The 71,045-nt window shown below is 41.9% G+C and overlaps 2 protein-coding genes across 10 annotated transcripts; both read right to left on the bottom strand.

Moving 5' to 3' along the window:
• Nucleotides 1–10,430: 10,430 nt before the first annotated feature.
• Nucleotides 10,431–35,314, bottom strand: lamb2l (laminin, beta 2-like). 5 transcript variants are annotated; one of them, XM_057040752.1, is made up of 35 exons: nt 35,168–35,314; nt 30,694–30,748; nt 29,199–29,368; nt 28,972–29,107; nt 28,738–28,811; nt 27,993–28,181; nt 26,295–26,358; nt 25,827–26,029; nt 25,590–25,710; nt 24,949–25,137; nt 24,664–24,843; nt 24,425–24,537; nt 23,406–23,485; nt 23,147–23,303; nt 22,057–22,197; nt 21,660–21,821; nt 21,453–21,574; nt 20,395–20,515; nt 19,758–19,950; nt 19,524–19,667; nt 18,446–18,677; nt 18,208–18,371; nt 17,919–18,143; nt 17,625–17,839; nt 17,436–17,532; nt 16,659–17,031; nt 16,387–16,571; nt 15,421–15,668; nt 15,055–15,225; nt 14,822–14,966; nt 14,511–14,718; nt 13,638–13,773; nt 13,334–13,510; nt 13,036–13,201; nt 10,431–10,869 (listed from the first exon to the last, which is right to left on the bottom strand). In XM_057040752.1, exons 2-35 carry the CDS (start codon nt 30,731–30,733, stop codon nt 10,733–10,735), a joined length of 5,478 nt encoding a protein of 1,825 aa, XP_056896732.1. In that variant the 5' UTR covers nt 30,734–30,748; nt 35,168–35,314; the 3' UTR covers nt 10,431–10,732. The 5 variants fall into 5 exon arrangements, with proteins under 5 accessions (XP_056896732.1, XP_056896731.1, XP_056896735.1 ...); XM_057040751.1 differs by having other exon boundaries at nt 30,694–30,751; nt 35,168–35,307; XM_057040755.1 differs by lacking the exon at nt 35,168–35,314 and adding an exon at nt 31,181–31,474 and having other exon boundaries at nt 30,694–30,751.
• Nucleotides 35,315–36,868: 1,554 nt separating this feature from the next.
• Nucleotides 36,869–49,097, bottom strand: si:rp71-17i16.5 (phosphatidylinositol 4,5-bisphosphate 3-kinase catalytic subunit gamma isoform). 5 transcript variants are annotated; one of them, XM_057040757.1, is made up of 13 exons: nt 48,750–49,095; nt 48,455–48,595; nt 45,074–46,221; nt 43,145–43,802; nt 42,556–42,621; nt 41,703–41,928; nt 40,675–40,769; nt 39,297–39,440; nt 39,098–39,188; nt 38,165–38,295; nt 37,822–37,933; nt 37,492–37,649; nt 36,869–37,355 (listed from the first exon to the last, which is right to left on the bottom strand). In XM_057040757.1, exons 1-13 carry the CDS (start codon nt 48,750–48,752, stop codon nt 37,098–37,100), a joined length of 3,231 nt encoding a protein of 1,076 aa, XP_056896737.1. In that variant the 5' UTR covers nt 48,753–49,095; the 3' UTR covers nt 36,869–37,097. The 5 variants fall into 5 exon arrangements, with proteins under 5 accessions (XP_056896737.1, XP_056896738.1, XP_056896739.1 ...); XM_057040758.1 differs by having other exon boundaries at nt 48,842–49,095; XM_057040760.1 differs by lacking the exon at nt 37,492–37,649 and having other exon boundaries at nt 37,110–37,355; nt 48,750–49,096.
• Nucleotides 49,098–71,045: the final 21,948 nt, after the last annotated feature.

The raw sequence follows: 71,045 nt of genomic DNA, 5'->3' as shown, positions 1-71,045 counted from the left end.
GCCAACACAGAGCCAGACACAATGTTTTTTTGACCTACTAGAGTTGGGTCTGACCAGGAGAATCTGCTATCAGTTCATTAAAACGGCTTCAATAACCACTTCTTGGATGAGGGTTTTGTGGCATTTGTGTGTGCTGGAGCATCACTAATGTTGGGTGGAAGAGCAGCATGCCTGCACCACTTTTCCTGAACGTCTGTGTCACTGTTCAAATCATTGTCTGGAATTGTGCAATATTCCCAAGGAGATTGGTGGACTTAACTATTTTAAGATCAAAATTCTTCAGGAACATTTTGGTATGATGTGCAAGGCAGAAAAGCTCGTGGCTTGAAGGGTTCGAGTCTTTAAGGCAATGGTCTCCTGGCCAGGCCCACTCAAAAACTGTTCTTCACATTCAAGCATAGGGCTCCCTTAGGAACGTAGCCCTGCAGGACCATCCAATAACTGGAGATCAATGCAGAACCATTCTGCAGCATAGCTGAAAATTCCAGATGTCTCCAACAACAACTTCAAGTCAGCACATGAAATAGCTCCGCGCACAGGAGTGGTGGTCAACTGATAACCGAGATAAAGGCTCTTCAGGAAGACTCTTGTCCTGAGGGAGAACTGGATGTACAACATGGCGATGAAGTGGTGCTCTGAGTGTGTGGAAGGATAAAGTGGCAAGGAGAAGAGGTGTACAAGGACTCCAGATCACAAGCACTTGAGGGGATCCCAGGCACCAGAAGTTCTGAAAACCTTCCTTACATACTGACCATGAACGATCTCCGTTGATTTGACCATACTTTCAAATGGGCCACCATTAGAACTGTTCAGTCAAACTTCTGTGATTTTATGGCTGGCCAATGCTCTTCTTCTGGAATTTTAGGGGGTGCCAGAAGACCTTCAGAGCAATGCTGAGGTACCCTTGAGCAAGGTACCAAAGCCACAAGTGCTCATATAGGGCCCTGCGATGATATCGCGACACATCCGGGGGTGGACCTGCCTTCACCCATATGTGTCTCCTCCCCGTGACCCTGAAAGGCATAAAGAGGTTAAGAAGACTACAGACAACAGTTTCTCAATTAATTCAAAATCATTTTTTCAGCTCTTTGGATAGTTTAAGGGCATCAGATCTGACATTAAACTTGAAATACTCCAATTTTCTTTTTGAGCTTAGTCTTAAGGCCATTAAGAAAAATGTCTGTCATTACAGACCTTTTTAACCCTGAGTCCAAGATATGCCTTACAGCTTGAGGGGCTGTACATGGTCCTCTGTACTGGATCAGAGTAAGGCATACCACCATCAATTCCTGAATAAGAGTAGCTGACTGGTCACAACCTTTCTTACACCCTGAGGTTTATATGAGTGGATCATGATCCCCTCTGGCTTGTCCTTGGCTGCCGCAGAGTCCTTGCACAGCATGGAAGAATGCCTCAGAGAAATCAGCCATATTTGGATGATAATCTTGTCCAGAGCAAGACATTTGATGACCATGTTGGAGACCTGAGAGAGAAGTTGTGTGGGTACAAAGTACATGAAGAAAAACTAAGTGTCATCTAAACATTGTGAGGTACTCAAAGGCGAGGTGAGGTTCTTAAGGAAGATTCTATCAAAAGATAGCTACTGCATGGACCCAAAAGAAATGACACCAGTACAGGCACTGACAGACCATAAGCCTAAAACTGTGGGCACCCAGACTAAAGTGTTGGGATTCCTACTACCGACCACACTTTACAAACATAGCCAAACCATTTTACTGCCTGCTGTCCACTGGAAACACCAGATTGTGGAGTCCAATGACTAGGTGCGAAAAGGGCAGCGGATGATCAAACCCTCCAGGCAGTCAGTCACCCGGACAGATTAAAATCAGGAAGTACATTGTGGGGCTCGGAGCAGTGCGAAAAAAGTGGGCTGTCATCAGCTATGGATCAAGAACACCAACTGCTTCAGAAACGAACCATCTTCACTCTGGAAGTTTTTAGCTATTAAATGAGAAATCTGGGAAAGGGTTTGAGAGTATCTGAACACCTCTGCCTTTGTGGTCTACATGGATAATAATTCTGTGACATGTGTTTGATCAACACTAAAGCTGAATGCCCCAACACACAGATGGGTCACTGAATTGGCAGAATATCATGCTGGGGAAAAAAAGGGAGATGCTGTCACGGATACCACTCAACATGGAGCGGCACACCAACACACGAGAGCCCTCTTGCGCTTCTGCGTCCAGTGTGAACCCAGCATTAATTACTTCAGTAGCAGATCCCCATTGAGAATGTACACAAAGCACAAGATGATGATCCACTTATTGTCAAAGGGAAAGAGAGTGCGTCATTTCAGGACAGTGATATCAACTGGGAGGAAGAGACAGGTGTAATGACATCCAGGCCCGAGTAAGGAAGAGACACAAGCTGTATGTAAATAAAGAAGGTATCCTGTACTCTTTCAGTCGGAGACACACAGCCTGCTTTAATGGTGGAGTAATATTAGATATCACTTGGCCAGTGGTATCTTCTGCCAACATGGGACATAAAGGAGAAGAATGTCCTGAAAACATGTTGAAATACAGAATAGGCCTCAAAAGACTGACTCATATGGACTGCTCAAAAAAAAACTTGCCAGACTTTGCTGCTGCCGTTTTGTAAGATCCAGGAAAGATTGTCAGATTCCCAGTTTCGGGGAACTCTATTGCGGGGTTCTTACTGCAGGGGGCGTGGTGGAGCCATGCCCCAGCCACAGCTGGCGTCGGGGACTGGCACACCTGCAGACTATCGGTAATCAAGCCACCTATTTATGGACTGTACTCACGGTTTGCCAGCGTTGGCATGTTTTGTCTGCTACTGTTGGATCGCAATACCTCTCGTATGTAGCTGCTAATCCGCGTGTTCTTTGAATGAAGACTTAAAGAAGGAAAATGCCAATTTCAAAATGTATTTAACAATAGAACCAAGTCAAGATACAAATATTACAGAGCTCCGGGCCAGTTCATAACCCTACAATAACAGAGTCCATTGCCAGGGCATGAAGTCTGACAACCTAACTATCCCTTGGCCCAGTCTTTTATAGTAACACTCATGCAAATTCACAATGTTCATACAATCCAATCCAGTTCCTCTGCTGGGATGACCTCATCCTCTTCTTCCAGTCTTCTTTGGTGTTGATACAGTCCTTCTTTTCCATTATCTTCCCAGGTGGCCAGATCAAAGTTCCCATTCTTCATGCAAATAAGATCATCAACCCCACCCTGATGTCCCGTTTATAATGGGTGTTTAACACCCCCTGCCTGACTGGCTCCTGAGATTACAATGGAACAACAAACAACAATCCTGTGAAAGGAATGTCTCTAATCTTTGTTACATTTTCTAATGGGTCTACCATGCCTAACTTCTAAGAGAAGACAGGAACATATGGTAAAACACATACAACAAGATAAAGACAATTCTCATCACTACCGAAACCCCGACTACACTCATCTGGATATTCATTGTGACCTTTTCCTTCGTGGATTAGTTTGGAGCCCGTTTCCTGGATTATCGTTTGTATTTTTCTTCACGGACTACTTTTGACCCCGCTGCGAGTTTTCCTTTCTGGTTTGGATTAAGAACTTAGTCGTGGTCTACACGCCCTTTGATTTGCATACACTCCTGTGATCTTCAATAAAACTTCTCGAAAGACGATCCGCCACTGTGTGCTGCCTGCTTTCGGGTCCTGGTACAACCGCTCGTAACAAAGATACTCAAATCACCATGTACAACAACTGTTCCTCAAAGAATCTATAAATTTTTGAAAATGCTGTGGGAATTGGGCCTAAAGGTATGTTGTGGGCTTTACTTGGTAGAAAACTCAAGTGGAACAACCCAACACTGGAGAGCAATAGGGGAGAGCTTAAGTAGGCAGCCAATTAGGCAGAACGAGCTGCAGGTGTGCCCGAGGCTCAGCGCTCCTAGAGATCAGCCCGCCCCTAAATGCCACTCTTGCAGGTAGAGAGGGAGGTGAGAAGTCTCAGTGACAGCCAAAAACGGAACCACAACAATGGCAAATCAATAACATCAAATAACACTGGTTCAAAAAGTGACAGTAGAAGTGCAGTTGTGCCATCACTTTATAACAAAACCAAAATGAAAACTGCAGTTGACAAAAGTAGATAAAATGATTAAATAACATTTCACTCATTTCCAATCTCTGCACCAAATAGCTCAAAACAAGTGTGCAAGTGATATTTTTTTCCTGCATTAGTGGCTCAAATGAGCCTGTTTTTTACTTTTTCACAACGAGAGAACAAGCTTGACACTGCCCTTCTCAAATGTTGCTCAATGTGGAGCTTGGATCTGGGTTTTGTTTTCAAAGAAACAAGAGCTGAGAAACCCAACCCTGGTCAAAGGTGAAAGAATGCATAGCCATCTGACCAATGAGTGGATACTCCTTCTCCACTCTAACCCAGAATTTACTGAGTCAGGGTTGTAATCCTCAGCCTCGGGATGGAGTCTGATGTCATTTCAATAAACTGGCCCTCTTCAGCAGAGCTAAACCCAGTGGGTGCTCTAAATACAAACAAGTACAAATGAACATGTTGAACAAGAATATTTAACAGTTCATAAATATAACATTTAAATGAAAGGTCTGTCCAGTACAATATATGATTATGATGAATAAAATGAAAACCAACCTGCTACAGTGAATGGATCCATAACCAAGGTACACTGTGGTTTGGGAAGTATCATTGAAATACTTTTTCTCAGGGAAAAGATGAATAAATGGGATCACAGGGGTGGCTCCAGAAGCAGTGGTTTCAGCACCTTCACTCAGGTTCTCTAAAATCTGTTTTGTTGATCAAAGCGCATGGCGCATGCCTCCAGCTTTCCAGAGAATGCAGTAATCTAGTCTGCCAGGTGCATGTATATGTGCATGTCTTTGCTTTGACGCTGGAGATTTAATTAATTCAGCTTGCAAAACACATCCCTGAAATAGGCCAGCTTCAAGAGAAATTGCTCAAATTTTCCTGCAGCCTCATACATGCGCTCCTGTTCCAAAAAGACCTAAATCTATACTCTCAGCTCAAAGATGCATGGCAACACCTTTCCCCTGGAGAGCCACTGTGATTCGCTGTGGAAAGAATATAATCAGCTTCCATCTCCTCATAAAGTGTGAATCGCGCTTTTATGGGTCGGGTCCAGTTAAAGTTACAGTATCCATAACCTCTATCAGAACTTTGATTAACTTAGGGCTGAGCTGCGTTGACCCAAATGCTTGCTTGAGTATGACAGTGCGCATCTGTGGCAATCTCTTCACAGTAAAAAATGACTGTGAAATGTACATAAAAACATTGTAAAATCCCTACAAAAAATCCAAATACATATATTTTTTGTTTAAATCGCTGTGAAATTTTGTAAACTATTAAACAGAATCTTTTGTTAGATTTACTACAATATGTGATTTAAATGGAATTTATTTGTTAAAATTACAAATACTGGCAAAAGAAACCAGGAAATACTGTAATACTCATAACAAAGCAACTTTGATAAATTGACATGCAAATATTGCAAAAACTATTGTTTTAGTCTGTTTTTTTAAAAAAATACAAAAACTATATGTTATTTCCTTTACAAGTCTGTCCTTTTACCAAAATTATTCCTTTTAACATTGATGAAATTATGTTAATTGAGGTCAACCAAATGTGATTTCACACAAAATTTCATTGTAACCGTTTACTGCCTATCTATTTATATTTTTTCAAATATAAACTTATAATGACATTGTTTTTAGTAGCCTATTGTACTGTTCAATCTTAACCCTTGCTTTATATATTTTTTGTCTTTAAATTTTAATGCATTACAGCCCATTATTATTATTGTTGTTGTTATTATTATTATTAAAATAATAATTATTGTATTGTATTATATTGTATTGTATTAACTTGCCCTAAAGACCTAACTCCTGAGAAATGCTCACCATCATCTGTGGAAGCTTCGTCTACCCCAGGGGTGGGGAACCCCCGGCCTCCGGGCCTTATACAGCCTACGAGACCATTTCTACCGGCCCGCAACGCAATAAGATTTTTATATTTTATATGTGCACTTATACAATGGGACCGTTCGCAGCGGTAGCGTATTTTTGCCTTTCGTATCCTGAAATTTCTTTCGTAACAAGAGGGAATATTTTCCCCTTTTCTTTGATAAAACAGACGGTTATGTTATCTCCGAGTCAAGGTCAGGGTCAGTGAACACAGCATGTGATGTACGTAATGGGCTGGACTGATTGACACGGACGAAAAATGCATAGCGAAACACGCTAAACTCGACGAGTTGAAAGGACAGATGCGTTTGGATAAAATTAACGCTCTTCGTCGGCGTTTGGAGGCTCAACAAGCAGCTTTCACACGACCATGCACCGACAGAGAGAATATTACGCGTGCAAGTTTTGTGGTGAGTGAATTAATAGCCACGAAGCTGAAACCTCACGACGAAGGAGAGTTCGTGAGCGCGCCTCGTAGCCGCCGCTGAGGCGCTCGCGCCGGACAAAGTAAAATTGTTTCAAAGCGTAAATTTTGTTTCGTGAATAACTATTGAACTAAGACATATATTGTTATGATTCCAGTGGCTAACGGTATGTTTTTATGGTCAATGAATCTAAATATGTAGTCAAAGTATATGTGGGACTAATATTTATAATGGAAATCACAATATGCCAGGAATTGTTGCGCTTGGCGGAGGTCTGCGCTCTCCGAGTGCTTTCTAGTTGTTATTATTATTGTCTTTATCTTTCTTTCTTTTAATTTATTTTCTTGATTATCTTGTTGTATTGCAGTTTTTGTGAGTAGAGGCCTCGAACAGGCCCTTACGGGTCTCTTGCCTCAACTCTGCACCTCTTTTTTTTTTTGTTTTGTATGAAAACATATTTTACTTGTTTGTCATTTTATTCTATTTTTTTTGGTGATTTTATATGCACGTGTGCTAAAATAATTCAAACTCAAATGCAGCAATCATGAGACTTAGTAACACAGTGGTTATAGACTTTTTTTGTCTTTTTTGCATCCCTAGGTATGTGTTCATAATAGTATGGCCCTCGGAGGACTTTATAAAAATTGAAATGGCCCTCGATATGAAAAAGGTTCCCCACCCCTGGTCTACCCATTCGCTGTCATTGCACACCGTTTCACCGGAAAGTTCATCATCAACCTCCTCCAGTAGCCCAGGACTTGACACACAGTGGGATGACAACTTTGAAATTCCATGGAGTAAGTTTCCTGAGGAACTGATCCATTCTTTGGAGTTGGGGAGAAGGCCAAGCCCGAGGCTGAGGAGGCAAATGGTCCGGATTGTTGTGGCTGAGATGATGGGGAACTGTCGTCATGTGGGTAAAAGGCATGCAACTGACATTGCAAAAAAAATGGTGGCAAAATATCCCAAGTCACTTCAAGATATAATAGAGGGTGATATTATTGGAACCGGCTACCATTCCATCGCCAAGCAGTTGCAAAACAGGATTGAAAAGGAGAAACGCACAACAACAACCAAGATAAGAAAAAGAAAGCATTGGGATGATGACTCAGACACATACAGATGTGGTCCCATTAGAAGAAAGAGCAGCAATGCAAGACACTTATGGATGCATTAACTGGAATGTAAAATTCCTCCCCATTGGAGAAACTCAAGTGAGCCAGCAGCAAAAGATGGAAAAACTCCAGAATATGTACCAACACTCAGATGCCAATCCAAAGGAGGTAACATGTCTGATGAAGTCCACTTTTTACACACAGCATCAACATGTCAACCAGGGAAAAAGTATCAAATGCCATAGAGAGGAGTGGCCATTTTGGTTTGATGAACTTGGCATGATGGTCCACTTCAAAGAACTTACTGGTATTAACATCAAAGAGACATTGACACATAATTTGGATTTGAAGGGGAAAAGGCTTCTCAACTACTTGACCACAGTTTGTGTCCACAAGAGCAAGAGATTCCATCAGACTTATGCAAGGCTTCAGAGGATGCGGGGACAGCAGAGTGGCTGCTCAGAAGATGTGAAGAAGATGCTGCTGCTTCTGCTTAGCTACTTTGAGGAGGAGTCCGTGTTCTTCCATGTAGATGATACATGTCTGGCAGAAGAGGTTGAGCTAGGGCAGGTGCCTCTGACACCCACTATTATTGTCTGTGGTAAGTCTCTTGCATATGTGTCTGAATTTGTTATGTGAGTGACTGAGCTATGACCACCACACACTTATTAATATAACCTGTTAGATTATAGGCCAGTCCTGCTATTCCTCAACAAGGTACATGCTGAGTCTGGATCGGAACCTTGACAACACAAACATCTCTTCCTTCATTTCTGCATTGTGGCTAATGTTTGGGAGCTACTACTGTTTCAACATCCATTATCCATCTGAGCTGGCTTCTACACTGAGTCAGACCCAGACTAAGAGCCGTAATCACACCTGGTCTTGGTGTGGGTCTGATTCTCGGCCTTAGCTCTGGGTGCAGCATTGGTTTTGAGTCTTGGCTCGGACCCAGACTCAAACTGTTTGTTTATATATGCATGTGTGTATTCATTCGTTCCTGTAGTCTTCTTGTAACTCATTAAAATGCTTAATATGTTTTTATTCTACAGGTGTTTTTTCTTGATAAACCCAGAAAAAGGAACAAAGTAGAGAATAAAAACTCAAAGCGTCGTCTCAACGTGAACCCTCGAGTTCTGACCCTGATACAGGATCTCGCTGATCATGAGTGGCATGAAGGCTAAACAAGGACTCTGTTGACTGCTAGAGAAGAGGTGCTGTTAATTTTCACTTTGTTAAATGTACAACATGCAAGTTTTGTTTTAAAGGTGCATTTTGTAACTTTCTATGAAGAGGGTCTGCCACCTGCTTGTTGTCCTTGTTATCCAACAATGTTCCACAGTATTGTAAAAATCTTGTCTATCTTCAATTACTCAAATAGAATATGTTTTAGCAAAAAAACACAGATAAAGTATGACCTGTAACTTGGTCTGTACAGCTGTTAAAAAGAGCCAATGCTTTAAAGTTCCAGCGGACAGCATGGAGTCCTCAACCGTGCCGGGGAGACACCAAGGACACAAAGGCAGTCCTCCTGGACTGCAGGAATCTCAGGAGTCCGATTCTGCACGTTCACAGGTCCAGCAGACCACACGGAGACCTCGAACAAGCAGGGAAGACGCAAGGGAAACAGGCAGAACAAAGCATCAAAGCCACAACACACAGGAGTTCTGTCCTTAAATAGCACAGTAGATTGAAGAGAGCCCGTAGGTGCGTCTGCCTGCGGTGCCAGCCGTGGCTGATGAGTGGCTCCTCCACGCCACTGCAGGAAGAAACCAGCAACACAACCCTGGACCCCAACGTCTTTGCATGCTCTATATTTTGAAAAAGTGAATCTAATTGTTTGCAACTAATCACAATGGCTGTTCAATAAATTTCCTAAAAGTGATATTCTATTGTCTTTTATCATGATGTATTTTTGCATTTGGTGTAGTTCTAATCATTTTAAACCAATTATTAAAACATACAACTCCAGCATATAATGAGTAGCTTGTATGTATAATATACAGAAAAGCTCCATTTAACATGCAAAGTTTTACTGTTCTACCAGTTTAAATAGTTTTTTGACTGATAGTTCCACGTTAATTTTACAATTTATTGATGCACAATAAGTAGTTACTTGTAAAAAATACAGGAAATGATCTATTTATATACAACAATGATCCATAAAATTGATAGATTATTTTTGTAGAATTAACAGTTAAGCCTTGGCATTCACTGTAAAACCATTTACATATTTTCTTTGTAAATTTATCTACTGTCCTGTTGGTTTTTTTACAGGAATTCTCTGGTAACCCCAGCTGGCAGCGTTTTCCTGTAAAAATGACTTTTTTTAACAGTGTTGATAAGTACTTGCAGTCTCTTTTTTGGATATGAATAGTTTGCCTTTTTGCTCTCAGTTGCTTCAATTACTTGTAATGTAGAATGACTATATTTTAGTTTTTCTATAAATTGATCTACAAGATAATTTGAAATATTGCAGATATTTTGCGCAATTTTCTGCTTTGGGTTTGGGAGGAGACGGTCTTATTTAAGAAGACAAGGCCTGTTTAGGAAATCTGAAAAGTGATCTAGCAAACGTCATTTCACAGGCGATATTCCTTCAGACGCAGGTGCAGCTGGTGAACGCAGCTGGAGGTGACGTCACTCTGACAAGGCTAGGGGAGCGGGCTGGTCCCAGGTTGGTGGCTGTTCCGCCTGCCATGTACTGCCACATGCCTGACCATGAAAGTTCTGACCACCAGAATAGAGGGGCAGGTGCGTCTCAGGAGAAAGCAGCCATGTGATTGTATTTAGATATCTGTGAATTAAATGATGACCCAGACCCAACAGCATGGTCCCTCAACAAGGTACTTGGTGGCATGAGAAAATACAGATGGAGCTGGTCTGTGAGACAACGAATTTAATGCAAATTTTGTGTTTATTGAACATGTCATTAAAACTGTCAGTGAATGCTGTTTCGTTTAGAATATAAAAATGGAAAGAATTAGATTGAGAGAGAATTTAAAGCCTCTTTGCCCCTCCATATTTTTTTGAGTGCCAAGTTGAACATAGCAAATTACGATGAAATTAATTATAGAAAATTGACAGTACATGGATAGAGAAATATTTGTCAAATTTGTCATAAGAATGATCATAAATTGAGCGACAGTACATCATATTTCCCCACCAGATTGACCAGCATTACAGCAGTAAACATGCCCTCACAGACAGTTGCTATACTTCCGTACTTGCTCACGAATCTCATCCCGCACCACAGTAACATTTTCCTTTAGCTCGTCCAGTTCCAGGCGCTGCTTCTGCATCTGCTGCTCATTATTTTTTAACTTTTTTTCCAGTCCTACAAAACAAACAACAAAAAAATCAGTAAGAATTCAAATAACAATTATAAAATTTGTCAAAAATGTAGTCGAATCTAGATTTTGCTTTATTTTATCATAGTAATAAAATTACCAAGTGTGAATTAAGTGGGGGCCATAAGTGGCACCTGATCTGTGTGTGTGTGTGTGTGTATGTATGTGTTTATTTTCAGGTCATTGTCTGCCCCCAAATCAGAGTCAGTTGTTTGAGATGTTTCAGTCAGGCGGAAGGGTGTATCTAACTAATCCATCACTAGATTTCATAGAATTGGAAGGCACCTTCCTGGCCACACCCTGTAGATCCTCATCGACCTTGGTCAGATGGTCAGTGACATTCTTGGCATTTTTCAGAGCTGCAGTAGACAAACTCACTGTTCCATTGCATCCCTTACCACCACACTGGCTGTCTAAGCAAATACCAACACTGCTGTTGTCAGGAGCACCACATACCTTTAGGGAGCATATTAAGAGCTCATCACAGCACAGAAACAGCACTTATTAAAGTTAGTAATGATCTTCTTATAGCTTCAGATCATGGACTGGTCTCTATGCTGGTTCTGCTGGATCTCAGTGCTGCTTTAGATACAGTTGATCACAGCATCCTGTTACAGAGACTGGAACATGTGATTGGGATTAGAGGGAGCATATAGCTATGCTGCTATAGGCCGAGGCTGCCGGGGTCCAGAAACATGATCACCTGACAGGCCTCTGTCACCCCACTGGGAAATGGTCTCCCCTCCCCTCCCCTCCCCTCCCCTCCCCTCCCCTCCCCTCCCCTCCCCTCCTCTCCTCTCCTCTCCCCTCCCCTCCCCTCCTCTCCCCTCCCCTCCCCTCCCCTCCCCTCCCCTCCCCTCCACTCCTCTCCTCTCCTCTCTCTCCTCTCCTCTCTCCTCTCCTCTCTCTCCTCTCCTCCTCACCAAGTAGACTAGTAATGTTATTTCTTCTGTATTCATCTACAGGTATTGCCGCCTTCAGAGCATGCTGACCTACTGACCTCCGACCCCACTGACCCACACAACTCGATTCTACCGGCAGCTATTCTACCGGATTCTACTCTCCTCTCCTCTCCTCTCCTACCTATTCTATCCTCTACCTGTCCTCCCCCTTCTCCTCTCTCTCTACCCAGCCAGTCATCAGCAGGAGGGTCCCCCTACATGAGCCTGGTCCTGCTCAAGGTTTCTTCCTGTTAAAGGGGAGTTTTTCCTTGCCACTGTTGCTTATTTGGGGTCAGGCCCTGGGATTCTGTAAAGTGCCTAGAAACAATTTTGATTGTAACAGACATTATATAAATAAAGATTGATTGAGTTGTGAGCCCATGCAACCTTGCTTTGGCTCTCTTCCCCCTCAATCCCCAATGCTTTACTGACCCAACAACAAGCCACTGAGACCCATCTGGCCTGCAAATAGCTTCCTGGGTAATGTGAATCTCTCCTAGATAACTACTAGTGTCCGTATCCTGTTGTGATGCAGCATTTATTATATATAGCCAATTAAACTTTCTTGCCCCTTTTGGGATCTGGGCCTGTAGGTGAGCAATGAAGGCTCATTATGTGTAACCAAGTTGACCACATAGCTTTATTTGTTTTAAAGACAAATGGAAGCACTGGAGCCCCAAAAATCCCACAATCCTCCAGGTGCGAATACCTTATCCAGCAGATGCCACTGGTTGACTGTGCATGCGACTCTGAAGTCATATAAAGGCTCTGCTCAGCCTTTCTCATCTCTCTTAGCTTCTACATCTATTCTCTAGTCCTCTCTCCAGCTGTGGAGCTGCAGCTAGCTGTCTCAGGCAGCCTGCTAACCAAAGCAACTGTGGCCTCCTTCCCCTCCACAGATGAACAAGAGCCTGCAGAGGATTCAGCCAGATACTGCAAGACAAGTTCAATCAGCCACCAAACAAGGTTTGCAGGTTAATCTTCTCAGCAACAGGAGCCATTCATCTCACCAGGACCAAGCAAATCACCTCAAAGGAAACTTTACCACCTTTCTAAACTGGGATTGCAACTTTTCCCAGCTTGGCTCCCCCACCAGGATCACCAGCTGAAGGAGCAACATACTGGAGTGATCATCTTTCCCTCCAGCACTGGTACCACCTACTGGTCTGAGTTAAAGTCTAGCTAATGTCTGCCTGGGCTTGGTGAACTCACTCCTCAGTTGCTCTATTTTCTTGGTGGCTTCGTTGAGGAGCTCTTCAGCCTCATTTTTCATATCCAGGACCTTCTTGTTGATGTTTGTCAGGTTCCCAGACTCCCCTGCAAGAGAGCCAACCTTCTTCTGCAGCTCCTGATACCTTTTTTCAGTGTCATTGAGGCCCTGGGAGAAGACAGAATATCTTCTCATGTTGCATTACGCAAGAGACATGTCATTCCAAAATGGATTTTTTTCTATTCTAAAAGAGAAATACTTTTTTTTCTATAAAAGCCCAAACACAGTTGAAATACTTACCTTTTCCAATGAGGATGCTTGCTCTGTAGCATTGTTAGCCTGGGTTTTAGCCTCCTTTGCCATTTCTCTATTCCTCCCTGTCTTGTTCCTCAGAGCTCCTGTCGCTATGGAGAGATTGTTTAAACGTATCATAATATCCATCTGCTTATCTTCCAGTTGTGTCAGACTTTTATACATCTAAAAATCACAAAAAAAAAAGAATAAATATTTAGTCCACAATGTTATTTTTATAAATGGGTCAGGAAGAAATTGTGAAAAGCTCAATAGCCGTCAAATATTCACAACCCTTGATAGCATGCATTACCTCAGCAATCCTGGTGGCGTTGAGGTTAATGTAGACATTATGAAGAGCTTTTCTTGCTTTTTTCGCTGCCTCCTCAGACATGTCTAGTGTCTGCATGGTGTCATTGGCTCTGTCCTTTACTACCTCTGCTCGGGCCCTACAAAACACCGCCAGAATTCAGCCATCAAAACAGGAGAATGTCAGCTGTACAGTGCAGAAAATTGTTCAACTAACTAAAAAGTACAAATAAACAAATATTTCAAATATCAAAAATGCTAATAAGCAGTAAAAGGAACTCAAAAAAGGAGCAGTAAAAGAAGCTAAATAGAAGGTCTACTTAACCTGGAGCTGATTTGCTGATCTTTGAGAAACCACAGACCTTTTACTATACAATGCTGCAAAGTTAAAAAGAAAAATTGTCCTTTTGGATATTATCTTTTTTCTATTGCTTTTACAGACATATATTTGGGAACCATTGAGCAAGGCATCAAATCCACAAATGCTCACCTAGGGCGTTGGATTAATTGGCTAACTCATCCAGGTATGTATCCTTCCTTGTGTGAGATTATACTAGTAGAATTTAGACATTTTGAAACACATAATACACTTATTTACGTGTTACTTTTATATGTCTAATTTACTTTATGGTGAGGTCTTCAATTAAACTATGGTTAAAAAAACATTTTTAATGACGTCACACTGAATACATTTCACTATTAAAATACCCAGCAACACATATTTCAACAGCTGTTGGACTTCTTTTGTTGTAAACGGGAAGTCCTATGATTAGTATGTGCTTGATGTTTGATGACCACATTGATCAGGGGAATCTCAGTCAAATCCTGCATAATGGAGAGAAGGTTGAGAAGTTTCAAAGTAACATTTATCCCATACTTTGCATCTTTAGCTTGGGCAAGCAGCTCCTTGGCCTTGTTGATGTGTTGTAAACTGTGGTTCATAATCCCCTCAATGTTTGTGAGGTTGGAAAGACTGTCCTTTATCTGCGTGAGCATTTTCTCCAAAGTGGTCCTGGGCACCGGCAATTTGATGGACAAGACATGTAAAGCCACCTTCTCAATGCTACCTGGGTCTGCTCCCTCCTCTGGACAAAACATTTAAGGGACAAAAGAGAAAACTGGAGAGTAATATCTGCCATCTCGTCAGCTAAGGGTTAGTAAATCAAGAATTACGAGCCATTAATATACCCATCAGGAAATCTCTGATCTTCTTGATGAAATCTTTGAGCTTCTTGTTGCTGGTCTCAAAGTGTGTCTTCTTTTTCTGTGCTTTCTCCAGCGTATACATCACCTGGTTTTTCACATCCAGTGTCAGAGAGGCTATATTCTTGAACTGTGCACAGAAAACAAGATCAATAGCGGCCCGGCGGAAGGGTGTATCTAACTAATCCATCACTAGATTTCATAGAATTGGAAGGCACCTTTCTGGCCACACCCTGTAGATCCTCATCGACCTTGGTCAGATGATCAGTGACATTCTTGGCATTTTTCAGAGCTGCAGTAGACAAACTCACTGTTCCATTGCATCCCTTACCACCACATTGGCTGTCTAAGCAAATACCAACACTGCTGTTGTCAGGAGCACCACATACCTTTAGGGAGCATATTAATTATAGATAATTAACAATCTTCCATGAGAAAACACATTTTCTATTTTTAGACCTTCAGATGATTTTATTTTTGTGTGTCTGTCTCCAGAACACAATATCTCTGCATGACTTTAAATACTAGGGCAACATAATACTCAACAAAGGAACAATGTATTGATTTGAAAAGCTTAAACTGACCTTATGGGCCAGTTGATGAACCTTTTGGTCCAGGTCCTGGGCCTTAACCTGCAAATCTTGTATTGATTTGTTATGAGCTGCTAGATCCTGAAGAAATTTGTCCTGGCTGGCCTCCAGCAGGTCTTTAATGAGAGTGTTGGTTTTTTTGGATTCTTCAACAGGACTTTGTGCCCCTAACACAGTGGTGTTGCATTTCTCCTCAGCCTTCAGTGACTCTTCATGGTATTTCTTAACCTTCTGGAACTGATCTATCAGTTGACAAGGCAGATCATATAGTTAAAATCAATATTCACTGACACAGTGGAGTCAGAGAGGTTTCAGACCCAATTTTTCACATGGTGTCATGGTTATAATGCCCAAACTGATGCACCCTCGGTAGTGTTCTCCTATCTGCTCATTGTATCTCTGGAGGACATTATTATTATTGTTGTTGTTGTTTATGTTGTGAATAGATATTTTTATGAAGAAGTCACATTTTGGAATTTTGGATTAAATCATGACTTAAATGGTTTTCTATGAAATCATAATGTATACTATAACTAGAAAATGAGACAAGTGGCAGTTTTTTACGAAGATAAAAATATTGACTAAAACTGGGTTCACCCTCTTGGTCTGACCCCCGCTGCAACAGTTGTGGCCTTTGGCCTCTGTTAAAAGTTAAAATCTTTTTTTTCACTCCTGAACTATTTCTTCAATGAAGAAGCTCAATTTTTCTACATTTTTTAGATTTTTAAAATGAGAATATTTACAAACTAACCTTTTTTGCAATCCCACTCTTTTTTAACATAGTTTTCCAATTTTTCTCCATTTAAACCTTCATATTTTTTATACTATCAAATTACCATTGCCACATTTCAGATAAAATCATGTTGATTTAAAGTTACAGTAAGATATTTCCTTTCCTAATTGCAACGTTAAATATTTTCTATTGTGATAAACCTAAAATAAGGAGAGTGTAGATGCTACCTGCTAAACCGGAATGGTGGTACTCATTAATCAGCTGTTGTTTGTGAGCCACAGTGGCGTTGATGTCCCTCAGTTCTCTCTCCATTAGGGTCAACGTCTCCCTTAGTGTACTGTCCATTTCTCCTGTGGTGTTGAGCTCTGTGGCCACACCCATCAGATGCACATTTGTAAGGGCAATTTCAGTCCTGGGTACACATGAAAAAGGATATAAAAAATATCTAATTATTATTTTTCTACCAACACAGAACCTCTAAAGGATATCTAATAATTACCTGAGGTCCTTAATTCTCTCTCCAATTAGTTGATTGATCTGCTGACTCTCACCTAAGTGGAGCAGGTTCCTAATTTGTTCCAGCATCATCTCCAGTTTTTTGATGTGCTTGTGCCCAACTCCTGGCACCACTGAACTCTTCATTATATTCCCCACCATGTCCTCTATGTGGTCCAGGTCCCTTCTGAGCTGGCAGACTGTGTCATCCCACAGCTGGAAGCAGGGGTGACAGTGGACACATGTGGGGAAAATGCCCATGAAACCTCGAGCACATTTGTCACACTGCTTCCCCTCCATTCCTTCCTTGCATTCACATTTCCCAGTTACTCTGTCACACTGGGCCATCTCTGAGCCCAGTGGATGGCAGTTACATTCTAAATGTATGAGGAGAGAAGAGGAGCAGGATGAAGGAATGGAAGATGTAACAAGAAAAAAGCATCTGCTCATTTTGCAGTGCTTTACATTTCAAAACTTGGTTTGCCTGTGACATATGGCAACTTATCTCTGCTTATAGGTATGTTTAGTCATTTATCACCTATTGTAGTCTTTCCATCATTTATCCCCTGTTTGACCTTTATAACAGATCTATGTTGCTGATAGAGATTAGTGTTAGTCGACGTCTTTGGAAATTAAAAAAAATGTTCCTTTGTTTTCAATAAAGAGCATCTGAAAACATTAACAGTTGAAATCCCCACATCAATATATGATAACCCATTCTCAGTGTCGTTGGAGGGAAACCTGATAAGAGTATCCTGAACTTTTCCACAAGCTGAGGTACCTTGACACTGCACACGTGGGTCCCCCCAGTGAAGCTGCTCACATTCAGTGCACTGCCTTCCCCCGAAGCCTTGACGACAGTGACACTGGCCGGTGAACTGCAGCGGACAGGCAGAGAAAATCATAAACCCACCAAAAAACATCCTCCATAGGTTCATTTTGGCATCAAATATCATGATGCAAGTGTTACCATGTTGCAGTTGCTTCCCATGGAGTGATCTGGGTTACAGTCACAGGGGTCACACCCTCTCTCCTGACCGTAGTTCCAGTGGTTCGGAGCACACTGATCACAGTTGTGACCTGCAACATTCTCCCTACAAGGACAGGCTCCTGTCTGCCCATCACAGTGGCAGTGTCCATCGCTGCACTCTGACTGGTTAGTCCCAGATATCACACATGCACAGCCTTAACACATACACACATACACGCAGTGTGAAAACCAATTTGTTTTTAAATCAGATGTGTGTATGCTGTTTTCACTCACGCCTGCAGTCATGTGCCAAAGCGTTCCCGTAGTATCCCAGTTGACACTGAGCACAAGACGGGCCATCGGTGTGGTCGCGGCACTTGAGACACTGGCCAGTTCTGTGGTCACATGACTCTGGGTCCGAGCTGTCAATATTGTCGTTGCACTGACAAGCCAGGCATTGACCACTGGCTTGTTCAGGGTTGCCATAGTAACCAGGAGCACACTGGTCACAGCGGGGCCCTGAAATTTCATGCATGAGTAAAAAGGTCACAGCAACATGGAATGCTCTAAAATTAGGATTTACCACTGTAGCCTTGTCTGCAGTTACAGATGATCTGGTTAGAGGTGTGGTCAGCTTGACAAGAGTGTGCATTGAAGTGACCCAAGCTCGGGTTACCAGGGCAGGGACAAGGCCGACAATGGTCACCTGACCCAAGCACTGGATTTCCAAAGAATCCTTCCACACAACTGAGAATCAATGAGACAATGGGAATAAATCAAGATGGTGAAAGAAGCGTTGACGACAAGAGAGCCCTTCTTACCGTTCACACAGGTGTCCTGCAGTGTTGTCCCTGCAGTCTCTACATTCTCCAGTGTGGGGGTCACACAGATCTGCATGGCCATTACACTGACAGGGGCTACAGCTGGGGAAGCCCCACTGGCCGGGCTGGCAGTTTGAGCACTGCCGACCCACGGCTCCCTGTTTGCACTGGCACTTGCCCGTAACTGAGTCACAGTGTTGGTTCACAGAACCCTCTGGGTGGCAGTCACAGGCTGGAAAAAAGAACCCACGCTGCAATTTAATGCACTCAGCTGTGTTTTGCAAATCACCAATCTCTCATTCAGGATTACATATCATTTAATTTATACGTTCTACTATTTAATGTCCACAAAACGATTAGCTGATAACTGCAGTATTCCGAAATGTGGGTTGCAGGCGTAGCTGCTCTTTAGTTACTTGGTCAATAGGCAAGAAAGTGGAAGTGCGTCACAGCCCATTGTGGGTAACAGTATGCGTAAAGCACAACCCGTCTCCAATAAAGTAGCATACAAAAACCCCACAACAAAATACGTGAATGTGGCAGCTAATCTGGTGTCATTATGGTTAATTAAAAAGGTGCTGCTGAATCAAAATCTGCTTGTTTCATGCCGGAAAGTAACAGAAAAGGTTTCAGATGTGACTTTGGGATTACCACACTAGCTAGCTTTCCTTCCAAAGGTTAGCTTGATCCTTCAACCAAACTATTAATGTGGCTATTTGTGGACAGTACCAAAGTCCCCAGAGAAAACCCAGGTGCTGAGGACAGCATAAAAACTCACAATCAAACATAGAATCATCTGCTGCTATGCTTGCTCCAACCCTTATGTTTTACTTTGGACAAAATGTAATGGTTAAAAAAAATGTTTTCGAAAGAATTCCAGAAAATGGAGAGAGTATATTGTTTTTCTAAATACAGTCAATCCCTACAATAATAACAATTTTTTTTGTAAATTTAGGCCGCTGTTTGCAGAGAAACACAATTGTATACTAGATCGTTTAGATATAAATGGTAGATTTATCTTTTCTTGAGATAAGTTACAGTACAAAATATACAAATATCCAAAATACTCCAAACTCACCAATGCAGCCATTCACTCCAAACCCATAACTTCCTGGGGCACATTGGTCGCAGTGCTGGCCGATTACATAGGGTTTACAATGACACTGGCCTCCCACTTTACTGCACTCACTACTGAGGGAGCCTTGAGGATTACAATGGCAGGCTGCAAACAGAGCCAGGACAACACAATACACTTATATGAAAGGTCAAAAGGTCAAACTCTGTATGGCTTCAGCATTCACAGTCCACTTACGCAGGGCACCACCATGTATGATGGAGGAAATACTGCAGATGAGTTTGGAGCACATCTCTGCCAGAGCAGGCATTGGTGTGACCAGGAAGGAATCCATACACATGTAATGAATCATTTCCTGACGCCGCTGCTCTGCCTCAGGCTCATAACCATGGAAACCTGGAAGCTCCGTGTATTTGGGAATGAGAACCAACTATCGGGGCAAAGAAACAAAGTTTTAAATAAAACCTTTTAATGCTGTATAAACCATAAATCCTGAAGCACTGAAAGCTCTATTACTGACAAACAGTAGCATCAATGTAGTCACTAATCTTTCAAAATCATCATTATGTCAATGAAAAAAGCATGAAGAAGTTTAATTGTACTACCCAATCTGCATAATATATTGGTATTAGATAATCAATATGTTAATGCAAAGAGGTAGATGTGAGAGCAACCTGGGCTTTCACAACTCCCCAGCAGATGGATCGCCTCCATCCCAAACAACATTCTAATTTAGTACTTGATTTAAAATCTCAACCAAATCCAACAGCCATAATTTCCTGTTGGATTTCCTTGCTTTCTAGAGCCTTGCATTTTCGACAGCGATTATAAACCCGAATAAGATGGATTTTAGGCAATAATAGTATTATCTCACCGAGTCAATTAGAATAAAGGCAGTGAGGTGTCTGTATGAGACGCCATGGCGCTGGAACCTGATAACAACCACATAGCGATTGCTGGGCTCGAAACAGAAAGGTCTGGGCATCTGCACAAATCTACAGAAGCAGATATCAGAAAAACACAGAAAACATGAAGGTGAATGAAAACTACCAGGATTTAAGGGGCAGTGTAGCTCTAAAGTACAACCATCACAGTTCTATCTCAAATCATTTTCAAATCAATTTTAGTAAAAAAAAGATCTACAACCTAATTTGTATTTGAGAGTAATTCAATATAATTCTTAATATTATTTTCTGTGATTGCTGAATTTTTATATAATAATTGTATACATTATTTACCTATTCATTAAGGTTCCCTAGGTTCAGGACACCAGACAAGTAAGGTAAATTTCCAAATCTCCAGGTGAAAGGAAGGCTATTATCTGACTCAGCAGTTCCCAAACTGCAGTCCCCCCTCACGGGGGCGCCAGATATCCTAGCAGGTGCGCCAGAGCTTTCTCTGTTCTGGGGTTGTGAGGTTATATTAAATTATAATTTGTGACTATTATAGTCAAAAAGTCCCAATAACACACAATTGGAAATTCCTTATAAGCTAAGTTAAAACATATTTGTGGTCCAAATCTTTCTATGCTATTGCTATTGAAACTTCAGTCAGTCTCATCACATCAGAAAGCTAGCAGCTAGCCTTCATCTTACTGCTTTCCTGCTCTAGCATGAAACAAAAATGGTATCCAAAAAGAAAAGAAAACCATATAGTGATAGTTGCTTCAATTTTGGTTTTTGGTCTGACTTCAAATCTGCTGTGACTCTTCAGAATGTTAGAACTCCTATCACCAAATCATTGGTTCAAAAACAAATAAAATACCACAAGAGGTCGGGGAGTGCGTGGTAATGTCGAGCAGACAGGCAGGGGCAGCTTTTGTGCTCTGTAATCTTTTGTCATATCTACACTGGAAACGTTAAACAAACATTTTAGAGGATGTTAAGATAGGATTCCACACAGCTGTGTGTACACCCTACTAGCTTTATGTACCTTTGATGGTGTGGCAGGGCCGCAGTGTAGAGCTGTTCTGTTGGAAGAAGGTTTCCACACCGGAGACTGGAGGGCAACAATACAGACGTAACACTTACCACAGCCTCCCAGTCCTCTGTAGACTACACACACACACACACACATGCAAATATGGAAAGTTTATTCTGAAAGATCATAGCAAATCAAAAACACCTGAAAATCACCCACCTCAGGTTCATAGCGGATCATGATGTCATACTCCATTGCATAGGGAATGTTTTCAATTGTGAAAACTAAGCCGGCGCCATCTTTGACCCGGGCAAATCCAGGTCCTGTCCAGGACACCATGCGGCCTAAGCTGCGTTCTCTGTGAACGGTTGTTACATCGGGCTACATGGACAAAAGCGGATGTTGTTATCCAACAAAACAAACAAACAAAAAATAATGACAACAATAAAAATCATTCCGGCGACTGGCTAATGGAGAAGGGTAGTAAATGGATTAAAAACAATTATTGTTATTATTATTATTAGGAATCAGCAGTTTTAGAAGGAACAACAATAAATGACATTATTAATACTGTTATTATGATAGTGTAGACAGGATAATATTTAATGTATAGTACTGTCTGTTGAAGCTGGCGAATACGTCTCAGTGCCACTCGCTGTTGCCGCAAGCTGGTTATGTGTCTGTGGTAACGGTGTCTCCTTAGCTGGTTACTAAGGTGCTGAACACAGTCTGTCTCCGCTTGAGGACGAACTTTTCCCTGTGTGGACAAGAGAGGAAGGTTAATGCTTGACACAGAACATCTAAATGAGGGTTCTGAGTGTGAAGTGAAGTGAATCAGAGCAGAAAAAAATCACAATATACTGAAAACTACCAGAGCGATATGCCCTGTCTCACTCCCCGTGTATCATGAATTGGTTGTGACAGTTTTTTCTCCCTGCTATTGTCCGCCATTTTTATAGGTCATGTAAACTATAGGGATCAAGTTCTTCTTAGAAAGACAATATGTTGCATTGTTGTTACATTACAAAGCGTTGGTCTTTTAAGGCCCAAACTACTACACGCTACTGTAATCATTTTCCATCATCAGATCCGTCAGATGCACTAACACATTAGATGCTAGGAAAATGTATCTATTAGCATGAAGAGGCAACATTTCCAATCCAAAATATCCAAGAAACAGAGTCTAGAAACTTCCCACCTGCACTGTGCAACGTAAGTACAGTACAGGTAATTCTACAGTCTGAAACCTGCGGCCCGGGGGCCAATTGCGGTCCCTGGAACAATATTTTGTTGCCCCCTACTTGATATCAAAGCTTGGTGTTTGTGCAGCCCAGGCCCACCTGCGGCCCACCTCATGCACCCGCTTGAGTCGTTGCCCAGAGCGTTTTATTTTTCTTAATTCCTTTGGGCTACCATAGTTTAGGCTCATGACAACAAGAATTAGCCATTTTGGTCACTTCAAATGTGTTTTTGGAGTGTCACCAGTGTTTTGGAGGGCACCGAGTGGCGCAGCCCAGCCTCACCCAGACTCTACCTCCCCATGTAAGTGGAGTTGAGTCTGTTCTAAAGGGTTTTGAACATGTGTTAGTTTTTCATGGTTTTTCACATCCATTAAACGGGTGCATAGAGGAAGAAAATAGTTGGAATTAGTATTGTAACAAAAAAATGTGATACGCTGAGCGTGCAAGCAACAGTACTGCGCTCACCGGTAGTGTGTGGTCTCCAGGGGAATGTCCAATGGCGTCTTCAGCCTCGTATTTATAGTAATCCAAGGGGGCACAGAAAAAACCAGACTGGACCGTTGAACACTGTCGGCCAGTCAGATGCTTCCTGCAGTCACACTGGCCATTCTCCATCATGCACCTTCAAATCAGATTAGCATGTTTTATTGTTATTATTTCTTCTTATTATTATCTTATTTTTTCTTATGCTATTGTCTATTGTCCTGTCATTGGATGGATATACCTGTTATTGACGGCTCCACCAAAATCACAGTCACACGGTCTGCAGCCAGCCAAATCATTGCTGAGGCCCCAGTATTCAGGCTGCAGGGACGCACAGCACACGAGTGAGGCTTTCGTTTTCGTATGATATTCTAGTGGAGCTAACTATTTGTTAACATTTCACAAAATATAAAAGATCATATTTAAATAAGAAAGTGATGAATGACTGAGAATTCATATAATCAATACATATAATAGAGACAAATTGTCTTTTTAAGTAATGCACCATACTTCTCAGATTGTATAAATTTTAACAAATATTGAAAGTCCTGATGGTAGCATCACCCATGCCATTAATTTCATGTCGACAGTTTTTCTTGACTTTTGTTTTTGTTTTTGCCACAATAAACACCCCGATCTACCATAGGTCTGCATGTATCGAAAAACATGCAAACTTGATAACGCATGCAAGCTGATCTGTTAACACTGAAGATCGCGTCCGTCAACTGAGTAAAAATAGCAGCGCAATTTAGTAACATGATGTGATTCATCAGACATGAAACTGACTGTGGTTGCTGTTTCTGCACGTTTAGCCCATTTAAAGCAGCTGCTAACTGGCACCATGTGAAGCACAAATGGCCGTTATGGCAAAGGAGGCACAGGTGCAATGACAGACGACAAGATAATCTGTGTGTGTGTGTGTGTGTGTGTGTGTGTGTGAACATATTTAGAATGTCACAAAAACGGATAATAGAGCCATATTGTCTATGCAGCAAAGCTTGAGCCGCTGGATGACCTCAGAGCTAATCTGGAGACAGATTTGGAGTCCCAAAAAGCAGCCATATCTTTTTTGTGTGCCTCCATAGTGACCTGCGGCAGCACACGCAAAGTCTCATTTACTTTTTAGTTTACTCATGCAGTGAACACTTGTTATTTGGGATTTTAGTAGATCAGGCTGTGTGTGCACGCTAATTAATAGCTATGTCTGTAAAAATGTAATAAGAAATTTTTAAAAAGACTTGTCTTTTAAGAGTTGCTGACCAGGCATTGGTTGCAGTAGCGGCCAGTCACGTATCGTTTGCAGGAACAGTCCCCACTTATCTGATCGCATGGAGTTCCCATCACAATGATCCCATGAGGGTCACAATTGCAAGCTAGATTCACACACACACACATGCAGATGATGTACATTTATATTCCAAATGCGAGATACAAGTTAGCCTCTTTCATTATTGTCCAAAAGTTGTAAGAAAAGTAGTAAGAAATTGAGTCATACATACATTCACAACCACGGGGGTTGTTTTGGCTCAGCCCATAATAACCTTCCTTGCAGTCATCGCAGCGCATGCCTCTGACATTGACTTTGCAGCGACACTGCCCAGCAATCATTCCTAAACTCAGATCAGTGTGGCTGTCACACACACCCCCCTCCACCGAACCCACAGGGTCACAGTCGCAAGCTTGAGGTGCAACGACAAGGGTGTCAAGGAGAATAGTGCTTAAGTTTAAAGCAACATTTCTTAAACTGCACAAGGAGATGCAACGTGCAATTATTCCCAACTCACCGACACACACTTGTGGGTCCCTGACATCCCTGTTAGGATCCTGGTAATAGAAAGGTTTACACATTTCACAGTTGCGTCCCATAGTGTTGTGCAAGCAGTCTTCACACACGCCTCCGCTGCTGTTCGCTGTCGCCAAGTATAATGCCATGTCAAAGCGACACTTCTTTGAGTGGCCATTGCAGTTGCATTCTGAACAAAAGGCAAAAAAATAATCAATTTGTTTTAGAATTTTGAAAGTATGCAGCATAAAAAATGTGAATAATTCTTGCTGCATTGCCTGCACAAACACAGCCCACAGAGCCCTCCCTAACCCATAGGTCAGTCATCCTTGATGTTATTGACATCGTGCTAAATCAAGCTGCATTTAGTCCGCACGGTCACCGACAGGAGAGCTTTGGCTCACCGACTGTAGTCTAATTATGTGTGTTGTGGTGCCAGAGATTCCAAGGTGACTTTTGGCTTTATGAAGTAACCTTGATCGGTCATGTGGATTGTTTAGTTCATCTAAATCTACTTTTACAACTGAGTCCATCAGTACATGATACCATAAAGAAATCTTAGCAGAATAATGAATGCAAACTGTTAATACAGAAATAAACAGAGGTTTTAAAAAATCATATCAATCAAAGTCACAGCCCCACCTTTGCAGGTGTGTGGGTTCTCTGACTCAGCTGGTCTCCAGGGCAGGTCATTATGGAAATCTTTGCAGCGTTCACAATTCAGACCTTCTGTATTATGCTTACACTGACAGCGTCCATGGATCTAGCCAATTAGAACCAGGTGGTGATGTTAGCATAGAAAAGCTGACTCGGCAATTTAATAAGACATCGTCTAATGATAAGACCTCAAAAGTATTATTATAGCTGGCGCCAGCTCACCATGCCACTCTCTCGGGCATCCACTCCTGGAACTGGAGCACATTCTGAAGCATGTCCATAGCAAAAGCAGCTTCCTCTGACTACCAGCTCAAAAATGGCATAGTAATATTTCTGCAGGACATCTGAGCGTCGGTCCAGGAGGTCATCTCCAAGGGTGTTGAGCTTGGTAAAGTTAATACGCAAGTTGGTGATACGCAGCAGTTCTGTTAACACACACACACACACACACACACACACACACACACACACACACAAAGGGGAAAATTAGACATTCATCACAAACCTGCACTGCCAAGAAAAATTAAAGGAACACATCAGATCTCAATTTGAAGTCAAAATCATAATATAAGGCTTTGGCAACATCTCAGGACATAAGAGTGGGCACTGTGATGTACTGTGGCCAGTGAGTCAAAGAGACTTCCCAGCCCTGTCTCTTAAATGCATACCTAGTGAAACTAGTGTACCAACCTTGGATGTCCAAGCTGTAAGGGTCTTTCACCTGAATGGCTGGATCTAACACCTTATAAATGACCTTAGAATACATGAAATGGGAGAAAGAGAAGGCAGAAAGATTCGATTTGAATGGGTTAACCAAAGGACATCCTTGGAACATGGGTTCTCTATGCCCCAAATTGTCTTTGTCCAACAGTGACTATCAACAAAATGACACATTTCTTTCAGAGAAAAACAAAACAAAAAACCCCAAAGATCTCTGGCCCAATTTAATACATTCTTTAAAATAAAGCATAAAACCTTAAGTTTCCTATTGTAACACGGAAAAATGAAACGTCACATGAAAAGATCTGCTTATGGTACACAAGCAACATTAGCTACTATTATTTACTGCGTATGACAATACACAAAGGGGTATAATGAACAATCTTTTTCAATTTTTGAAGTAAAAGAAACCATTCAAAGCAGGAGCTACAGTGTTGGGGTTCTAGGTTGTGTCTGTCTTTGTCCTGCAGGGGGTGGAATGGAGCACAAGTGGGTGCAGCTAGCACTGCAGGCATGCGCACCTGTAGGCAAATTACATCTTGTTGCCTATTTAAGCAGGTTGTGCCTGCCTGTCAGTGCCAGGGTGTCTGTTTGTCTTGTGAGGTTGTTTGTTCATCTTCCTTGTCATGTGTTGGTGTTCTGCGTTTCCTGGAGGGCCGCCCCTGCTCCCTGTTTCCTGGAGGGCCGCTCCTGCTGCCTGTTTCCTGGAGGGCCGCTCCTGTTCCCTGTTTCCTGGAGGGCCGCTCCTGTTCCCTGTTTCCTGGAGGGCCGCTCCTGTTCCCTGTTTCCTGGAGGGCCGCTCCTGTTCCCTGTTTCCTGGAGGGCTGCTCCTGTTCCCTGTTTCCTGGAGGGCCGCTCCTGTTCCCTGTTTCCTGGAGGGCCGCACCTGCTCCCTGTTTCCTGGAGGGCCGCTCCTGTTCCCTGTTTCCTGGAGGGCCGCTCCTGTTCCCTGTTTCCTGGAGGGCCGCTCCTGCTCCCTGTTTCCTGAACGGCCGCCAATGCTACCTGTTTCCTGGAGGGCCGCTCCTGTTCCCTGTTTCCTGGAGGGCCGCTCCTGCTCCCTGTTTCCTAGAGGGCCACTCCTGCTCCCTGTTTCCTGGAGGGCCGCTCCTGCTATCTGTTTCCTGGAAGGCCGCTCCTGCTACCTGTTTCCTGGACGGCCGCCCCTGCTCCCTGTTTCCTGGAGGGCCGCTCCTGTTCCCTGTTTCCTGGAGGGCTGCTCCTGCTCCTTGTTACCTGGAGGGCCGCGTCTGTTCCCTGTTACCTGGAGGGCCGCGTCTGTTCCCTGTTCCTGGAGGGCCGCTCCTGCTCCCTGTTTCCTGGACGGCCGCTCCTTCTCCCTGTTTCCTGGAGGGCCGCTCCTGCTCCCTGTTTCCTGGAGGGCCGCTCCTGCTCCCTGTTTCCTATTGGGCCGCGTCTGTTCCCTGTTCCCTTGGTGCTATGCAGTCCTGGAGGGCTGCCCTCATGTTCTTTGTGTGCCCCCCCCCTCCTGTAAATAAAACCTGTTGACCATTTTACCACTGGCCTGCGTTCGGGTTCTGTTTAACCCTGTTTCGTAACATACAGAAAAGGATAGTGCTAATTTAGCACCATCTATTAGTTGCCTTGTTAATGGCATTGCAAAATGTATATTGCTGCACTATTTTTCCCCAGCATCTTATTTCTTACCTCTCCGTTGGTGGAGGGTTCAATATCAGAGTAGCGCTCTTCACAAATGATGTCATTGATGTGGCGCAGAGAATTTGCAGGGATGCCAGGAAAAGTTCTGGTGCAGTTTGAGGCAAAATAGCGGTAGGGACGCCATGTGCGACCAAAATCAGCTGAGCGCTCGATGATCATTGCTGCAGGCCGGAAAGTCTGGAGAAAAAGGGGTTTAAACACATGACTCGGTCCACTGCAGTTGTATGTGATGTTTGGGCACATCAATATAATGCTGCACCTGCCTAGAATGTTTTACTCAACCCCAGTCACACCTGCTTCTCAGCCTGTTACGCCTCTCGTGAAGACCCCGCCTGCATAAATGCAGCCTTGATTCATTCCCTCTTTGCCAGACTTTCCTGCTGACATGCTTTTGTGGTTTGGACTCAGCTTTAACATCCTCCCCTTGTTTCTTTCCAGTTGAACAAAGCAGCTGCCACGACTGCCAAATTTGCCTGTTGCAGTCTTGATTCCCATCTGTCCATGGCTGCTTTGTCCCCCCTGTCATCACACCCTATTCTCAGAGCCTTTGGTGGGCCGCAGCCACTATCTGCCTGCTTCCTGTTTACTCAGCCTGTGTGCTGCCAGCTCACCTGCTGTTAACGCAACTGAGTGACTAATGAAATTTGTCATTATCATTTGGGTCTAATCACACACACACACACACACACACACACACACACACACTCACACACACACACACACATGTAAATACCTTAAACTTGATTATTAGATGTGTAAAGTGGAATTCAGCCTCCAGGTTTAGTCTAATGCTGACATTCTCTTGTCCTGTGGTAGAAATAAGGTGAAACACATATACCATCCACATTTAAGAGTGACAAAACACACTCAGCCATACATGACAGCAGATAAAAGATATTTTCTACAGATAAAGAAATAGAATCCAAAAACAGGTGATATTCATCATTTGGTTGATTCACAGACCTACCATTGACAGATTGCCACCAGGTTTCATCTTCATTGCTGTCCATGAGGTAGATCACGTTGTCTATGCGGTGGCTGTTTCGGTGATTATAAGGGTCATAGCTGTGCTGAGAATTACACTCGAAACACTTGTCTGATTCCTGCCAAGGCAGAGGACAAGGTGGTTGGGATAGAAATAGATGGCATGTCAACATAAAACATATATATCTACCTACTCATTGGAGTCCCTACCTGGAGGTGACTGACAATACAGTACTGTTCTGGCCCATGTAGGCCACAGGTGGAAGTGGTAGATAGGTTGGCAGCTCGTCCAATCAAAAGGTTTCCGGTGGCAGGATAACAACCTCCTTCTGCACAGCCGTGAAGGCCTGATGGCTCCATTTGCCCAAGAACAACGGCAGCTAAAATTAGAGGCAGAGAAAGCAAGAATAATGGTCAAAATGCCCATATTAATAATCACCTGTTGTTATGATCTCAAACACTCCTTTAGAGGTTATGGAAATATACCATATATGATCACATGGGACTTCAATCGTGTACATTTGACAGACACTCTGTTTAGGTTTTTAAGAAAATGTCGCTGAGGCTAGGATTAGCATACCGAGCCATCCCCACCAAAATTTGCCTCTCCATGACATAGCCCTCATGCTGGTCCATTCTGTGCCCGTCCAAGAACATGTGGGGGCTTTACACACTGCCGCCAGTGTCGGAGCTTCAAGAGCCACCATGCACAGATGCATCAAGAACATGGAATACAAGTGTCTCACTTCTTGTGTTGAGCCTCTTTTCAACTGAAATCTAACCTTGACTAAATCTGAAAAGGACGGAACTGTTGCTCAATTATTTAAAGTCCTCTTTTCAGGGACAACTATTTTCATTTCATTTAAGGTCTCAGAGTCTAGAGGCAGAATGGAGATGCTCAAAATCCCAGCCGCTGGAGCTCCAGTGTAAAGTTAGTGATGTTTGGGAGCGATGCTATCTGAAAGTGGAGCTCTGTGCTTTATCAGGTTCAAGGCCAGTGTAGCCATCTATCCGGAGGTTATTGAACACTTCATACCTCATTCTGCTGATCAGCTTCATGCAGAAACTGACTTCATTGTCCAGCTGAACGTGACACCTGTCCCCATAGTCAAAATGATAAATACCTGGTTTGAGGACCGTGAAGTTGCTGTGCAAACTCGTCTAACCTAAATCTCATAAAGAATCTCTGTGCAACTATGAAGAGGAGGTTATGGGACACCAATATAGGATATGGGACACCAATCAGAGCTCCCTGGGCTTCCACAACACCTCAGCAGTGCCACAGACTGATCACCTCCATACTACATTGCTGCTGTCATTCATGCAGAGCCTGAACCAAGTATTGAGGCATATTCAATACTTTTGAGTCTGCTGTTCTTACATATTATTCCAGTCTTCTCAAATGCTGACTTTAGGGTTTTCATTAGCTGTAGAACGTAATGATCAGACTCCAAAGTGAGTAATAAATCTGTAGGATAAATGAGTTCCACTTTTGCAACTACTGAAATGAATCAATCTTTTGATGATATTTGAATTTTTGGAGATGCATTATTAATAGACACATGCTAAATGTATGTCATAAGATTCACAGGTTATTTTGATACAACCAAAAAGTGTAATGATATATGTCTCGGGCACAACGTGATGTTGACTTATAATATTAAATATGCATTTGTAAATAATTTGATTTGCAGTTTCTACTCACCCAGCATTAGGCTCAGATAAACAGCCATAATAGGCTGCATGGATACGGGTCTGTCCTGCTGGAAGAGACACAATTAATCAATGAAAACACTTATATAGGCTGTGAAAATGCTTCTCTCACTCTTCTCTCTCTTCTCTCATTCTTATTGTATATGTATATATATACACACACACACACACACACACACACACACACACACACACACACACCAGAGGCTGATATAGCAGAATGATTCCTGGGATCATGATACAGTGTCAACAAAGAAACTGGGAAAACTTTTAAACAATTGTCAATTTTAGATTGTGAGAGACCAAACAAACCCCAAAAAAATCTCAAGGTCTAATTTTATTGTGAGCTGTAACTCCCAAAGAATCCATATGTAGATCGAGCTTCTCCTGCTTTGTTAATCATCAAATGTTAAACTAAACAGTCTTCTACTCATCAGAAGTTAAGCATTAGTGACAAGCAATCCTAGTTCTTTACTTACGCAACCACAGGTCACCTTAATCTTCTCTCTCACAGCTGTCCCTCTTATTCTGAAGACAAGTTACTCCTTGTACATGTGTGCGAGTCAATAACTATATTCAAGTGTGCAAGTGTTCAGGCTGCAGAGTGTATATTTACGCGTGCATGCACATGTCTGGCTTATATGCCCCAGAATGTGTAAAACAAACTTGAAACTGATGGGAACGATGTGAAAAAAAGAGGAAATGCAGCCAGCCAATGGGATCGTGTACTGTGTGGGGGCACCCATCCCATAGTTTCTAGCCTCCCTATCATTCCCTCCATTTCACTCTCCCCAGCTTGTGACTGGGCTGAATGGAAAGCTATTCTTATTCTAATTCCTCTGTCACTGCCACTGCCTGAAAGAGGAAAATAGTCTCCAGGGCTTTGGAATGCACCACCCCTATGTTTTTTTCTGGTGAAAAGTAAAGCATTTAAGAGGCAGAGGAGGTCAGAGTGAGAGAGAGGGAGGGAGAGAGGGAGAGGGGAAAGGAGCGAGGGAGAGGGAGGGGGAGAGAGGGGGAGAGAGTGAGTGAGGCAGAAAAAGAGAGAAGGGGAGAGAGAGGGGGAGAGAGAAGGGGAAAGAGAGGGGGAGAGAGGGAGGGAGAGGGGGAGAGGGAGGGGGGAGGCAGAGAAAGAGAGAAGGGGAGAGAAAGGGGAGAGAAGGGGAGAGAGAAGGAGGGAGAGAGAGGGGGAGAGGGAGGGGGGAGAGCGAAACAGAAACAGAAAGTTATGGGGCGTGCTGGCATGAACTTTACTAAACAGTTGCATAGCTTGTTGCCAAACCCAGATCTGCTTTAAAATGATCAGTAACATTTTGAATCCATTATTAATGATCAAGTATAATTTAGAATAACTGATCAATTATAAAATGGGCAGGGAAACTGTGAGTTGTGTACAGTGTCGACTTATAATTTTGACTGCCTATCTATGAAAAATATAATGACATCATCTATTATGTCCATAATAGAAGCATGTCTTTGATCTATTGTACTGTGTCTCCTTCTCATTCATCTGCATTTCCCCACTGACATGTTGGTATCTCCTACTTATGAAGAGCAAAAAACCATCCTGTCAGTCTCATACCCTGAAGACCAGCAGGGGCCCAGAATAGAACTAATAACCCTGATTCCATTGGATGGACCACTCTACCACCTGAGCAGCAGCCCTCCAACCTCTGTCAAATATATAATCTGGTACAGATAAACTGTAGGAGCGAACAAAGGAATCTTTATAACCACAGCTCTCAGACCTTTGAACTCCAACACCGAGGGAGAGGCATACCTTACAGGATCAATTGGTCACTGCAAATTATGGAAGATTGTGCTGACAAAGGATTCCTATGTGGTATTGTGTTAATTATGTATGGTACACGTTCTTGAAGGAAATTGTTTGCAGGAATGGACAGGGAAAGTATTAAATAATAGTGTTAAATAAATTCATCTGAATTTTTAATTAAACATACCAAAAGTTCAAGCCTTGGTGCGGTCAAAACATGGAAGGTGTTCTAGTAGAAGGCAGAGGTGTCAGGACACCTAAAGAGCACTGTCAAGGTACCCTTGAGCAAGGTATTGAATCTCCAAATGCTCACCCAAAACCCTGAAATGAACCCCTCCAAAAGTGACTCATTCAGGGACATTCCCTGCCTGGGATAGGCTCCAGCACCCTCCCCGAGAGCAGATATAGCAGTCAAGAAACAGAAAACATGCATATCTCAGCGTATTTCTTTTAGCCATTTTATATATGTCCATATATATTGAAGGTTTCTGTCTTTTCTCTTTAATGCATACCAACATGATCAGAGAGAGAGAGAACAATAGAAGGACATTATCCAAACATGTTGAGCAGTAAACTAAGAGGGAGTTCAATGCCACTTCAGTGTTAGCTCAGATAAAGCCAAGCACTCTAACATTCTTCAGTTCCCATATCTGTGATCTGAAAAACGCGATTACCCAGACTTCGGATTTTATGTGCACATCAAAGAAAGTTTTACAGTGTTTTCAACCAACAGACTACAATCTGAGACCCCATGGGAAACTGTTGTTGGGCTAGGTGGGCTAGTAAATCAACTCAGATCATTCCGGTTAGTTAATGGAGGAAGTAGAATGTTTGCTTTTGCAACATTTTGCTTCTGGCAAAGTCTTTGACAGAATTCCATGTTCATACATGGAAGACACAACAGTGGGTACTTTGGGTTTCAGTGTCCTGCTCAACAATGTGTCAACATCAAATGTGCAGAAATCTGGAATCCATCCAGCAATTTTTTAACCACAGTACCACTTGAGCGACCCAAATTACATAAAACAAAATTACTACTTTAGTGAAGTAGTATTCAAATACTTTATTACTCTGTACAAAAGGCAACAAACACTTTAATTGGGTAACTTGTTGAATCTAATATGTGTAGTTCAATTTAAATTTCCAGTAAATGTTGCTGTCTGGAATATATTTCTTATATGCTGAGGAGTTTGTAACACTAAAAATTGTTGTCTTCATTAATGTTGAGCAGAGACGTCTAGGAGTGATGGACCATAGGTGAGAGTTGACATTACAAAAACTATTTATCTTGAGTGGATAAGGAATGATGGATTCACAAGGAATCTTATATGTAGTCATGTTAGCCTCCCTCTTTACGCTTCCATCATTGAAGACAATATTCAATTTTAACAAAAGGAAATGTTCTATGTGATCAGTAGAAATGTAGAGCTCACACAGACAAATAAAATCTATGATGTGTGGCCTGAAAGTCTCAGATTCCCCAGTGTTCTTCTTTAGCCAGCTGACTTATATATTTAAAAAGAATACTGTGTGCTGTCATTCAGAGGTAATCACAATCCAAAGGTCACCCCATCACTAAGGTTGGAGAGCAGAAACTGCTGTTTAACGGTGATGATAGTTGTCAAAGTTGTGATTAGTTGTGATCGGCTCCTCTTTATTTTAAGGGTTCGTGTCATTGATCCAAGGACAAGGACCATGAGAACAGGTCCTCAACAAAGATATAATGTCCTTGACAAGATATGAACAAGCCTAAACTTTTGCTTGTTGACAAAACTGGACAATGACAAAGCTGTTTGTGGATTGCACTCCAGAAAGTATTTCCTTCTTAAGCTGCGTGTCAGTGAAAGGTATTGTCCTTCATCTGCAGCAGATATAGTCGATGTCCTTCACTCCACTTCAGATTGTAAAGGAGAGCCGCGCTTCTTATTCTGGTAGGATCATCTGAACCAGTGTCGCAAATCTACTTTTTAGCCATCCCAAGTAAACAAATTTGTGTGATTGAGAAACCAGGTTAGTGTATATAAGGCAACTTTCATTCCAAAACCAGATCGCTCCAAATTTACTGTAATGCCACTAAATGCTAGTGTTGTTTCCCAAGAAAATCAATAGGACAAGTGGTTAAATTTCCCCTAAAATTTGATTAATCTCTTTTTTTTAAATGCTAATCAGTTATTGATCAGTCCATTCCATCCCAAATGCCTGTTTTGTCTTTCTAACAACATTACATAAAATAAATCACTGTTGTATAAATAATCTACAAAATACTCACAATCAAATTTCAATTTGTCACTATATACATGTGATTTCTTGTTTAAACCTTTAGTTAAGTTAAGAAATGCCAAAAAATGTATATGTATGTGCACTATTTGTGTAAAATGGTCTAGATTTAAAGTTTTCAACACAATAAATGAAAGAAATACATTAAAATACATTTGATTTTATAAGACACGGATCATTTCCAAATGCTACTTTGCTTGATTTATGCAAAAGTCTGATGGGCCACCAGAATGTAGTTTGCCTACCTACAACACTAATGTAAAATATTTGTGTGTGGGGGGGCTTACAAATCCAAAAGTGTATTAGTTATGAACTTCCCAGCCCCTGCAGTAAACCCACACTAGAGCCTTTCATAGCAAATTGCGTCTCATATATTGAGAAAGGTGGAGAGACCATAGAAAAGATGTTAACTTACTCTGGACTCTTCTGTGGCTTCTTCAGTTTTTAGACAAGCGCAAACTTTCACCTGGAAAGGGTTGTCCCTCGCTCTGTCGTAGTGCAGTGGAGAATTCAGCCTGGCAGGTGGGAGGAGTCAGTGTCCAGCCAGCTTCAATGGCCAACAGGAGCGCAGAAAGCCCCTCCCAAAGTAAAGAGCATGCCCACTGTTGTTGAGGTGAAGACGGCCTGTTTATTAGAGACACAAGATGCGAAAAAGAATACCTTTTCTCTTCCTAGATATAAGACAATTCCCAAATATTTTATTGTAGGTATCTGCAGATAGATAGATAGATAGATAGATAGATAGATAGATAGATAGATAGATAGATAGATAGATAGATAGATATAGATAGATAGATAGATAGATAGATAGATAGATAGATACAATAGGAAGATTCCAACATTAAATTAACATGTGAATGTTGATCAAATGGAAACATTAGCAATAGTATGAGAAAAACAAGTATCACTGCATCATGACATAAGGAGTTTCTACATCTTGTGTAGTTTGAAGGAATGACAGAATGATACTTTATGATCATTGTGTGAGGCAGTATTTCCCTGTAGACACATGGATATATACAGCAAGACGTAAATGGCGCACTGCACATTATATTAAAATAAAAGTCAACCAGAGGACATTGGTCAATTATTCTGTGGAAGAACAAAACAACAATAGCATCTTTTCATTGTGAAAGCAATGTTCAGGATTCCCAAAACAATTCAAATAAACTTAATTCCTATTGTAGCTGCATATATAACATTTAAAATCAATAGCACAGACAGTAAAGGAAGGAAAGACAGTACATTATTTAGGTTGTTTTCTTTTTTGACCACTAGATCCCTTTCAGGGTAACAGGGAGGTTTCTGGATTTGTGAAAATGCACAGTAAACCCTAAATAAGTCACCAGCTCTTGCAGGGCCCCATGGGCGCAATTAGGGGTATGTACCTTGCTTCAGGAGTACCTTGGCAGTGCTCTGAATTTGTCCAGAACACCACCTTCCATTGTTTTGTCCATTAACTGAGACCCCTCCGCTTCTCTTCCCAGACCTACTGTACAGACTGAGCTGCCATCGCATTGAGATTCCAATCAAACAAACATGTACTTGTCTCCCCCCCCATCTCATACTTGTCATACTTGTGTATATGCGGTACATCTTTTGTGTGGACTTGTCAGCACACATTCACTTCTCTGTTAAATCTGTGCATTGTTGCTGTCTGCGGTGATAAGCTGTATTTGGCTGAGCTGTCTGTTGTCTCAACAGAGTGTCTGGAACACAAGTTGTAATTTGTCCTGTCAACAAGGAAACACCTGGAAGAGATGCGCAGACTCATTTTCCTGATTAACACATATTCCAAAAGGATAAATGAACAATCTCCAACCATACTTATCCCTCTCTTCTCATTTGAGCAGGTTTGTTTTCATGTCCGTTTGATTCCTTTTTAACTCCTTTCCACACTTTCTACCTGATATGATTTAATTGTTTGTTTATTTTGATGAATGGATCAATTTTGGACTTAATTAATCATTTCCAATGATGTGCCCAATAGATGTCACCTTTTATGTTATTGAAGCCACTATGGTTTCCAACAGTTTTTAAATGGGAAAATAATAAAAAAAAACGTCACTTCATATTTGTTGTTTCAAATTATACATATGTATCAAGAATTTAAAAAAAATAAAAAATAAATACAAACTTATCAGGGTGCACAATTGCTCTGAATAACCAACAACTTATTCACCACATCTACTCAAAATAGTGAACAACGGCTCAATGTAAAACTAGAGGCTAAAATTGTCTTTTTTTAATCAATAGTTTATGCAACCTAATTCATATATGGAATGACTGGCAAAGGTCATGTAAATTCAGAATAAATGTAAATTCATGCCACCCTGTAAAAGGATCTACTTGATGCCTGCAAGCATGTGGATCCACCAGTTGGCCTGTACAGTCCAACCCATCTTCTCACATTCAGCAATTTGTTGAAGGAAGTGTTCTTTAGCTTCTGTTTCACTCTGTTCCTCCTGCAGTGCTTTCCGCAGATAGCGCATATCTTCTGAGGTGCTAAGCTCTGGGATTCCGGTCAAGAGCATAAGGGAGAAAAGAGTGATGAGCAGCTGAGAGTGTGAGCGTAGGGACAGGTATGCTCTGGTGCAAGTATCCTGAAAAGAATAAGATAAGGTAAATATATATGTAATTCTTAATTTGTGAAAATCATATTGTGGTGAGGTGATAAATAAAGCAAACATCAGGGACACAAAGAATAATTCCACAAATTAAACAATGGGGTCTTCACACCCTGAATGCCTGGATCCAAAGGCTGCTGCGTCCTTTGGCTCCGCCCATGACATACAGGAAGTCAGGGGTAAGGACAAACGGTACATGCTCTCTGTTCATGCCCAAAAAGTGCTTTGTGTTGCCCAGGATGTGCCCAAAGTCAATGTGGAACAGGTTCCCTGCAAGGTCCGGAAACAAAGGCATTTCACTCTTCTTCTGGAGATTTACATAATCTACATCATTCATTAATGCCTGTGTTGCTTGTACGTGCACAAATACACGTACAAGCAAGCCATCTTGGTTTGCGATATGGTAAATACGTGTAAACAGAAAGCATAGATTTGTGTTTACCATCATTTGTGACCATGATGTTGTCATTATGCCGATCTCCTATTCCCAGCACATATGTGGCCACGCAGTAACCAGCACAGGACTTGACAAATCTCTCCACAGTTGTGTGGTGCTGCAACCAGTTAAGAGTACTATTTTAGTCATCTAGTTTCATTAGTAAATCCACGGCACCTCAATTTCTGCTCTTATACAGAAGACAATTGATCTATAATGAAGCATCTGCATAAAACATCAAATGTGTGTCAATCTTCGGGCAGCCTTTACTTATCACCCCTTTAACAAAAATGACAGATCAGCTTTAGCAGTTCTTTGAACAAACGCCACACCTTCAGTTACAACTCACTATTTCTTCAGGTGGACCTTTGGACCTGAGCCACTCGTACAAAGCATCATTTCTGAAGGCTCCTGTCGTTCCCCCAACACTCCTCTGGATTGCAGCAATGGTTACTGCATTCCTCACTATTTCAATCATACCTGAAGAGGAGGACGAGGAATCTCATTAAACTTCACCCCAGTGAGCAGTAAAGAAACATATCTGAAAAAGGGTATACTTGATATGAAAAGCTATCTTTTAGCTCGAACAATCCAATCCAATTAAATCCAAGTTTATTTAAATAGCACATTGAAAACAACACGCAGAAAAAATATTTAAAAAAAGAGATAAAAACACAAATAATGTTAAAATGAAAATGTTAAAAAATGACATACAATTTTAAAAACATCATAAAGGCTTTATTTTAGCCAGTTGCCTTAACTGGACAAACGCTTGACTTAACAATAGCTCTAATTTGACTGTCAAGATGTAGGTCAGAACCTATATTCACCACTAGGTTTATGATGTGGTTACTTTTGCATTCTGGGCCAACAAACCCAGATCTACAGAGGAGTTCCCAGTGTTGCCACCAAAAACCATCATTTCTGTTGTTTTGTCATCAAAGTTTAAAAGGTTAATAGCCATCCAGGTCACATCTTGATGGAGGACTTGTCATTCTTTCTATGTGGGGAAATAATTTTGACTGTCAGCATAACAGTGGAAAAAATGGCCATGTTTTCTGAGTATGGAGCCTAAATACAAATAAGCAAAATGTAAGACATGCAGCGATCACATAGGCCAGCATTTATATGCTACTGTAAATCCATGCTCTCTGAGGGTGTTATTGTGGAATTTGGGATTTTTGCATGTGTGTAAGATAACTGGATAACTGGACCTTTTTGACTGCTTTCTCCAAAGAAAGCTGCTAATGGTTTGTGGGGGAAATTCAGCTTTTGGTCTCACCTATATTGTGTCCAGTGGAGATGCAGCCATAAGGGACAAGATTAAGATCAAGAGATCTCTCTTGCCAAATCGAGTCCATCACCATCAGTGTCTAAACAAGAACGCGTAATCGTCATTTGTATGTTTAAGTGAAGACAGAACATACTGATGAACATATGTCTAAAGATTTTGAAGCAGCTGAGCCTGAGCTAGCAATAACCTGTATGACAAGCATGTCCTGTCTGAGGTCATCCCCTTCTTTGAAGATTATTCCAACAGGGGCGGGAGTGATGGGTGAGGGCATAGGACAGAACTCCAGCCACAATGGTTTCTTCTTGGAAGCCATTACTTTGCATTTGTCCAGCTTAAAAACAGATAGGATTACACATTGTGCAATGCTCACTCAGAGTTCTGACCAGAATATTTAAATTGCTCCTCTGAGCAGGGTGTTGCAGATAATATGCAGTTTTTATATCTACCTCTAAAGACTGGTATTTTAGAGTTACATGTTTAATTTTGTTTAATTTTAAACACACTCCACTATATCGAGAGTGTCAACTACCTCTGTTCACCGGATCATTGATTATTAAAATAGCCTTCACAGTATGTAAACTTTAAGCACAACTGGTTTAAAAAGAATGGAAATCAAAATCCTTTGTGAACAAGACCCCAAGATACTTCAGCTCTTGCACTTGAGGAAGGACCTCTCCACCAACCTGTAGAGGACAAACCACTGGAGAGTGGCTGATTCTCATCCTACCCGCTTCAAACTCAGCTGAAAACCACCCCAATACATGCTGACAGTCCTGGTTTGATCAAGCCCACAGTGCAAGAGATGTGGCCCCCAAACCAGACACCCTCTAACCCCAGACACCTTCTGGCTACACCTAGAAATTCTGTATACAAAATTACAAATGGAACTGAAGGGTAGCCCTGCCAGAGTCCAACATGCAACCGACCAGATCTGACTTACTGCCAGCAATGGGAACCAAGCTCCTGCGCTGATCATACAGGGGCTGTACAACCCTTAACAGAGACCATATACTCGTGGAGCACTCCCAAAGGATACCGCAATGCTTAAAGATAAATGCCTTTTCCAGATCAAGAAAACACAAGTTGACTGGTTGGACAAACCCTTGAACCCTCAAGGAGGGTCTAAAGCTGGTCCACTGTTTCCTGACTGGGATGAAACCCTCATTTTCATTAGTCTCATGGTAGGAGCTCAGAGAGGAGCTGCTGCTCCTTCTCATTGAGAGGAGTCAGCTGAGATGGTTTTAGCCTCTGTTCCGGAAGCCCCATTGTTGCTACCCTATTGAGGTGTTCCAGGCATGAAGTAATGTACAGTTTCACATATTTCAGGAAAACATGTTAACTAAGAGATAATAAAAAGTTACATGAAAATAATTGTAATTCTACTTTTTAATGCTTCTTTCTAAAAGACTTTTGTGGGGAAGAAAGATGATAGGAGCACAGTTGTTCTGTGAATGTACTAAGAATTCACTACCTTGGTGTATTTCTAATGACCTAAATTATCTTTACACTAACATGGTAGCAGAGCATTGTTTTAAATACCAACTTTGGACATAAACACAGCTTACCAAGATTCTTCCAGCTTTGACTCGAGGGTCAAACGGCAACAGGAATTCATGTGGAAGTTGACTGTTTCTAAGAAGTTCTTGCAGTCTGAGAGGAGCTATGAAGTAAAATAATATTGAAATTAAAAAAAGAGAAAAGAAAAGGAAATCAAATCTTTACTTTAGTGTAAACCTCTGTGAGACCGGCACGCTTAAGGCTCTTTTGTGAGTTCAGATTGAAAAGCATTTGGTAAGATGAGATTTATTTGTTTTTTCCTTTCTTCTTAGGTGGGCAGGGCAAACCTACTTCCTCACCTGCATTTCATCTTGGCTCATTCATTCCACCTTTGGTGCAATTTAAAAAATCGACTCATTCTTCCATTATTCAGCAGTTCATTCTAGACCCCACTATGGTAACATTTGGCTCATTTTGGGATTTTTGAAACATCACTGTTGCTCGTCATTTTTCTGTGGTTTTGTCTGCCTCACCCCTGCTCTGTGTGCTGCAGTTCACCATTCCTCTTTGTTCCTGTTTAGCCTTGTCCACCCATGCGTCAGCCATCCCCAAACCCAGCGGCAATTGTTTTGTCAATATACAAATGGCAAAAGACAAGTCTGCATTTGCTCAAATCATTGTAGATTGAATTTTCTAATGAGATTTAATGAGTGAAGATGCTGCACATTATCCATTTACATCAAGAAGGACTGTTTGTTTTGTCAATGTTTGATTAATCCTATTATTAAACAGGGCAGACTTGAAATTGTCTTTTTTTAAATTTTGTCAATGTTTTATATTAAAATATAGTTACTTTGGAGTATCCACTATCCATGTTTCATAGTCATACATATTAGTGTTCCACACTGTAACTAATAATCCTTGCTTTACTATTTTGTGTAGATGGAAACCATTTTCTTGCTAGATCCTTCTGGAGGTCAAATAAAAATGATAGATATTTGTCAGTCCTGTACACAAGTAAATAATCACATATTTGACACACGTTCCAATTTTAGTAGCAATAGTATTACAATAGATCTGACAAATTGTGTTTCACCTGAAATGGGAAGGTCAGTCTTGTCTGGAAAAAGACTTTTTGTTGTTTTAGCCACCTTGTGCAAAACCTCAACAGCTTTGACCTGCTGGATGAAACTGTCAAGCATGGCCTGGCCACAGCCCAGAAGGTAGGCCTCCAGAATCACTGCCATGCGCTGTCGAAAGTATGGACATCCCGTGACCTCACTGCGAGTGTACCAGAAGAAAAAATGTCCAACTCTCTTGCTCTGGAGTCAGAATGAAATGAAGTCATATAGGACAGAACGGTGCAGTACAAAGACTCATTAATATCAGACAGTCTTTTCTTCATCCCCTTGGATCCTGGGAAGTGTGGTGGAGACTATCCCAGCTGCATTTGGGCGAAGGCAGGATACACCCCTGAATAAGCCAACAACTCATTGCAGGGCCCCTATGAGAGCATTTGGGGGTTTGGTACCTTGCTCAAGGGTACCTCTGAAGTGCTCTTAATATCCTGGTACCTCCCCCTGCTGCAGGGACACCTCCCAAGTTTAGTCTGCAAGGGGGGCTTGAACAAAGAACTTTTCACTTCTCAGGCCAGTTCCCCTTCAGCAACCACCACCCATAAATCCTTTTCTTATTTGTTTATTTATTCAATTTTGAACTTATCTGTGAGGTGTTGTGCAGATGTATTTTCCGAGTAACATATTAGGTAACACTGTAGCCAACTGCTTGCAAAAAAGACATTTTTTCAAACCAAGACAACAAATGCTTGAAAAAATGTAATACCACCAAATGTATATAATTGTATATAATTTATTATTTGTTATTATTTATTACATGTCTATAATTCCAAGCATCAGACTTATGTGCACTTAAGATGTTGCAAGACTCACCCTCAGAGCTCTTCGGACGAGGTAACGAGCGAGGAAACTGTCATGGTAGGGCTCCACTTTTAGGGTCTATATGAATCAAGTGGTTGGGGGAAAGGACATTATTTTTTCCTGTAAATTTTTACTTTTACAGAAAAGAGGTTATTTCACTAACATATCTGGACACATGATTACAATGCGGGTCCACAGTCAGTTTAAACTGGATTGGTTTAATGTAAGTAAACAACCTAACAAAGATTACTGGAACTGCAAACCAAATTTTGTTCTCTACATTGCTGCCTCAGTTACCTCATGATCACTATAGGTGGGCTAACAGTGGGGTTGTGGAGCCAGGTTGTCTGGGGGATGACTGATAGTTAAACACATTTGTCGCTGGACACAAGTCACACAAGTCACTGGAATTATACGGTAATCATTCTACAGCTCTTGTAAGCGCAAAAATAAGGTGCCTGCAGCATGCTATTAGTATAAGGATATGTAACTGTTTGCAAAGTGACCCCAGTGAGACTCATTACACACCAACCCTGTTTGTTGGAAAACCAGCAGGTGGTAAAAGTGTGTTCCAAGACTCCTTAGTTATTATTGTACATACCTGTACCAGCTGCAGCAAATACTTCAGCACATCATCATTTGATAGGCTCTCCAACCTCTGGACGGCCAGTCTCCGTACCATCATGTCAGGAAAGTCAATGCCAAGCAGCTCCAGCGCAACTGTAACATCTAATTCCTCAGGATTACAGTTTCCCAATAACCAATGTACATCTTGAACTATTTTGCGGTTCATCCAATCAAGAGTGGAAAGGTAGTGGGGTAAAACCGAGCAATAGAGGATACTCTCTTCCCGAAACCTTTTGAGGCCGTCTCTGTTGAGGTTGAGTTCTGGAGACAGGAATCCAGGAGGAGCATAGTTTCTAAGAGGAGCTTCAACAGGATTCATATGAGAAAAGGTAGAGCTGATGACAGGTGGGGCAATAGTGGGTGAAGACTGTGACTGTGACAATGAGATGGTTCTAGATTTGCTCTGCGCAGTGGCTGAGGATGGGGGTTCAGAGTTGTTTGAAAGGGGAAGGCTGTCAGGGAGTACAACAGGAAAGCTGTAACTATCTAGAAGGAAGGTAATAGCCACAGATTCTGCCTTGTCCGGGTTAGTGGCTGTTGACAACTTGTCTGCCTGGTAGGTGATTGCTCCCTCTTCCACATTAAGGTATGACCACATGTGCAGGGTATTAAGGCCCTGGGTGAGAAGAGACCTGTGGGAGCCAGTAACAGTGATTCAGTTTGGAGTCATTTTAAACATACTATACTATATGCTCTATAGAACCTTTCACACTGCATGAAAATCTGTTAAAGGGTTGTGGCAGCCCTGCAATCGACCTGGTAAATGAGTGGATGCGCTCGCCTGAGATGTGATAGGTGTTTTGTTTCGTCCCTCTAGATAACTACATGACCTTCATGTTCCTGCCTGTCAACAGAGATAGATCTCTGATAAATATATCGAATATAATTTTAAAAACTATACTATACTAGAATATACTGTACTACACTATGTGTGTGTGTGTGTGTGTGTGAGAGAGAGAGAGAGAGAGAGAGAGAGAAAGAGTAATCACTGTTGTATTTTCCTTTCAAATTTGCTATTTTGGCAAAAGTTATATTTTCCCTGTTAGATCTGACTAAATATCTCTAGGGATAACCATTATTATTTCTGTGAAAATTAAATGCCCCTCTGTATATCTACACATACTGTATGTTAATGATTTGTTTAATTAATAAAGATGATCCTAATTTCACAAATTCTGTAGTTCTAGTTACTATCCTAGACAGACCAATTATCATACTTAGGGGGTTGTCTAATTATTAGGCTAACATCTTAGTTATGCTACTAAAGGCCAGAAACATGATCACCTGACAGGCCTCTGTCACCCCACTGGGTCATGGTCTCCTCTCCTCTCCTCTCCTCTCCTCTCCTCTCCTCTCCTCTCCTCCTCAACAAGTAGACCAGTGACGTTATTTCTTGTGTAGTTTTTCTGCCCCCCCTTCTATATTCATCTACAGGTATCGCCGCCTTCATAAGCTGTATACTGACCTACTGACCTCCGACCCCGCTGACCCACCCAACCCGACTCTACCGGCAGCTTATTTTAATTAATATAATGTATTTCTATGTTCTACCTATTCTCTCCTCTACCGGTCCTCCCCCTTCTCCTCTCTCTCTACCCAGCCAGCCATCAGCAGGAGGGTCCCCCCACATGAGCCTGGTCCTGCTCAAGGTTTCTTCCTGTTAAAGGGGAGTTTTTCCTTGCCACTGTTGCTTGTCTGGGGTTAGGCTCTGGGATTCTGGAAAGCGCCTAGAAACAATTCTGATTGTAACAGACGCTATATAAATAAAGATTGATTGATTGATTGATTGATTGATTGATTGATTGATTGATTGATTGATTGATTGATCCAAAATTGCACTTGATTTGACATTCACAAGGATAATCTTGGTAAAGGCATCTTTATATTAATAATAAAAACTCACCTGTGATCAATGATATTAAGGTTGACAAAATATAGCAATTTTTCTTTCCCTTTATTTTGCTCTGGCACCATGTCTTTACCCACTGGGGGGATTTCATTTATAGTGAAGCCGAGTTTAGTGCCACGTTGAAGATCCTGTAGCAGGACATCAAATTCGAGCCACTCATTCCAAAGAACTTCTTCTGCAAAAGCCTTGGGAGAAGAACAAACTGATGAGAGAACCTTACTACCAAAGAGGACTGAGGCTTTTACATAAATGGTCTGAGGGCATTTGTCTGGAAGTTTAGGGATATCAAAGCCAAGCAGTTTGACCCGGAGATATCTGTGGCAGTCCCATAAGGATATCATGACAATATCCAAATGATCTCCCTCAAGGCAAAGATTATGAGGAGAGCTGAACTGATTGCTGGAGTCTTCGATGAGGGGCCAGTCCACAAATTTGACAGTCTCCTCCTCGAGCTGTGACACAGACACCACTGAAAGGTGGATGTCTTGATTGGTTTTCAAGCAATGCCGAAGCCAGAGAAAACTGCTCAGAGCATAGTCTCCTGAAATAAACTCCTCCCTCCCAAAGACTTTCAAAACCAGATCATTATCAGTATCATATTCAAGACCCTGGTCTGCCATGACCTTTGCAAAGTACTGAAGCAGGACCTTTGGACATGCACTGAGGTTGACGTCTATACTGAAGCTTATTTTGTCCATGTAATGTAGAGTTATTGGGTGGTTTCTTTTTATCTGGTCCTGGCAGTCATTTGGAACAGGGGAAGATGCTATCCATGGCTCTGTGGTGTATAACTTGTCGTTCCGATTCTTTAGCTCTTGTCTTCTGGGAGAGGTTAATTTTCGACGAGTGAACGTGAGCTCATCAAGTCTGTCTGAGGCCTCATTGTCAAGGTTGTATCCAATCAGGTAGTTCAGACACTGTTCCTGCGTCTTTCTTTCTGCCGACTCTACGGCCGCTGGTTTTACCACAATTTGTGCTGACAGAATCCCCGTGTCCTCACGTGTCCACGGAACGTCCAATGTCCTGATAACCTGGTGGTCATCATAGACTTCATACCAGTCTTCACTTTTGGTGTACAGTAAAGTGTATTTCTCTGGGTCCAATATTGAGAGTGGGTCTGGGTGGCAGTTTTGTTCTTGAGCCTGAGGTCACAGAGACAAAGAAAGTAAATGTTGAGGAAGTAGATTTATTACCGGTATTTATTACAACATTCTTATCAAATGGTCCACCAATATTTTATAAATTATTCTTACCCAGTGTCCTTTATATGTGATTTCTGTTATATGATGAGGTTTATTCAAGTTCAAAATATCAGTAAACTGAATGTATATTCAGAACACTGAAGTCGTTCAATTATATGCCAAAAAGTAACTGTTTTCAAGCAGTGGGGGCAATTTCTGTGGTCTTGAAAGGTGCTTTGCTGCATGTGAAGATAAAGTGTGCCAAGGAGGGAATAGCGGCACACTTTATAAAAAAAATATAGGTTGACTTAGGCTCAGATCTTAAGGCCTTCCTTATAGCATATGCCACAACTATTTGAAGACCTCTTTTTATAAGTAATAAGATTCCCAAGCATCTTGTTAACTATTCATCATCATCCCCACTGGTGGAGGGGGGAGGTACCCAAATTAGCAGATGCAAAACATCTACTGTAGATAGTACATGCATTTGTCGATATAAAGAGGTACATTTCAAATACACAGACATAAGGTTATTCCTAGAGAAATTTAGTCGAATGTCACAGTATTTTAGCAACAGTGAAAAATAACCTTTGCCATAATAGTAGAAAGGAAAATACAAAACAAACTGTTGACTAAATACCCTAAAGATCATAAGACAGGTTTAAATGAAAAGACATCATTTAGTCCTGTGGTTACATATTGTTCAGCTGGCCAGTCGAATCTACAGCTACCTTTGGCAGGGGAAGCTGGGGAGATTGCGCCCTCTAATGGCTATTAGTTCTTCTATAACTGAAGGCATCAGAGGGAATCAGTTAATCTCGGAAGGTGTGGGCCTTTTTGGGCGCAAAAAGAGGGGGGTGTTTAGTCATTTTTGAGCATGTGCAAATTCAATTTTTGTTCACTCACCAGAGCTAAATTTGTGTTAAATCTTGACAAGCAAAATCAGTGTTTGACAAATGCCTCATGATTTAGGAATAACCACATGCCATCGAAAAACATGTTTGGTTCATCACAGTCAAAACAGTCCTATCAAAAATGCTTGAAAAACAAATATAGCATCTCTAATAAGTACAAAAATGTACAAAAAGAAACATTTTTTACACAGATGACAAGACCAAAGTAACAAGAGTAATTCAACAAGTACAACAGCAGGTGGCGCTGTAGGTCACTCTAATCCATGCTGGTATTAATGCGGTTTCATTGGGGTGGGGGGTTCTTTTTAATCGTAAAAGATTTCTTTTTTATCTGCTAGAGACCACACATAAAGATGAAAAGAATCACGTGATGTGAGTTGTGCAGAGCTCTATCGAGATTTCCGCCAATGTGCATCTAAACGTCATATTAATATCCATCATTAATGCTGTAGTGTTAAAGTAGGATGGTGACATCATAAATGTAGTCTGTGATAAAGCATGATCTTGGTGTTTTCTCATTTTTGGTTCTGTAAATGGTTGTTTGTGGGGGTTTGTTGGTTTCTGACAAGAGTTTGTTTAATGATGTTAACAGAATAGCCCCTCTCAGTGGAACAGCCCCTCATGATGTTTGAGTGGCTATTAAACTCCAGTAGTGATGAGCAGTTTCTTCTGTATGGTTAGCTAAAAGCTACAACTCCATCACTTTCCATGATGTAACTATATTCGAACCCATGGAAATCATAATTAGCCAGAAGTTATAGAAAACAGATGTAACAGATGAAATATTGTCACTCCATTGAAGCAAATTAGGGGTTGCCAGCTTCCCTTCATTTTGTAGTATAGAACAAATAACACACAACAGAGGCGGCGATCTCTGTCGTATTTTCCTTTCAAAATTCACTATTTATCAAAAGTTATATTTTCCCTGTTGCCATGATAATGTGAGATCTGACTAAATATCTCTAGGGATAACCATTATTATTTCTGTGAAAATGAAATGCTCCTCTGTATATCTACACATGCTATATGCTCTGAGGAAGCACATTAACTTTGGACAAAGACCAAAGACCAAGTGCAGCAATATTTTTTACAAAGTGTGCTGTTGTTCCCTCCTTGGGTTTCTTTATTTAACTGTTTATTTTGTTGTAATCAGAATAGCTCACATCTCTGTAAAGTTGCTAATAACTGGCCATAATTAGAAGGTTGCAAATGAACAAGAGGCATTAAGTTATTTATTAATCATTGACAGGTAATAGGGCAGATGTTTTTTTGGTACCTACCTGCATAGAGATGCATAGCCGCAGTTGGTGGACGCTGCACTGTGAAGGCAGAATGACTGATAATGTGTCCCAGTTGCTAGTGTGAAACTGGCAGATAAACTTTAGGTTCTTCTCAGTCCTGCTTTGAGTGAACATGGCAGACTGGAGACAGCAAGGTTTTTCAGAACAAAAGAAGTAACATTAAAATGTCAAGATTTTCACAAATGTTTGGTTTCAGAAAGGTGGGATCATGAAAATAAGGTCTTTCTCTAAGAGGATCAAGGAAATCAGTTTGCAAATTTGATAAAAATCTTACCATAGGACGTGCTACTTTTCCACAATCTGAGTGGAGGAGTCTGAACTCTGTACCTGTCTGACTGTAAGAGAGTGATTCATGTTTGTACCTACTCAAAAGTCTTCCTCATTCTTGCGTAGCTTTGTTCCCCAACAGCAGCAGAATAACTCTAAAATCATTTATTGTTCCATCCTTGACTTCCTCATTCTATTTATATTAATTACTGAGTAGGAAGGGAAGTCCTTTTCATTTGCTTTGTTTTGCCGCAGTATTTCTTGTTACACACATGGCAAATGTGTGGTCCTATCATTTACCGTAGAATATAGAGAGCAGTGTTCAGACCATTTCCAAATGGTGTGCTAATGTTTACCAGATTATGCTAAACCTGTTGGAGCTGTTAGGCCGCATGTTCTCAGAAGGAACCAGCGAAGTGGGTGGATCTGTGGTTAGGCTTACCTGTCTTTGCTTTCAGGTTTCAGACAATGTGCAAATTCAATTTTTGTTCACTCACCAGAGCTAAATTTGTGTTAAATCTTAACAAGCAAAATCAGTGTTTGACAAATGCCTCATGATTTAGGAATAACCACATGCCATCGAAAAACATGTTTGGTTCATCACAGTCAAAACAGTCCTATCAAAAATGCTTGGAAAAACAAATATAGCATCTCTAATAAGTACAAAAATGTACAAAAAAACCCCCCATTTTTTACACAGATGACAAGACCAAAGTAACAAGAGTAATCCAACAAGTACAACAGCAGGTGGCGCTGTAGGTCACTCTAATCCATGCTGGTATTAATGCGGTTTCATTGGGGTGGGGGGTTCTTTTTAATCTTAAAAGATTTCTTTTTATCTGTTAGAGACCACACATAAAGATGAATAGAATCACGTGATGTGAGTTGTCCAGAGCTCTGTCGAGATTTCCGCCAATGTGCATCTAAACATCATATTAATATCCATCATTAATGCTTTAGTGTTAAAGTAGGATGGTGACATCATAAATGGTCCAATCTCCAGCTCACTTTGAGAGGGGAACCTGGGGACATTGCGCCCTCTAGAGGCTATTACTTGTTCTATACCTGAAGGCATCAGAAAGGCCAGCTTATCTCGGAAGGTGGGGGCCCTTCTGCGGGCAAAAAGAGGGGGGTGTTTAGTCACATTTTTGAGCATGGGTTCCATTTCTAGAATAGGTCTCATAATCATTTGCGTTCTTTGTTTTGTAGTCTGTGATAAAGCATGATCTTGGTGTTTTCTCATTTTTGGTTCTGTAAATGGTTGTTTCTGGGGGTTTGTTGGTTTCTGACAAGAGTTTGTTTAATGATGTGGAACAGCCCCTCATGATGTTTGAGTGGCTCCAAATGTCTGTTTTATATTCCTTTCTACTTTGTTATTTTGGCAAAAGTTATATTTTTCCTGTTGCCATAATAATTTTAGATCTGACTAAATATCTCTAGGGATAACCACACCGTCACAGTGGACGCTGCACTGTGAAGGTAGAATGACTGATAATTTGTCCTAGTTTGTCCTGTAAAACTGGCAGATAAACTCTAAAAAACACAATCGCATGGATGAAACTGTCACAACACTGATTTGTGGTCCTGCTGCTGCTTCATGTCATCATGGGAGGAACAGAAAGCTTCCCATGCCTGAGAAACCGCACTATGCAAATTTAATCTTTTAGAGGAGGAACTAGCGTAAATTTTTCCACCTTTAAAGGAACATGCACATCGTGGCCCAAACACCAGTTCAGTTGAATGCACCCAAGAGAGCAAAGAAGATGAATGCTGGACCCTTCTCTCTTGTAACACTGCAGTACTTCTTCAACACAGACGTTAAAGTCTGCTGTCAGTGCTCCAGCATGCCTCTTCCGACAGGATGGAAAACACTGCTCACGGAATAAGAAATGCCTAATGAGCTTTGAGATTGGAGATTGGGAACAGGATCTTTGTCCCCTGTACCACACATGGTAACCCAAACAGAGTAAAAAACTTAATTCGAGCTTCGCGCTGCTGAAGCATACACACACACACACACACACACACACACACACACCACACACACACACACACGTGTACGTATGCTGGAGTGGTGGTGTACAAAGAAAGGCCTAGAAATATTAAATTTTCTCATTTCAGGTTTACATATTTATGTCATATCTTTGGAGAACTTTATTTAAATCGATTTTGAGGAAAATATTTTCATCCGTTGTTGACTAATTTTGGACCTTTGGGTCTTTGGGTGCGGCTCACACTATACATTTATACACTGGGCCTGCAATCAGCGGCCAGCTCGGGGTAGTAAGAACGGATGTTCGGACAGGAAGTGGTTCTCGACTTCAGGAGGTGGAGCTAGTTGGCTTCCCCTCGGGGTGAGGCAGAGAGTCCCTCCTCATTCAATGCCAGCTCACTTTTCTAAGAAAAAGAGATCAGAAGAAGAGACAAAACACTCCTTCTTAGAACAGTGATGAATTGTTTAATTTGAGTCAGAATTTTAGGATGAGAAAATGTTGGAGTATAAATGAAACAGGTTTATTGACTTGGCTGACTATTGTTCATTATCAAATGATTGCTTAATAATGATAATTGTTATAGTTCAGTAAAAACAATGATAATAACACATTAATTAAATCTCTGTTGATAATTAATCATTATGTGCAAGAATTATGCATTTTGTATTTTTTTGAAGGAGCCTAGTAGTTTATAAATTACTGAATTTTTCTTTTTCTTTTTTTTACACTTTTGATACACCTGAACTTGACCCCTTTAGGGACAGAAGTTGAGAGCAGCTATGAAAGAGAAAAATAGAACAGCAAAGTTATTGAAAGAACAACATAGATGTGGGGAGAAAGTGAAGAAAGATGAAAAATCAGAGTGATCTTGGGGCGGAGCCATTAGGATCCAGATGAAATACTATTCACACATGGCTGTTGTTTCAGATACCCACAGGAGGGGCTGAAAGCTGCCTATGCAATAGTTAGAAAGTCAGAAGAAGGTTTTGAGGAAGTGGAAACAGGAAAGATTACAGGTAAAGATTCAGCACGATTAGAAAAGATGCAAGAAGTGTTATTAATTTTTTTATTGATAAATATATTCTGTTTTCTCTTAGAATTATATTTGTATCTTGCATTGATCATATTTGCTAAATACATTTTGAAATTGGCATTTTTCTTCTTAAAGTCTTCATTCAGAACACACTAGAGAATATTGCGATCCAACAGGATAAAGCTTTGGTTGATTCAGATGAGGAGGACATTTCTAACAAGATGACTGATAAATATCCATTAGAACCAACTGAGATATATTCTTATGTTACTCTTTGCATTTAATAGTGTTTATGTTTCCATTACTTCCGTTGTGATACCAATGACAAGGGGGGAAATGGTTACATAATTTACTTAATTGTGATACTCATGTTTTGATATGTTCGCATTGTATTCCTTTTAATGAAACCAATGTTTTATTTGCAAAGATACTGGCATCTCTCTTTTCTGTTTCCCGGACAGTAGGTGGGGATCTACGTTGGGGTGACAACTATGTTCGAATGGACTCAGAAATTTAAAATGAACTGTGAAAGATGCTGGAGGACCCTGAATGGAGATGTGGAACAGCCAAAAGGAGTGAATCACCTGAAGATCCTTCATCAGGGGACCACGTACTACAAATTCAGAAACCACTGTTTGATGTGTTTGAAGTGTTTATATATATACTGTATATGAAGTTTCGTGTCACTAAAGTTATTTGGGGGATTTCATCAGTAGGCAGATACTTTCCTTATTTTGATAAATAGGGAAAGGGGTTCTTAGGCAGGGAAAGGTCCAAGGTAAGGTCCGATGGGTCGACCAGCCTGACCATGGACATATTTTTTTATTTTGTTTCTGAGTATCTCGGATGTGTTTGCCAAACTCTCCCCTAATATGACCATTTGACAATATTGGCTTGGAGTACCAAAGGTGTCCTCGGTATCCTCGACTTGTTTTCCAGACAATCTGGTGTTATCTCACAGGTGTTTCATGTCTCCTGAGACTTTTAGATTTTATAGGCTTATAATGGATGCCTTTTTCCTTCCTTCTCCTTAGTAATAATTGGACTCTATACCTTTTGGTCGGTTAGACTGTGTTATGAAGCCATCGGAGAAGAATGTGTTTACTCGGTGGTATAAAAGAGCGCTACTTGAATAAGTCTGGAGGAGATCTTCACCATCAGGACCACGAGACCTCCTGCGGCCAAGCTGCAGCCTCCGATTGATGCCTGACTTTTCTCTCCAATAAACATCTCTTCAAACCAAGTTGGTGTATGTGAAGATTCCTTCCTCATCAACACATCTCGGTTACCATCAATCAATCTCAATCTTTATTTATATAGCGTCTTATACAATCAAAATTGTTTCAAGGCGCTTTCCAGAATCCCAGGGCCTAACCCCAGACAAGCAACAGTGGCAAGGAAAAACTCCCCTTTAACAGGAAGAAACCTTGAGCAGGACCAGGCTCATGTAGTTAGAGGATAAAATAGGGAGGAGAGGCGAGGAGAGGAGAGGAGAGGAGAGGAGAGGAGAGGAGAGGAGAGGAGAGGAGAGGAGAGGATGGGCATAGAGCATAAAAATACATACAAAAATACATTATATTGAGTAAGCTGCCGGTTGAGTGAGTCAGCAGGGTTGGAGGTCTTTATGCAGCTCTGAAGGCGGCGGTACCTGTTAATGAATATAGAAGGGGGGGGGGGCTACACAAGAAACAGCATCACTAGACTACTTGATGAGGAGAGGAGAGGAGAGGAGAGGAGAGGAGAGAGGAGAGGAGAGGAGAGGAGAGGAGAGGAGAGGAGAGGAAACCATGATCCAGTGGGGTGACAGAGGCCTGTCAGGTGATCATGTTTCTGGGCCCCCGGCAGCCTCGGCCTATAACAGCATAGCTAAGATGTTAACCTAATGATTAGACAACCCCCTAAGTATGATAATTTGTCTGTCTATGATAGTGACTGGAACTACAGAATTAGTAACAATAAACTTTTTCAAAGAGGTAGGTTTTAAGCCTAATTTTAAATGTAGAGATGGAGTCCGCCTCCTGTACCTGGACAGGGAGCTGGTTCCATAGCAGGGGGGCCTGGTAGCTAAATGCTCGCCCCCCCATTCTACTCCTAGAGACTCTGGGATCCACAAGTAGACCACCATTCTGAGAGCATAGCGGTCTATTGGGCTGGTAAGGTGTCACTAGCTCATCCAGGTAGGATGGAGCTAGGCCTCTGAGGTCCTTTTAGGTCAAAAGAAGGGTTTTAAAAAAATTATTCTGAATTTAATGGGCAGCCAATGAAGAGACGCCAGTACAGTAGTTATGTGATCTCTTTTGTCAATACCTGTCAGAACTCTGGCTGCAGCATTTTGGATCACCTGGAGGCTTCTTAAAGAGTTGCTTGGACACCCTGATAATAAAGAATTACAATAGTCCAGCCTCTATTTTACAAGAATGCCACTTCCTTTCTAGTCTTTGCACTTTCTGCTTGAAGGTCCTGATATGTGAATTATACCAGGGGGCAAACCTCCTCTGATTTACTATTTTCTTTTTCAGTGGGGCAACAGAATCAAGCGTGATTCTCAGTGAGGCTACTGCACCTTCATCAACTGAGTCAACCTCTACAGGGATCAGAATATAATGATTGGTCCCTGGAGAAGAACGCGGTGGTCTTGGGATTAGCACAGGGATTGCTTCCTTAAACTTAGCTACAGCATTATCTGAAAGACATCTGCTATACTGTAGTAAGACTGAGTTCTGTGCATAGAAGAATCCTTAATCATAAATGTAAAAGTGATTAAAGAATGGTCTGACAGGAGTGGGTTCTGAGGGAACACTGACACATGTTCTACCTCAACACCATAAGTCAGGAAAAGATCTAGGGTGTGGTTGAAGCTATGAGTTGAGTCTTCCAGTTCAGATGGGTGATGCAAAGAGTCAGGCTTTCAAATGAACTGGAGCCATGTTTTGGTCTAGAATTAATTAATGACTTGGAGTGATAGACTGCTGCCACTCCCCCTCCTCGACCAGTAGCATGAGGAATATGATAATTAAGATGCGTAGGAGGAGTAGATTCGTTTAAGCTAACTTACTCCTCCTCCTGAAGCCAGGTCTCAGTTAGACAAAAGAAATCAATGTGATGATCCGCTCTCAGGTTGTGCACTAACAGGGATTTACACAAAAGAGATCTAATATTCAACAATCCACATTTAATTGTGATATTAGTTTCTCCAACTTGTGCTTTAGTATTAATTTTAATAAGATTATGGTGATTGACCGCTCCCCTGCTCTGTGCTTGGTGACTTTTTACCGTGGAACAGAGACTACCTCTATAGTGTTAAATATATTATTGTTGGTGGATGAGGGTTCTATGGAAGCAGCAGAGGGGTGTGTAAGACTACAACTTCGTTTGACGCAGGTCTCCTTTGAACTTCAGGGTGCCTATGTTTCCTGTAAATGCATGAGGTGACAAACATATTCATCTGGGGTCCCAGTCTCCACCGCACCGTTCCTAAATTTCCATTCCGACCCTTCCTTTTGTTCTCAATTTACATTTCACACTCAAATTCCATTTCAAACTCTGCATCCTGGTCTGGACCCTGGTTTGTCAGGTCACTTTGGGTCGAATAAAATTAGCCAAGTTTCTAGAAATGAGAGAGGCACCATCCCGTGTGGGATGGACACCGTCTCTCCTAATCAGACCAGGTTTTCCCCAAAAACTGCTCCAATTGTCTACAAAGGACACCTGTTTTTCAGGGCACCCCAGTGACAGCCAGCGACAAAGCGATGACATGCGGCTAAACATTTTATTACTGGCCAGATTGGGGAGGGGACCAGAGAATGCTACAGAGTCCAACATCGTTTTTGCATAATTGCACGACTCTGTTAATTTTGGTGACCTCAGACTGACGAAGCCGGGTGTTGTTTGCTCCGACGTGAATAATAACTCTCGCGAATTTATGTTTTTTTCTAGCCAGAAGCTTTAGATTGGCTTCTATGTCGCCTGCTCTGGCCCCAGGAATGCACTTAACTATGGTCACTAGAACCGCCTTCACATAGCGCAAAACAGAGTCGTCAATTACCAGAGTTGGATTCTCAGCAGGTGTCTTGCTGAGTGGGGAAAAATGGTTAACCACGGGAAGCAGTTGGTGGTGCACTGTGGGCCTCTGGTTTGGGCTATGCTTCCTGTGAACCGTCATCCAGCCGCCCTGGCTAGCCGGCTGCTCCGCTGCTGCTGGGGGACAGCTAGCTGTAGTTACCCTAGGCAGCTACCTTCTCCTGGCTACCTGATGCAACTCCAGACAACTCCAAGCTGCAGAAAAATGTCTCAAGCTCGCTGTCTCACCTCCAGAGCCATTAATAAACTACACTTTCTGCACCTATTCCCTTTACTAAAGGAGGCAGAAGAGTAACTAAACATTTCACACACTGAACAGACACAGGGTGAAACAGATGGTGAGGCCATGCTAGTGCTAGTGATCGGTCGAATCGGCGGAGTCCTGTATTTGTTTAATATGAATTATTTCTCCTTATTGTTATCGAGTAACTAGAATTTCCAGAGTTTTCAATTTTATTCAATTAAATTTTAAATAAAGTGAATCTAACACACACCTTGCACAGTGCACAAACGAACTCTGTTGAGAGGACAGGAAGTGACGCAATACGTTGCCCAACGGAAGAGCAAAGGACATTCCATTGATATGTAGATTTATCAAATCTCTGGGAAATACATTGGAACTCATATAGGTAGTCTAGTGATGGTGAATGTTACAAAAGTGTTTTTTTTTATGGAATCCTGGCTACTCAGTAAACCATGTTATAAAACGGACTCATTCTTCACACAGGTGGATCATTTTGTCGATCAAGTTTCCTCTCCATGTCAGGTGGACGGACTCCTGATGTACTGTGCTATATGTCTGCAAGAGCTGTTTCAAAAACAGGATGAAACATTGTCCTGTGATTTACTTATCTTTATTTTTCCAAGACTGCTTTTTGGATTGCAATTTTGTTAATCTGTGGTGCCATTACTTTTTTTTCTCTTGACCTTTTTTTTTTAAATTCATGTTATGTTATCCAGAAGTTGTTATAAACTTTAAAAACAAATAAATGCTATGTCCAAATTTTGTTCTTTGGAAAACACTTTCTTCACACTTTATTACACTTTGTAATAAATTGTTTGTTTTATTGTTAATGTTTTACTGTCATTTTGCAGAACCTTTGTTGCACTAACCAGCTCTTTTTTTAAACAAAAGAAATATAGTCATCAATTAACCAGATATAAATAAATAACCAGATGACAAAAAATAGAAGTACTGAATGTTTTTATATTAGTAAAAAAGGCATCAAGTTGATCTACCCACAGGCGTCAGGGCTTTTATTTTTGCGGCCATCCTGGTTTGTGGTGCCAACTCAATTGAAATTTTCAGGGCAGATTTTAAAACCAGCCAAACCAGTCAAAATTTGCTGTCCTTTTAGGAAGGGCCAATGCATGTCCAACCGTCCTTAGGGTATTGACAAAGCAGGTATAATTCAAGGTGTTGTCCCCTGTCTGGAACCCATCATTTAGCTGGTCTTCTCCAGAGTTGTCTGGCTGGACCTCTGCAGGGTTCTCCTGAGAGACAACTGTTTCTGGTGGGACAAGTTCTGGTTTTTCCAGCTGGTCCACTGCATAGTTTGTCAGCTGAATGTTCTCCAGACATGGTTCCTTTGAAGTAGCTTCCTCTTTTACATTGAAGAACGGATGCTGTAGAGCCTCCACGGGCGTAACTCGCTGGTTGGGGTCGACCTGCAGCATGTTTTTGATGAGATCCATAAACAGGTCCAGACCAGTTGCATGTTCTTGCTGAACTGATAGCATCCCCACAACATCATCAAAACAGTTGAAGTCCTCCTCTTTTTCACTGATCCCGTACTCTTCTGCTGTCTTAATTGTCCACCTTGAATGATCATTTGTTCTTCTATTGAAGAATTCTTCAGTTTGCTGGCCCTTGTCCAGTACATGGTCTGGTGGCTGTCCCAAAATTTGGACCACAGAATTTATTATACTGTACCGCCTACTGTATGGAAACAGATCAGTTCCGACAGCCAGTTTGAAAGCAGTAACCCCCAAAGACCACATGTCCAAAGCCTCATTCATTTCAGACTCCAGGAGTACCTCTGGAGAGCTGTACATCTTGGTGAACATTAAGGTCTCAAAGTCAATATTACCGGACATCTGGGCCCCACCAAAGTCCACTAACTTTACTTGCAGTGGTTTTCCATGGCGGTCCACAATCATGACATTTTCTGGTTTAATGTCCATATGTATAAGCCCAATGGTTTTTAAATGGTGAAGAGCCATAACGAGTTGTTCTGTAATGTGTCTGACCTCTGGTAGAGGGAGACCCGTTTTACATGGACTCATCTCAGAAATGTAGGTGTCTAGGTCCACGTCCAGGAACTCAAAGCTTAGACAGATGTCTTCCATGTTGAAGAAAAAGCTGTTAAATCTGACCACGTGACTGGTGTTGGGATCCAGGCGCCGCAGCCGCTTCAGGATTTGGATTTCATGCTTTGCAATTTCAATGACATCAGTGCAGCTCTTCATTACCTTCACGGCCTCCATGGTTCCTGTTTCAAGGTTGCTACATTTTAAAACTTGACCAAAACTTCCTTCCCCTAGAAACTCGACCACACGGCGTTGCTTTCCTAGTAAATTACAGCCGTCTTTTCTGGACTGGTGGACATCAACTTTGTTTGTAAAAGCTCCCATATTTTTGCTGCTGTTTTGGATTTGCTTTTCCCTCTTTCTGCTGGATAAGTTTGAATACACAAACTTGAGTTTTGTTTGTAGCATTTGCAGACATGAAGGCTTTGTCAGCCTTTGATCAGCAGTGTCTTTGATGTAGCATTTGTGGATGTAGCATTCGTGCACCGACATGATCAGCCTCTGAGTTGCATCTTGCCTTTAAAGGAATAGCTGGCATGAATAACACCCAGATTGTGATGAGTGTGGAGAAGACAGGAAGGAACGGCAGTAGTAGAGAAGAAAGATGAAGGAGAAAACCTGGGCGTGGGAGAACAGACGGCATTGAGCTGAAGCAGACCAGAGGCTAATCTGGAGATTCGCGGCTTGTCAAACATTGATCTGTCTGAGCTCTCTGACCACCTGGAGGAAAGAGAGCAACAGTGTGTTGACAAGCAGAGAGAGCTGGAGGAGATGCTCCAGGAGAAAGAACATTTCTGGAAGCAACAGGAGACCCAGGAACAGCAGGAGCGGCAATGTCTCAAGGAAGAGAACATCCAGCTAGGTTAGCTTCTTCTGCGGTGAAGCGTTCTTTCACATGATCAGATGTGATATCTAAACTCTTTTTGTTTCCACCATCATTGAGCAGCAGAACAAGAAGAATAAGAAGACATTTTGAAAGTGGAGGCTAAACTTCAACCCAGAATAACTCCCTCCACGTCCCTCTAGACTTTTATTTCACATGTCATCATTTATGTGTCTAATAAACTTACAAAAATGCACATGTTTCCATATTCAGTGTGTTTATTCTGAATCCATAAGTATCAAGAACTACACTACAGACTGAAGTCTGCAAACTTCTGTGGCTGGAAATGATCCTCAGCAATGTCATGGAGACAGAAAAGGCGTCGTTGGACAGGAGAAGCCCTGGCTCAGATTCTGCAGCACATGGACTAACATGAAGAAGCTACTCTCAGATCTCCTTGTGAAGATTTATAAAATGAATATTGAATAGTTTTGACTCCCAAAGAGCCTGAGTGAAACACCTCTGATGTGCATGCACAGGCAGCTCTCTGGGTCAAAGAACCATGCTGCCTCCAGCTAGAAGGTCCAGCAAAAGCTCAGGAGCTCAATAAAGGACCAGGAGACTGAGAAAGAGGAAACTCTTAATCTTGCCTAACTGGGTTCATCCTGTGAAATAAAGTGGGAAATTTAGTTATATAGACAATAAGAATAGTAATAAAATAACAAGTCCCAAATTACACTTATAGCAAAATAAAAAGTTTAATTAAAGGGTTGGATTCTGTTCTGTCGGGTCAGTAGATGTTACTATGTGACTGTTAAATGTCAGAGCCGTGTAGACCAGTTGAGATGACAGAAGACAGATCATAGAGGTCATGTTCAGCAACGAGTATAAGTGTACACCTTCTGTCAAAAATTATTTAGGACCCATGCAAGTGGTGGAAGTGATTTTTGACCCTCAGGTCCTAAAGGTCATAAAGACCTAAGAGGTCATAAAAGGAGGGGTTGTTAATCCAGACCACTTCTGGTTACAGATGAGGGGCAGATGTTTATCAATGGGTTTCCCATCTCTTGCAATCTTCATGAAGTCATGAAGTCTATTCACACATGATGTTGGTCATGTAGTCCTTTAATTTCTAAAGCGGCTCCACATCCATATGCAGTTTTATGATTACTATATAGCGTAGATGAATCTCCAACATGATCCGGGAGAGTGACGATTGCTCCACCGTAGAGTCCCATCTCTCTGTGATTAACTGCATACTCACCTTTCTGTGACTCTTAGACTTTCCCCCTTTAGCTTTAGCTCTCCATTCGTAGTGCTGCTGCTGCTGCAAAGGTACATTAAACCAGGTGTGAGGACATAAAATGTTGCACAAGACCACTTGCCAAGGTCCTTCTGAAGCATTAAAAAACTCAATGCTAAACAATTATGGCCCTGTGTGTGTATGAATAATGTTCTAACTATGACTCGTTATATATTCATCCAAAATAGTCAACTTTAATCATCACAGCTGGTGGTGTTGACTCAGTTACTGGAGCACCTGCAGAGGAACAGCCTGTTTGAGATGTTTCGGTCAGGCTTTAGAGATCACGGCAGCACAGAAACTGCACTTGTACTACTGATCTTCTTATAGCTTCTGACAATGGACTGGTTTCTATGCAGGTTCTGCTGGACCTCACTGTTACAGAGACTGGAACATGTGATTGGGATTAAAGGGGCAGCACTCGACTCGTTTAGATCATATTTATTAGACAGATACCAGCTGGCTGTCTCCCAGTTCATGCTAAGAACAAATGTGTATTTTGTAAAGCTACGTTTTCTGCTAGGCCTCCCACACAAGATATGGACCTGGTTGTAAATTCAACAAACAGTGTATTCCTGAGTGAAAAGAAAAAGTGGCTGTTAGCATTTGGGAGCAGCAAAAGGCATCATCCCAAGTCTGGAGAGGTACAGTTGGCCTGGTGAGCGTTCAGGTATCTCAGAGACCGGAGGCAATGCAGCGGCGACTTATATTCCAGTCGACTGACTGTTGGGTTTTGATTTACCACTAGGTTTTAGGTCTGTGCATCGGCATTTATTTTTGACTCATTGGCTGCTGTAATCCTGACTCCTTTTTGATCTTCAATAAATGCTGGGAGACCCTTTGAAAAGAACAATCTTCCAGTACTCTGTGTTGCATTTTTTGGATGTGAACAAGCAGACAGGTGCCTTCTGAGCAAATGGCCTTTCCTCCTTATGCGCTGACACACGTAGGTCTGTTGGAATGATGTAGGTTGGGAGAGCATCGCATGCTGGGAGAAAGTGGTATGATGAGGGAGTGTTGCATGCTGGGAGAGTGTTGCATGCTGGGAGATGTCGACGAATACTACACCCCACTGTGTAGCACCAGCTAGGTGGCTTCACAATCCTATAGATCAGGGGTGGGGAACCTTTTTCATATCGAGGGCCATTTCAATTTTTATAAAGTCCTCCGAGGGCCATACTATTATGAACACATACCTAGGGATGCAAAAAAAAAGACAAAAAAAATTCTATAACCACTGTGTTACTAAGTCTCATGATTACTGCATTTGAGTTTGAATTATTTATTTAGCACACATGCATATAAAATCACCAAAAAATAGAATAAAATGACAAACAAGTAAAATATGTTTTCATGATGATACATAACAATAAAAAAAAAGAGGTGCAGAGTTGAGGCAAGAGACCCATAAGGGCCTGTTCGAGGCCTCTACTCACAAAAACTGCAATACAACAAGATAATCAAGAAAATAAATGAAAAGAAAGAAAGATAAAGACAATAATAATAACAACTAGAAAGCACTCGGAGAGCGCAGACCTCCGCCAAGCGCAACAATTTCTGGCATATTGTGATTTCCACCATAAATATTAGTCCCACATATACTTTGACTACATATTTAGATTCCTTGACCATAAAAAACATACCGATAGCCACTGGAATTATAACAATATATGTCCTAGTTCAATAGTTATTCACGAAAAAAATTCACACTTTGAAACAATTTTACTTTGTCCGGCACGAGCGCCTCAGCGGCGGCTACGAGGCGCGTTCACGAACTCTCCTTCGTCGTGAGGTTTCAGCTTTGTGGCTATTAATTCACTCACCACAAACCTTGCACACGTAATATTCTCTCTGTCGGTACATGGTCGTGTGAAAGCTGCTTGTTGAGCTTCCAAACTCTGACGAAGAGCGTTAATTTTATCCAAACTCATCTGTCCTTGTCAATCAGTCCAGCCCACTACGTACATCACATGCTGTGTTCACTGACCCTGACTTTGACTCGGACATAACATAACCGTCTATTTTATCTCAGAAAACAGGAAAATATTTCCTCTTCTTACGAAAGAAATTTCAGGATACGAAAGGCAAAAATACGCTACCGCTGCTACTCGCAGCTCGCGGAGTTTAGCGAATGGTCCCAATGTATAAGTGCACATATAAAATATAAAAATCGTATTGCGTTGCGGGCCGGTAGAAATGGTCTCGTAGGCCGTATACGGCCCGGAGGCCGGAGGTTCCCCACCCCTGCTATAGATGCTGTGAAGTGGGAGAGTTATAAATTGTACAAAGTGTCCGTGGGGCTCCAGCTGTTAAGCTTGTACACTGGTGGATGGTGGGAACGTGCTCAGCCACAGCAAACAACTCATCTGTAAAATTCTGTTCGTGTTTTTATCAAACACCCCTCTCACTTTAGATGTTCTCAGGGTGTCTCCCAATACATATTTGAATTTGCATCTCTGACCATGTGTCGTGCCATTGAGGTTCCCGAAAACAAAAGGAATATTCTCCTGGGTGACCTCTGCAAGGGTCATTTTAAAACTCCTATGAAAACTGTGATTGTAGCTGTTCACCAAGTCTTTCATAGCATCGAAGTAACGCATCATATTTTAGGCTGTAAAATGTCTCCACATTCCAGGTTTTAAAGTGCAATTAAAACTTTTAATCCCAAGAGGCCTGGAGATCACTTATTAGCTGCTGGTGAGTGTTGTACAGCTGCCGCACAAACACCAAAAGTATGTGGTGGGTAGAGACTGTCGCAGGAATTGGAATGATTGGTGGGCCAATATTAGTGAGAGTACCTCCTTCAGGTGGGATGATCGAATTTATGATGACCAGGCTGCCCGAAGAAGTCGTTAAAGTCCCTGCAGCTGGTCCAGAATGCAACTGCTGTGGTGCTGACTGGAATTTCTGACCATTTTGTCCCTTTTGGTGTCATTAGGAGGATCCACAATGGGTCCTTCGCATCCTCGTCTGGACCCTGGTTTGTCAGGTCACTTTGGGTCGAATAAAATTGGCCAAGTTACTAGAAATGAGAGAGGCACCATCCCGTGTGGGATGGACACCGTCTCTCCTAATCAGACCAGGTTTTCCCCAAAAACTGCTCCAATTGTCTACAAAGGACACCTGTTTTTCAGGGCACCCCCGTGACAGCCAGCGACAAAGCGATGACATGCGGCTAAACATTTTATTACTGGCCAGATTGGGGAGGGGACCAGAGAATGCTACGGAGTCCGACATCGTTTTTGCATAATTGCACGACTCTGTTAATTTTGGTGACCTCAGACTGACGAAGCCGGGTGTTGTTTGCTCCGACGTGAATAATAACTCTAGCGAATTTATGTTTTTTTCTAGCCAGAAGCTTTAGATTGGCTTCTATGTCGCCTGCTTTGGCCACAGGAATGCACTTAACTATGGTCACTAGAACCGCCTTCACATAGCGCAAAACAGAGTCGTCAATTACCAGAGTTGGATTCTCAGCAGGTGTCTTGCTGAGTGGGGAAAAATGGTTAACCACGGGAAGCAGTTGATGGTGCACTGTGGGCCTCTGGTTTGGGCTATGCTTCCTGTGAACCGTCATCCAGCCGCCCTGGCTAGCCGGCTGCTCCGCTGCTGCTGGGGGACAGCTAGCTGTAGTTACCCTAGGCAGCTACCTTCTCCTGGCTACCTGATGCAACTCCAGACAACTCCAAGCTGCAGAAAAATGTCTCAAGCTCGCTGTCTCACCTCCAGAGCCATTAATAAACTACACTTTCTGCACCTATTCCCTTTACTAAAGGAGGCAGAAGAGTAACTAAACATTTCACACACTGAACAGACACAGGGTGAAACAGATGGTGAGGCCATGCTAGTGCTAGTGATCGGTCGAATCGGCGGAGTCCTGTATTTGTTTAATATGAATTATTTCTCCTTGTTGTTATCGAGTAACTAGAATTTTCAGAGTTTTCAATTTTATTCAATTAAATTTTAAATAAAGTGAATCTAACACACACCTTGCACAGTGCACAAACGAACTCTGTTGAGAGGACAGGAAGTGATGCAATACGTTGCCCAACGGAAGAGCAAAGGACATTCCATTGATATGTAGATTTATCAAATCTCTGGGAAATACATCGGAACTCATATAGGTAGTCAAGTGATAGGGAATGTTACAAAAGTTGTTTTTTTTTAATGGAATCCTGGCTACTTAGTAAACCATGTTATAAAACTGGTGGAACATTGTTGATGTCTATCCGGTTTCCTCTCCATGTCAGGTGGACGGACTCCTGATGTACTATATGTCTGCAAGAGCTGTTTCAAAACCAGGATGAAACATTGTCCTGTGATTTACTTATCTTTATTTTTCCAAGACTGCTTTTTGGATTGCAATTTTGTTAATCTGGGGTGCCATTACCGTATTTCACGACCATGAGGCGCACTGTATTAAAAGGCGCAGTCTCAGTTATGGGTGCTATTTCTGTATTTAAAACATACACAAGGCGCACCATATTATTAGGCGCATGCTGAAACATACAGTAAAAAATGACAACGGAAGTAAAATCGTGAGTTTCGACACATTTATTAAACAAAATATTCATTCTTCCGCCACAAAACCATCAAAGTTTTCATCCTCAGTATCTGAATTAAACAGCTGCACTATTTCAATTTCCAACATTCTGAATTCCTCTTCTTCATCATCTGAATCAGACTCACCAACCGGTTCCGGTTCACCGTTGATTTTGTGAAAGCTTTTACAATACATGAAGACGGTATCATAGCCCATACCACCCGCATATGGTGGCATAACTTGCCCACCGCTGCCTCATAGTCTTTGTGAAGGAGTGTTCGCCTTCCGTCATCCAGCGCTCTGTCCGTTTCCGTGGCAGCTGAGAACCTCGGTGAACGACGACTTCTCGTGCCCCGTTGTGCGTATCGCCATCGTGCTGGTCCCTTTTTCTCCACTTTGTGGGTCAAAGGGATGTCAAAAGTCAGAGGGATCTCATCCATGTTGGTGATGTGGCTGGGCGCGGTTATCTTGTCGCGGCAGTAGGTGCGGAAGATGGCCACCCTCTCCTGGTAATCCGCGGGCAGCCGCTGCGCAACAGTTGTCCTTGCGTGTATGGAGAGATGCTGCCTCCTCATAAAGCGAAAACACTAAGATTGTTCAATTGCCATTTTCAGCCGCATATTAGATGGCCTGCAGTTTAAAGTAAGCCTCATTCATACGCCTCTCGCTTGACCGGCGCCATTTTAGGGGATCCTTACGTGTAGGTGTGCCGCTAATCGATTTGGCGGAGCGTTTACCATAGTGCACCCACCAAAGACGCACAGCAGATTTTGGAAGTCAGTCCACACACAAGGCGCTCCATATTATAAGGCGCACCGTCAATTTTTGAGAAAATCTCAGTGTTTTAGTTGCGCCTTATAGTCGTGAAAATACGGTACTTTTTTTTTCTCTTGACCTTTTTTTTTTTTTTTAAATTCATGTTATGTTATCCAGAAGTTGTTATGAACTTTAAAACAAATAAATGCTATGTCCAAATTTCATTCTTTGGAAAACACTTTCTTCACACTTTATTACACTTTGTAATAAAGTGTTTGTTTTACTGTTAATGTTTTACTGTTAATTTGCAGAACCTTTGTTGCACTAACCAGCTCTTTTTTTAAACAAAAGAAATATAGTCATCAATTAACCAGATATAAATAAATAACCAGATGACAAAAAATAAAAGTATTGAATGTTTTTATATTAGTAAAAAAAGGCATCAAGTTGATCTACCCACAGGCGTCAGGGCTTTTATTTTTGCGGCCATCCTGGTTTGTGGTGCCAACTCAATTGAAATTTTCAGGGCAGATTTTAAAACCAGCCAAACCAGTCAAACTTTTCTGTCCTTTTAGGAAGGGCCAATGCATCTCCAACCGTCCTTAGGGTATTGACAAAGCAGGTATAATTCAAGGTGTTGTCCCCTGTCTGGAACCCATCATTCAGCTGGTCTTCTGCAGAGTTGTCTGGCTGGACCTCTGCAGGGTTCTCCTGAGAGACAACTGGCTCTGGTGGGACAAGTTCAGGTTTTTCCAGCTGGTCCACTGCATAGTTTGTCAGCTTAATGTTCTCCAGACATGGTTTCTTTGAAGTAGCTTCCTCTTTTACGTTGAAGAACGGATGCTGTAGAGCCTCCACGGGCGTAATTCGCTGGTTGGGGTCGACCTGCAGCATGTTTTTGATGAGATCCATAAATAGATCCAGACCAGTTGCATGTTCTTGCTGAACTGATAGCATCCCCACAACATCATCAAAACAGTTGAAGTCCTCCTCTTTTTCACTGATCCCGTACTCTTCTGCTGTCTTAATTGTCCACCTTGAATGATCATTTGTTCTTCTATTGAAGAATTCTTCAGTTTGCTGGCCCTTGTCCAGTACATGGTCTGGTGGCTGTCCCAAAATTTGGACCACAGAATTTATTATACTGTACCGCCTACTGTATGGAAACAGATCAGTTCCGACAGCCAGTTTGAAAGCAGTAACCCCCAAAGACCACATGTCCAAAGCCTCATTCATTTCAGACTCCAGGAGTACCTCTGGAGAGCTGTACATCTTGGTGAACATTAAGGTCTCAAAGTCAATATTACCGGACATCTGGGCCCCACCAAAGTCCACTAACTTTACTTGCAGTGGTTTTTCATGGCGGTCCACAATCATTACATTTTCTGGTTTAATGTCCATATGTATAAGCCCGATGGTTTTTAAATGGTGAAGAGCCATAACGAGTTGTTCTGTAATGTGTCTGACCTCTGGTAGAGGGAGACCCGTTTTACATGGACTCATCTCAGAAATGTAGGTGTCTAGGTCCACGTCCAGGAACTCAAAGCTTAGACAGATGTCTTCCATGTTGAAGAAAAAGCTGTTAAATCTGACCACGTGACTGGTGTTGGGATCCAGGCGCCGCAGCTGCTTCAGGATTTGGATTTCATGCTTTGCAATTTCAATGACATCAGTGCAGCTCTTCATTACCTTCACGGCCTCCATGGTTCCTGTTTCAAAGTTGCTACATTTTAAAACTTGACCAAAACTTCCTTCCCCTAGAAACTCGACCACACGGCGTTGCTTTCCTAGTAAATTACAGCCGTCTTTTCTGGACTGGTGGACATCAACTTTGTTTGTAAATGCTCCCATATTTTTGCTGCTGTTTTGGACTTGCTTTTTCCTCTTTCTGCTGGATAAGTTTGAATACACAAACTTGAGTTTTGTTTGTAGCATTTGCAGACATGAAGGCTTTATCAGCCTTTGATCAGCAGTGTCTTTGATGTAGCATTTGTGGATGTAGCATTCGTGCACCGACATGATCAGCCTCTGAGTTGCATCTTGCCTTTAAAGGAATAGCTGGCATGAATAACACCCAGATTGTGATGAGTGTGGAGAAGTCAGGAAGGAACGGCAGCAGAAAGAAAGATGAAGGAGAAAACCTGGGCGTGGGAGAACAGACGGCATTGAGCTGAAGCAGACCAGAGGCTAATCTGGAGATGCGGGGCTTGTAAAACTTTGAGCTGTCTGAGCTCTCTGACCACCTGGAGGAAAGACAGCAACAGTGTGTTGACAAGCAGAGAGAGCTGGAGGAGATGCTCCAGGAGAAAGAACATTTCTGGAAGCAACAGGAGACCCAGGAACAGCAGGAGCTGCAATGTCTCAAGGAAGAGAACATCCAGCTGGGTTAGCTTCTTCTGCGGTGAAGAGTTCTTTCACATGATCAGATGTGATATCTAAACTCTTTTTGTTTCCACCATCATTGAGCAGCAGAACAAGAAGAATAAGAAGACATTTTGAAAGTGGAGGCTAAACTTCAACCCAGAGTAACTCCCTCCACGTCCCTCTAGACTTTTATTTCACATGTCATCATTTGTGTGTCTAATAGACTTACAAAATTGCACATTTTTCCATATTTAGTGTGTTTATTCTGAATCCATAAGTGTCAAGAACTACACTACAGACTGAAGTCTGCAAACTTCTGTGGCTGGAAATGACCCTCAGCAATGTGATGGAGACAGAAAAGGCGTCGGTGGACAGGAGAAGCCCTGGCTCAGATCCTGCAGCACATGGACTAACATGAAGAAGCTACTCTCAGATCTCCTTGTGAAGATTTATAAAATGAATATTGAATAGTTTTGACTCCCAAAGAGCCTTAGTGAAACACCTCTGATGTGCATGCACAGGCAGCTCTCTGGGTCAAAGAACCATGCTGCCTCCAGCTAGAAGGTCCAGCAAAAGCTCAGGAGCTCAATAAAGGACCAGGAGACTGAGAAAGAGGAAACTCTTAATCTTGCCTAACTGGGTTCATCCTGTGAAATAAAGTGGGAAATTTAAGATAAAGGGATAAAGGGATAAAAAGTTTAATTAAAGGGTTGGATTCTGTTCTGTCGGGTCAGTAGATGTTACTATGTGACTGTTAAATGTCAGAGCCGTGTAGACCAGTTGAGATGACAGAAGACAGATCATAGAGGTCATGTTCAGCAACGAGTATAAGTGTACACCTTCTGTCAAAAATGATTTAGGACCCTGCAAGTGGTGGAAGTGATTTTTGACCCTGAGGTCCTAAAGGTCATAAAGACCAAAGAGGTCATAAAAGGAGGGGTTGTTAATCCAGACCACTTCTGGTTACAGATGAGGGGCAGATGTTTATCAATGGGTTTCCCATCTCTTGCAATCCTCATGAAGTCATGAAGTCTATTCACACATGATGTTGGTCATGTAGTCCTTTCATCTCTAAAGCGGCTCCACATCCATATGCAGTTTTATGATGACTGTATAGCGTAGATGAATCTCCAACATGATCCGGGAGAGTGACGATTGCTCCACCGTAGAGTCCCATCCCTCTGTGACTAACTGCATACTCACCTTTCTGTGACTGCTAGACTTTTCCCCTTTAGCTTTAGCTCTCCATTCATAGTGCTACTACTGAAAAGGTACATTAAACCAGGTGTGAGGACATAAAATGTTGCACAAGACCACTTGCCAAGGTCCTTCTGAAGCATTAAAATACTCAATGCTAAACAATTATGGCCCTGTGTGTGTATGAATAATGTTCTAACTATGACTCATCATATATTCATCCCAAATAGTCAACTTTAATCATCACAGCTGGTGGTGTTGACTCAGTTACTGGAGCACCTGCAGAGGAACAGCCTGTTTGAGATGTTTCGGTCAGGCTTTAGAGATCACGGCAGCACAGAAACTGCACTTGTACTACTGATCTTCTTATAGCTTCAGACAATGGACTGGTTTCTATGCAGGTTCTGCTGGACCTCACTGTTACAGAGACTGGAACATGTGATTGGGATTAAAGGGGCAGCACTCGACTCGTTTAGATCATATTTATTAGACAGATACCAGCTGGCTGTCTCCCAGTTCATGCTAAGAACAAATGTGTATTTTGTAAAGCTACGTTTTCTGCTAGGCCTCCCACACAAGATATGGACCTGGTTGTAAATTCAACAAACAGTGTATTCCTGATAGAGGTAAGATCTTAAGACCGAGCCCGAGTCCGAGCCCGACCCAACCCGAAATTCGGGTCGGGCTCGGGCTTAAAATGCGTAAAATGTCAATCATTACGTTCGGGTCGGGTCGGGCCGGGCTTCTCTCTCGCTGACTTTTTTTTAATAAATATTTGTTTATAAAAATATACACTAAAACGATGTGTGGATACTAAACTAAGGAATACTTATTATAAATAAATAATTTGGATAAAACAGAGAAGGCGCTGTATGCTAATTGCTATTTAACTACTAAACAGAGCCAGACCATGCCGTGCGCACGTGAATGCCGCGGTCCCGCCCTCTTTTTAATTTTCCATCCATCCATCTGAGGGTTTATTTATTTCCCTTATTTCACAGGAATAACACGCACTTTACACCGAGGTGACCGCTCTGGACCACCTACCTCAGCGGGTCTGACTTCTCAAACAGCAGCTGGTCCAGAAACATGTATGAATGGATTCATCCGTGCGCGCAGTCTCCAGCGGAGGATTTTTCAAGTCTGTTTGTTTCCGCCTTTAGTAACGAAGACTATAGTGAACCTGCTACGCCCTGGAGGCTTTACCCCAGATGCCCTTCCTCGTGATCTACAATTCCTCCTCCTGAATCCTCACAAATAAAATATAAAATTTCGGGTTTGTTTCGGGCTCAGGCCAGCAAATCAAGTTAATTGATCGGGCTCGGGCCGGGTCGGGCTTTAATACCCGCGGGCCTGGGTCGGGTTGGATTTTTTAGGCCCGATCTTACCTCTAATTCCTGAGTGAAAAGAAGAAGTGGCTGTTAGCATTTGGGAGCAGCAAAACGCTTCATCCCAAGTCTGGAGAGGTACAGTTGGCCTGGTGAGCGTTGAGGTATCTCAGAGACCGGAGGCAGTGCAGCGGCGACTTATATTCCAGTCGACTGACTGTTGGGTTTTGATTTACCACTAGGTTTTAGGTCTGTGCATCTGCATTTATTTTTGACTCATTGGCTGCTGTAATCCTGACTCCTTTTTGATCTTCAATAAATGCTGGGAGACCCTTTGAAAAGAACAATCTTCCGGTACTCTGTGTTGCATTTTTTGGATGTGAACAAGGAGACAGGTGCCTTCTGAGCAAATGGCCTTTCCTCCTTATGCGCTGACACACGTAGGTCTGTTGGAATGATGTAGGTTGGGAGAGCATCGCATGCTTCGAGAAAGTGGTATGCTGAGGGAGTGTTGCATGCTGGGAGAGCGTTGCATGCTGGGAGATGTAGACGAATACTACACCCCACTGTGT

The sequence above is a fragment of the Takifugu flavidus genome, chromosome 8 (genome assembly GCF_003711565.1).
Source record: "Takifugu flavidus isolate HTHZ2018 chromosome 8, ASM371156v2, whole genome shotgun sequence".
NCBI classification, from domain to species: domain Eukaryota; kingdom Metazoa; phylum Chordata; class Actinopteri; order Tetraodontiformes; family Tetraodontidae; genus Takifugu; species Takifugu flavidus.
Note: the sequence above shows the minus strand (reverse complement) of the source record. Positions and strands in the feature narration are given on the sequence as shown.

Bases quoted from the DNA above. Each gene is read 5' to 3' on its own strand.
- lamb2l (XM_057040752.1), bottom strand. From the start codon at position 30,733: ATGCAGCCTATTATGGCTGTTTATCTGAGCCTAATGCTGG. The intron at 25,138-25,589 runs GTGGGGCTGTGA...CCTTTTGTTCAG, and splicing joins GAACCCACACACCTGCAAAG to AATGCAACTGCAATGGCCAC. The intron at 18,144-18,207 runs GTAAATCCTAAT...ATGAAATTTCAG, and splicing joins CTGCAGACAAGGCTACAGTG to GGCCCCGCTGTGACCAGTGT.
- si:rp71-17i16.5 (XM_057040757.1), bottom strand. The intron at 40,770-41,702 runs GTGAAACACAAT...TTTACTTCATAG, and splicing joins GACTGACCTTCCCATTTCAG to CTCCTCTCAGACTGCAAGAA. The intron at 37,650-37,821 runs GTAAACACAAAT...CGGACCTTGCAG, and splicing joins CATCATGGTCACAAATGATG to GGAACCTGTTCCACATTGAC.